The 71,119-nt window shown below is 42.7% G+C and overlaps 2 protein-coding genes and 1 pseudogene across 3 annotated transcripts; 2 read left to right on the top strand and 1 right to left on the bottom strand.

The window, feature by feature from the left end:
• The first annotated feature begins 15,644 nt into the window (after nt 1-15,644).
• Nucleotides 15,645-33,714, top strand: PABPC1 (poly(A) binding protein cytoplasmic 1). 2 transcript variants are annotated; one of them, XM_087825311.1, is made up of 15 exons: nt 15,645-16,311; nt 19,672-19,865; nt 20,393-20,508; nt 23,153-23,283; nt 24,870-24,964; nt 25,285-25,422; nt 25,621-25,716; nt 28,759-29,031; nt 29,251-29,341; nt 30,198-30,308; nt 30,398-30,552; nt 30,884-30,968; nt 31,516-31,646; nt 32,297-32,390; nt 33,257-33,714. In XM_087825311.1, exons 1-14 carry the CDS (start codon nt 16,119-16,121, stop codon nt 32,387-32,389), a joined length of 1,902 nt encoding a protein of 633 aa, XP_087681437.1. In that variant the 5' UTR covers nt 15,645-16,118; the 3' UTR covers nt 32,390; nt 33,257-33,714. The 2 variants fall into 2 exon arrangements, with proteins under 2 accessions (XP_087681437.1, XP_087681436.1); XM_087825310.1 differs by having other exon boundaries at nt 15,646-16,311; nt 23,153-23,292.
• A 6,983-nt stretch (nt 33,715-40,697) lies between these two features.
• On the bottom strand, nt 40,698-41,235 carry LOC107526158 (malignant T-cell-amplified sequence 1-like; annotated as a pseudogene).
• A 5,920-nt stretch (nt 41,236-47,155) lies between these two features.
• Nucleotides 47,156-70,824, top strand: SNX31 (sorting nexin 31). The gene is made up of 14 exons (XM_087825596.1): nt 47,156-47,221; nt 47,356-47,430; nt 51,127-51,241; nt 53,195-53,259; nt 54,827-54,937; nt 55,949-56,039; nt 56,494-56,581; nt 59,043-59,112; nt 60,264-60,356; nt 60,895-61,098; nt 62,978-63,091; nt 65,148-65,225; nt 67,950-68,006; nt 69,679-70,824. Exons 1-14 carry the CDS (start codon nt 47,156-47,158, stop codon nt 69,772-69,774), a joined length of 1,323 nt encoding a protein of 440 aa, XP_087681722.1. The 3' UTR covers nt 69,775-70,824.
• The last annotated feature ends 295 nt before the right edge of the window (nt 70,825-71,119 follow it).

Genomic DNA, 71,119 nt, shown 5'->3' with positions numbered 1-71,119 from the left:
GGCCACTATTGTTTGTAGAGCTCAAAATCTGAGAGCTCAATTATTAAAAACAGCATTTTAAGTGTATTTTTAATTTTTATTTTAGGGAGGAAGGGAGAAAGAGGGAGAGAGAAACATTGATGTGAGAGAGATATTGATCATTTGCCTCCCGCACACGCCCCAACCGGGGATGGAACCCGCAACCTTCCGGTGCATAGGTTGACACTCCAACCAAGAGCCACACCAGCCAGGGCTTAAGTGTATTTTTTGATAACCACTGGGGATGAAAGCCTGATTAGACTGGGTGTAAAAGAGAAAGGGCTAAGTGCAATGTGGTGTCCTGGATTGGATTAAACAGAAAAGGTACATGAGTAGAAAATTGGTGAAACCCTAATTAAGTCTGGTGTTCAGTGAATGGTACTAATGTACCAATGTTAGTTTCTTGGTTTTGACAAATATGCCACAGTAACATAAAATGTTAACATTAAGAATAAACAGGTAGCCTGGCTGGGCGTGGCTCAGCGGTTGAGCATCGACCTAGGAACCAGGAGATCAGGGTTCGATTCCTGGTCAGGGCACATGCCCGGGTTGCAGGCTTGGAAGCCGATCAGTGACCCTCTCATCATTGATGTTTCTATCTCTCTCTCTCCCTCTCCTTTCCTCTCTCTGAAATCAATAAAGATATATTAAAAAAGAATAAACAGGTAAAGATATATGGGAGCTCTGTTTATCTTTGCAACTTTTCTGTAAATCTAAAATTATTCCAAAACAAAGAGGAGAGAGGGAGGGAGACAGGAAGGGAAGGAGAGAGAGAATAGTTTGTCTGTGGATGACTTTTGGGCTCTGCTGAAATTCTACCAGTAAAACTTTCATCTCTTTGGAAAGATATTTTTTCCCTGCTCTAAAGCAAATACTCCTGTAGAAGATAATTCATTAATCCTTTTAGTCATTTATACCTTAGTACTATAAAAAAATTCATCAGCTACTTTTCTGAGAGCAAGTGGGGCAAGAAGGAAGTAAGTCAGGGTTGCTTTCTTCATAATGTAGCCTAGTACCAGACTTCTTGAGTGAGGTGCTTTATGCCTGTTTAGTTTTGCTTTCAGTCTTTACATTACACTGGTGTTAACTCATATCATTTGTAGGCCTCTTTCTGTCTGTCTCTCTCTCTCCCTCTCTCTCTTTTAATGATTGCTTACAAAATGAGCAAAAATTGGGGCAGAAACTTGTTTTTTCCCTTGATTACAAGTGCTTTTAGAAAGTTGCACTTTTACAACTACTCTGCTCCTGGCAGTAACCCAAGGGTAATCTGCTACAGAAAACCATATCAGAAGCCCCCAGGCAGCATTGCCTAGCCAGAGGATGGTGGTAGGAATGGCAGTAGCTCTGAGAATTACATGTTCTTGCCTTATCTTTGTCTTGCAGATTCTTGAACTTTTTGCTATTCCTGTTATTTAGAATGAGAGCATTGGATTCCTGGGAGTAGGAGAGAGACCCAAACCAGGGTGAGACCTTATATTTAAAGAAGCTGTTCTGTGCCTGTTTTTTTTCTGAGTCAAATACCTTGTGTGGAACTTTATAACCCAATTTTTATAAATGTCTTATGAATGAAAGTAATAAATATATTTTGAACTAACTGTATTTTAAGTAAAAAACTCACAGTGTTACAACACAACAAAACTTTGACTTTTCAAGGATGAAATTATACTTAAATAATTTTGTTTTAGTTCATCAAAGCAGAAACTTTAACTTCCAAAGGCAGAGGGAAATATAAGCTAGCCAATTAGTAACTGCAATTTCTACTAAACTTTAAAATGCAATTGAGTTTAATATTACATATAAAATCCTTAGCTCCATAAAATGTACATTGTTGTTTTTATTATTTTTAAAAATCCAGCCATTATATTCTTTTCAAACTGATAATACTGTAATGGTTCCTTTTTGATCTTTACATACCAAAGTTCTTGGCTTACAAGGCCTGTCATTGCCTTCAAGGCCAATTTATTGAAAAATGAGAACCTGTCCAAGACCTCATTAAAAAGAAACACAAAACCTTCTATGTTGATTGGATGTTCAGCCTTAAAAACACAGTGCTAGTGGAACCAAGAATCCTTATTTCATCTGTAATTTCAAATGCCACAATTTTTCCTGGAAAGAAAAGTGAGTCCTTAGCTCGCCTTCACACACTGGTTTGGGTAGTTAGGAAACCCCTTTCTAGGAAAGTGACACTTAAGCTGAGCCTGAGGCCAGGGCCAAGTTCATGGGGGTATGACCTGTGTGGTCAGACAGGGCCCCACACTCAGAAGGGCAGTTTAATACTCTTCTGTTGCCATCTTGAAATTCTTACTAATTTTTGAGTAAGAGGTCCTGATTTTCATTTTACCTGGAGTCCTACGAATTAGGCAGGCAGTTCTGCCTGGCCCAGAGTAGTGCTTTGTGAAATAGAGTAGTGCTTCTTGTGGATAACATGAAGCAGGTGTGCACAGAGCCCGCAGGTGGATGTACCAGGCAGAAGGATCAGCAAGTGGGGACGAGCCTGGCATGTGTGAGCTTGGCTGCCATGCTGCACAATTCTGGGGTCGTCGTTCACCCCAAAGCCTACCGAATGCCCTTCCTGGAGAGATGCAGCACACAGCCTGCACACTTGCACATGGTGCCCTGCCTGCGAGAAACAGAAAGGCAATGTGAACAGATCATTACAAGGGAAGGAGAGCCAGTGTAGACAGATTACAACAAGGCGAGCAGAGCAGAATGATGTGAAATGGGAGAGGCAGGCAGGGGCCAGGCCACATAGGGTCTCTATGACCATGAGGATGAGTTTGGATTTTATTGTGAAATGAGATAGACGCAGATGACTTAAGCAGATGAGTGACATGATCCAATTTACTTACAAGGTGACTTCAGCTTCCGTGTCAAAAATGGATGGAGGTGGTCAGAATGAGAGCAGGTATACTGGTTAGTAATCCAGGTTAGCGATAGTGTCATGATGGGTGGACTTTGGTGGGAGTGGCAGTAAGTGAAGTGGGAGCCTATTCCATATATATTTTAGAACAGTAGTAGTATTTATTAGTGGTATTTACATCTGTTTCTGCTGGCAATTACTAACTGGGTTTATTCTACGTCATAGGAAGTCTCTAAATTCTCAAGGTCATCCAGTGTGTCAGAGCTGACGGAGTCCTGTCTGACTCACCTGTTTTGAGTACACAGCTTCATAGCAGATCTGGGTTTATTCAATTTAGACTATGAAGTCATGCTCATGTGTGAAACAGAGAACCTCGAATTTGTGGATATATTTATTTTTGGTTATCAAGAGTCTCTGTCATATCAATAGGAAATGAAACCATAAAAATAAAGCTATCAAAAGTACTTAAGACAAGAACTGCTGCATCATAATGACTGTGTTCCCATAGTGATCTCACAAGATATGCAAAAACCTGGGGTCACTTTGCAGTCAGCACTTGGCTGTGGATTTACAATGAGTTCGTTGATGGATGGTGGGAGTCTGCCTGTAGCTGGCGAGTCCTTCTAACAGGCAAAAACACTCACCAGTAGCAGGAGGCTGAAATCTGTCATAGAATTCAGCTACCTTAAAAGCACCCTGATGCAAACTGTCAAAGATTTAGGAATATAGAATAAAAATCAAATTGATCACTTTGAAGGTAAGCAACTTTGTATGATGCCAAGCCCAAGATGAACCTCCTGACCAGCAGGCAGCCTAGAGAATAAGGTCACATTAGTGGGATTTGTCCTTGACCCAGGTGCCCAGCATCTTCAGCAAATCAAGCTGTCTGCACTTCAAAAAGCGTAGAAGGTTGCATCAACAGTGCCATGTATTCCAACTTGAGTCACGCTTTTTATTCATCAGGCTCTTCTTTCTAGCACTGGCATGGTGGGTAGAGAGGTGTGACACCTACTTTGCATTGCTCTGAGGCTGGTATGAAGAGCAAGGCTCACCACAAGGACAAGAGGCAGTATGACTTCGGAATGCTTGGGAGGAAAGGGAAGCCCATAAACCAACCTGGTGTGTTCCAATTATACCCAGGGTGGGTCAGCTCAAGCACACAGGAGGCAGAAAGAACCACGATCATTTTGGAAAACAGTCCTACAGATGGGCAGAGAGCCACAAACCAGAAGACAGTTTTTATCCCCCAGCCTGGTGTGGGAGAGAATGCAAAGGCTTCCTGCACAGACATAGCATTAGGAGGAGAGAGACAGTGGCCGCCTGGAAGGCCAGAGCTAGACAACATGTTTGTTCTGGCTCTGCCACTCACTAACTGTAGAATATTGGGCATGTCCAGCGAGTTGTCTGAGTCTCAGTTTTTCTCATTTGTCACCAAAGACCAGTTCTGAGTATTTGTCATATGTGCCCCTGCTGCAGCATCTGACAGTGGTACCCACCCTGACCTGAAGGCGCCTTCCGTCTTCTGTTTACTTTCTTCACCACCTGTCTGGTGTGCTTCTTCCACTCTGGTCACTTTCATTGGTCCCTCTCCTAGTGCTCACCTCTTAAGTGCCTGCTCCCTGGTACTGATCCCTCTTCCAATATCACACTCTGGACAGTCCTGCTCACATCCAAGCCCTGACTACCACAGTGTTTTCCATCTCTCTGTCTCCAGCACCGGCCAATCTCAGGGTCTTGGACAAGTATTTTCAACTGCCTAGAGGATTGGCCATTTCTGCCTCGATATTCTTCAGTCAGCTCAAACTCATTATAGTCTTCTGTCCTTTCTCTTCCCCTAGAATCTCTACCACAGTTAATACCATCAGCATCCACTTACCTTTAGAAACCTAGGAGTTCTCCAATTCTCCTTCCTCTTTCATCATAACATCAAAACAGTCAGCAGATCTATTTCTCAAATACGTATTTTGCTCTCCAGTACATACCCACTACTTAAGCTCTGCCCCTCACTGTTGCCTTTCTTATTGTGTGAGGGAAAGAGGCTGTTAAGTTTCTGCCAGTATTCATTCCTTGAGTTTTCTTTTAGTATAGAACTCCAAGTTTTAGCTGGGTACAGCCCTGCCCAAGGTATGTACAGGAGGCGACTGATTGATGCATCTCTCTCACATCGGTGTTTCTCTATCTTCCCCCTTCCTTCCTCTCTAAAATCAATTTTAAAAAAAATTATGCCTATTTTTTTTGCCATATCGGCAAAAAATATACTTTTTGGTGTGATGCAGAATTTTAGTAATTAGTTTATGTGTGCCATGAGATGAAAATGGTTGAAAACTGCTGAACTAGACAGAAGGCAAGAACTGAAGACCCAGAGGCCAAGAGACACTTTGGCCATAGGAAACCTCCTAGCTAAGAAGGTAAAAACCCAAGCATTTCCTGTTAAGGTGTTCCTAGATTTGCTTGGGATGACATAATTGTCTTCTTAGTGAGTATGCATCTCTTAATCCTGGGAAGATTTAGAATTAATAGAGATATAGTGGAGGAAATCCATCCTTATGGTATTATATTTTTATATTAAGGGATCTACATATTTGTGTGTTTTTTATATTTGGTATTTTAAATGCTTCTGTTTGATGTTTTAAATACTTCTAATGTTTAATAGAAGTATTAAACATTATTGCTTTACAGTATTTAACCTGGCAGTGCTGCTTTACGGCATGTAACTGACTAATTGATTTAGACTTGATTTTAAGTTAAAAATCTTTTAAAAGTTTATACACTGTGTTGTAATTTTTTTAAATTTTTTTTAAAAAAAATATATCTTTATTGATTTCAGAGAGAGGAAGGGAGAGGGAGAGAGACAGAAACATCAATGATGAGAGAGTCATTGATCGGCTGCCTCCTGCATGCCTCCCACTGGGGGTCAAACCTGAAACTCAGGCATGTGCCCTGGCCCGGAATCGAACCTCCATCTCCTGGGTCATAGACCGATACTCAACCACTGAGCCATACTGCCCTGGCTGTATTGTAACTTTTAAGAGAACTTACCACTTAATTTTATGATAATTACTTAAGAATTTGGGAGGGTTTGTTAATCAGAAATTTGGTGTTTTAAAAAAATTTAAATTACTAAATAAATGCAGTTTAAAATGATTAACCAAGTGAATCAGACATCAGTATGCTAGATTTGTAAATGGAATTTAAAAATATATATATATTTAATATAAAAGCTTAAACACAAATTTTGAATTTGAAAGTAATATTAATTTTTAAAAACCAAAGTAGCTTCTAAATAATCATTTCAGGGTGAAAAGTCTTAATGCATTTTTAAATCATTTCCTTTTGTTTTTCTTTTTTTATACTTCCACAGAGAAACTTCACAAGGTAAATCCAAATCTATAGCTGTGAATTCTTCTCAGTAGTGAATTGCCACAAAAGAGCATCTGAGGCTATGTGAGTAGGCAGCGAATGTGCAGTTTGGGGAAGATTCAGAGGTTTAAAAAAAATGACACAATATAAACTGAGTTTTCACCTTCTCTCCAGACTTGTTCCTCTGGTGGCCCACTGACCTGCAGCTGAACACCCTGTGCCACCTTCCCCTTGCCTTTCAGAAGCTCAGCTCTCACCTGTCCATCCCACCTCTATCCTGAGCCTCAGCCCAAAGGCTTCCCTTCAGAATTAACATGTCTATTGCGCCACGGCCAGCCCACTTGCACCCTCTTTCCTTTCTCCCCTACCCTAATCTGTCATCCAGTCCCGACGAGCCTTTTTCTGAAAAGCCCACTTTCCTTGGTCACCATAGTCTGTGACTGTCACCTTACACCAGGATTACTGCACAAGCCTTTGGTCAGGTTCTCCTGCTGTGATTCATTCTACATGTAGCTGCGTCAAACTTTGCTTTCATCTCTTTTATTTGCATAAGCTTTTAACAACTCCCTAATGTCAGTCCCATAAAATCCAACTCCCCTTAATAGCAAAGGTCTTCTACCAACTAGAAATACCTTAGCATCCTCAGCTTTCATTATTTCTTGATGAAGCCCCTTTAGTTTTGACAAGCTGATTTGCTGGCCATGTTCTCCCATGACACTGTGCCTATGTGCACATACTATATCTTTGCATACCCATTGCCTGTATGTGGAAGGCAGGACCCCTCATTTCTGACACCTTGAATCTGGTTTCTTCCTCTCCTCCCAAATCCTGTTAGCACTCACCTCTTCCCAGGCTTTATCCTAGATCTCCTTTGGCTATATACAATGCTATATACCATACACAGTCTCCTTAGCATCTGTGTGCATTTCCCTATTAATTTTCATATGTTTATATTACTCTGTAACGATGTCTTCAGTTTTGCATATGTATTGTTTCCTTAAAGAGACTATGGAAATTCTACAGGGGAGGAATTTTACCAGCCTTGTTAACCACAAGGGTAGTTTATGTGGAAGTACGTTGTAAACTACCAAGTTTTTATTCAAATACTGTGTTGGAATAGCTGTGGTGTGGTTGAAAAAGCCAAGGATTTGGACTTAGAAGTTTGACTTGGAAGAGTTAAGTTCCTTTACTAACTCCATCTTTTACCAGTTATGATTTTTGAAGCAAAACTTAATCTTTTCTGAGTTCCAGTAACCTCACCAGTAAAATGGCAGGGCCTTACAGGGTAGAGGGGGTTTTGAAGATCAAATAAATTGACATAAATAAAAAACTTTTTACAGACTTCAAAGCAGCATATAAGTGTATATTTTTCAGTCATGATGAGGTAAACACTTGGCTAATAAATGTTGACCAATACATACTGACCAATACATATTGACTTAGTGACTCAAAAAAATTATAAGGTGAAGAGCACATATCATTACGGCATAAGTAGCATCATTTCATAGATGGCATATCATAGCAATGCGAGCGGCCCTCGTGATTCAAATGAATGTCTCTTACTTACAGAAGTAAACAGGACTCTGGGTAGATGTGAATAAAGTAAAACACCTCATATAAAAACAGCATTTCTTTTAGAGTAATTTACTATGCTTATTTAATTATGAGGGACTTTTTGAAAGGGCAAGCACTGGAGATACACTGGTAAAGGCAGTTCGAGTCCTTGTTGTTAGGGATCTTACATTCCAATGGTGGGTAGCATATACATAAGCAAAATGACTATAGATTATAATAAATGCTCTGAAAATAGTAGTGATGTGGACTGGGGTGAGCGAGCACTATAGACAGCACATTCAGGAAAGACATCAAGCAGATGAGGTTTGAGCTGAGGATGGAAGATGAAGTAGAGAGCCACAGAAAGAGCCCAGGAAAGAGGCTGCAGCCTGAGAGAGGCGTGAGGGCATAGGTCCTGAGGCAGGAAAGGGCTGCCTGTGATAGGGAGGCCTGTGTGGTTGGAGCCTAGTGATTAAAGAAAAGTCTGGAGCCAGATCAAGCAAAGCCTGGCAGGCCTTGGTGAGAAGTTTGGATTTTATTCTATGTGCAATGGGGCTAAAGGGGCTTACATATTATTGAAATTACAATGATACTTTTTTAAAAATCACAGTGTTACCATAATATAATATCTTGGGTCACTTCACAAAGCTTAGCGTGATTTGGTTCAAAATATAAGTTTAAAAGAAGAGAACTGGGCATTTTTAAATCTGGGTGTCCTCCACATGGGTGGGGCGCATGAGCAGGAGCATGCATGGGTTCCACCTGCTGTTATCCTTACCTTGCTTGTGAAATTTGTGTTCACATTCCCAGTGCAAGCTCTCATCAGTTGTCAGGAGGGCAGACAGGCCACCTTCGGGTCTCCTTTAGAATAGATTCTCAACACGTAAGGAAGAAGGAGACTACTGATGTACTGATATGAAGTGATCCCTAAAATAAGCTAAGAGGAAAACCGCACAATGGAGGTTTGCTATCATTACTTACATACGCATAAAGCATCTCTGGGACACATAAGAAACTTGTAACATGGGCCACACCTATGAGTAGCTGGGGAATAGAGAGGGAAAGAATTCTTACTATCTACTTTTTAATGGTTTTTTAAAATATTTTAAACAATGTAAGTGTATTACCTATTTTAAAAAATTAAAATCCTAATTTTTTTAGTGTCCTTATCTTAAAGAAAATAGACAATATTCCAGAATTGGTGAGAAGGAATTTGTATCGCTGGGTAAACCTGAAGTTATTCCATATAATTAAAAGGAGGTTTAAGATTAAGACCTATGCTGTTCAATACAGCAGTCATGAACCATGTGTCTATTTAACTTTAAATTAATTTATATAAATCAAATTTAAAATTCAGTTCTAGCCACATTTCAAGTGCTCAATAGCCATTAGCTGCATGTGACTAATGGCTGTCCTATTGGACAGTACAGATATAGAACATTTCCCCATCACGGAAGGTTCTCTCAGACAGCCTGCTATAGTCTTCTGCTGGACACACCAGGGTCATGAACTAGCTTTAAAACTTAGCTGATCAACCCAGCTCACATGTCTCAGCAGTTCGATTCCCAGTCAGGGCACAATCCCCAGTATGGGCTGTGCAGGAGGCAGCCGATCAGTGACTCTGTCATCATTGATGTTTCTATCTCTCTCCCTCTCTCTTCCCCGAAATCAATAAGACATATTTAAAAAAAACACACACACAAAAACTTAGCTGATCAATACATGGAGACTTGGGAGTACAAAAATTCAAATATATTCCAAAACTAATTTTCCCAGGATGACTCACTAGAGTGGCACCAGGAGGCGCAATCAAAACTCCAAGCATTAGATTTCTAAGGCAGTTAAGGATGTGATTTTGTCACTACAAGAAAATCAGCTTGCACGAGTATAGACACTGGCAGTAATAGACTAAGAGTTAAGAATTCTTCTGAATGTAAACTTAGATTAAGTAAAACTAACATACTTGATATTTACTGAATTTGATATTCTGCACCAATTCAGTGAGTCAAATAGTATTTACATAAGTGTAAGTAATGAGATTCAGTTATATTCGACTTCTTTAGTACAATGTCAAGTTTTCTCATTTTTGCTGTCATTATGAACTCAGCTTTTTACAGATTAACACATTTCAACTAACCATAGTCATCATCATTCCTTTCCATACTTCAGTTGACAGAATTTAGCCAATGTGCCCCTTAACCCGGCCTCTGTGTCCTTCCGTGCAACACCATTTCTTTTGAAAACATCCTTGCTTTATGGCCTAGTTCCCGGATTCACCTGTACCTTCCTAGACCCAGACACGAGTCAGCCATTTTTCTACAGTATGTTGTTTCCTTTAAGTGAAAAATAGTATTCGGCCCCAGAATTTAGGCATTAGGAGTGCATCTCATCAGGCTCACGGTGACGGCGTAATATTGTTTCTTGGCCACTTCATTGAACAGGGCTAGAAAAGACATATCTTAATAAATGATATTAGTTTATATTATTTCCAACTTAGTTCTCACATTACAGTATGGTACTTCAATTTTTTTATTCTTTATCCAAATAATATTTCCCTTTTTTTATAATTCAGTGAAACACTCAATTATCACACTAAATAAAAACATTGGATTCTTAACAAAGCTAGCATAATCTCTCATTTCTTTTATCTGATAATAAAAGGATAAAATATTAATACAAATACTAATACTAATAGTGAAATTGCTTTTTTCTCTTAGAATGCATCTCACTAAGGATGTCCAGCCAATTAATTTGCCACTCACAATAAGTCTTCATTTTGCTGGTTTGTCTAACACTTATAAGCATATGGTTCGATCCTCTTGTCTTCATCCATGTGAGGCATCAGCAGACAGACAACTGGCACTTCTGAGTTCTTAGATGTAGATCTTTCAGCTTCTCGCTTTTACCTTTTGAGAAACCAGGATTTTGTTTTTCAAATGCAAATTACCTCATAGATAGTTAAATGGCAGATAGGCTAACTTCACATTATCTTTTAAAAATAGATTTTTATATGGAAAGAAATGGACAATGTTCCAAGATTATTAGTGAAGAGAAAATGGTATCATAAAAAATTCCTTTCTTTGTTCTTGCAGTATGAGGAAAATATGTAATATGTATGGAAGAAAACATAAAATCTGAAAGGGACCCTTATTATAAGAAATCCTTCTGATCATGGGCATGACAATTTACAAACTTGTATCGGTGTTGTGTTCCTCACCAACCCTCAAATCTAATGAAGCAAAAAGCTAATCTTAAGCATTGTACAGTTTGGGTCTTATCATGGACACTGTTTAATATTTTTCTATGTTAAGGATCTACATAAAGTATATCCCTTCAGTTGGGAGGGGACTGCTCTTTGCTCTTTCTTTTCATCTCAAATATCTCTCAGTATTACCTAAAGATCTCATAAGCCCAGTCAACTTTGTCATCATTAAGTGAAACACTATAGTCTGGATATATTCTGAATATATCCTGAAAATTATTTATAAATCTCTAGTGAAGTTCAAGTGAACAAGTTCTCTAGAGAATTCTACCTTTTATTTGCCAAAACAAGGTAATTGAATGGTGTTGATGTCATTAGACATTCTTAGGCACCCACAGTGAGATGCTGCACATATAAAGACATTATTTAGAACGCCTACAGCTTGGCATTCTAAAATTAGATATACACAGGCAAGCCAGAGAAACATAGACAGCACATTTTTTAAGACCAAAAAGAAATGATGAGGGAGAAAAATGAGAGTAGTGAATCAAAAAGCCAAAGGGAATAGACAAATATTATATCTTCTGACTTTTATTTGTAGTCTTTTTTTTTTTAACTGCCTCTATCAGAAGCTATCATACTGCTAAAGTCAAAGAGGGAGGCTGTCTGATAGCCCCTGAAGGGTGACAGAACATTAATGGGATTGCCATTGTATAGTGTCCTCAGCTTTGGAGGTCACTCCCTTCATGCAGCAGTCCTTGTTTGTCCCTCCTTGCCTGGCTCTGGGTACTAGAAGTCTACTACCTCCAAGCTTAGCACTGGAAATGAGCGCCCAGCCAGTATGTTAGGAAATACTCCCTCCAATGGCCTGTGGAGTTTAGGCTGCCATGCGGTCTGAACTTGAACCTGGCCCTATGTGCCCCTGTGAACTTCAGGTTGAGATCTCCCGATTAAGCCCTATCTATGTGTGGTCAGTCCACAAGCTTGACTGGCCTTCTCCCTGAGGTTAAATTTTAAAAACAAACAAACAAACTTCATGCTCCGTAGTAGGAATACTGATAAATAGAATATTGGTTCTATTTTAGAGGTTACAAGTTATTTTGGGAGACAGTTTATAAGTAGACTATTTTAAAATATTGTGGTAAATGTAGTGGCAGAGGAGTGGTCAGGGTAAAGCCTAAAGAAAGAGTACCCAGCCCAATCTAGTGGTCAGGCAGGGTGACAAGGAGGCTGGGAATAGTCTGAGAGCTGGGCAGGACCAGGAGACTTGCAGCCCAGAAGCCAAGACTGTGTATTAAAAAAAGAGAGAGAGAAAAACAGGGTCAGATTCTGCAGATGTTGAACAAAATTAACCTGAAGAAAGCCCATTGGATTTGTCAAACAGAAGGGGAATCATTGACAGCTATTGACACACTGAGTGGAGGTGGGAGAAATCATGTCATAGATGGCTTGAGGAATTAAGGGGAGACAAGACGTGGAAATCAAAAGTTTGGCTGTGAAAAAGATAGTAAATTAGGGAAGAATATGTGATAAGGGAGAGTATATTTTATTTTGATTTTTGATCAGAAATGTTTCTGAGAGAAATGAGCTGGTTGGAGCTAAAGACAAAGGTGATTTGATTGATGGACCAAGGAAACGGGTTCTTGGTTCCAGATCCCACTTCAGATCCCCCTCTTATTTCCTCCTGAGATGGGCTCTGACTACCTCTCCCAATTCAACAAGGTCCCTCTCCTCAGGGATAGACTTTGCTGCTAAGTCTTCCTTGTACATACTCAACTGTACTTCCCTAAAATATGACAATGACATGTCCTGAATGTCAAGAACCACAGCTGTTGCCCGGCCAGGCGTGGCTCAGCGGTTGAGCGACGGCCTAGGATCCAGGAGATCGCGGTTCGATTCCCGGCCGGGGCACATGCCCGGGTTGCAGGCTCGATCCCCTGTCGGGGGTGTGCAGGAGGCAGCCAATCAATGACTCTCATCATTGATGTTTCTCTCTCTCTCTCCCCCTCTCCCTTCCTCTCTCTGAAACCAGTAAAGATATATTTTTTAAAAAAAGAAGAACCACAGCTGTATCTTCTGATGACCGGTTTCCTTCCCAAAGTGTTTATTAATCTACAAAGAACTGATATAACTTTCCAGTGACTAGAACATCTGTCTACCATCCAGGACATCCATTTCCTGTATCAAGGTGCCCTGGAAGCTCAGCTATTAATTGGACTTATCAATTGGGAAGTTGCTTGTTCAAAATGGATTCAGAACAAAGAAGTCTTTTCAGAGTTATTTAATCCAAGCTCTAGTGAAACCTGACTAGTAAACCCTTTCTGGTGACTGGAGCTCTCGAACCAACCCTAGAAAGCGCTTGCCCAACTCTTGTTCTCTGATGGAATTTTCTAGACGCCAAGCAGACTTTTTTTCACCTTTGTTCTTTACAATCATATTTCAGTGAGGCCCACCAGAAACTGAACCTTCATCTTCCTCTATCAGAAGTATATGCAAAATCCCCTGCATAGATAATCCTAGTAATTATGCACGGTTTGGATAGTTTTAACTTGGTGTAATTTAACTTACAACTTATTGGGGGTGATCTCCCTTCACCCCTTTATTGAGCACAACTCTTCTTTTATTCCTGTTTGGTTTTATATATTGTCTCTGTTCAGTAATTTAATTAAAATACTAAAATGAAGTCATGTTTTATTTTAAAGTTACGATAACAATCTTTACCCTCTTATTTTTTTAAAGAAAACAAATTTAGAATCTAATAGAAAACTGTCATAGATAAAATGCTGGGATTGGGTGTTTATTGTGCTGATGTCAGTGCTTTTATTTATGACCAGCGGAGGAACTCATCACAAGCCTCTTGAGGACAGGAATTTGCTGTCTGTCATCCATCTTCTTTACTTATGAATACAGTACTCTCCACTTGATAGGCACTCTGTAAATATATTGATGGATTGATTTTATCCAGAGTTTCTAATAGATTGAATGATTTATCATTTAGTAATAGATGCGTCTTCTTACAGCACAGTCCTAAGTGTTTTGCTCTTTTGCCTAATAAAGCACATGAGGCAACATGTTTTTCAGAAATATCTTCTTCCTACCAAAATAGGGGTGAAAGAGCACTTACGTGGGACTCTGCTGGTTTAAATTTTAATTGAATGAGAATACAGTACCCGGTGCATACCTGCCAATATATTCGGCATGCACTGAAGTTTGCGGAAATGAAGAGTGCACCGGGCAATCACTTGAGACCATTCCCTTAACAGTAAAATAAAATTATTACTACTCCCTGCATGTCCCACACAGGATTTCTGTAGGGAGCATATGGTAGAATGTTTATGCAAGTCCTTTGCAAACTATTAAGTACATTATTACTTTAAAGTGGGAACTGGTATGTTGATATAGCCATTCCTATTAACTGGCATTTTCTATGGCTAATAACTCATAAAATTTACATTCCTAGTAAAGGCCACAACTAATGTACAAAATTGTTTTAAACACGGTAATGCTGCGTCTTAGACTAAATTCGCCTGGTTGCAGGTGTGGTGCCGTGAAACACTGATAGACTCGTACTTTAGGGAAAAACACTCCTTTTTCTCAAGTCCTGTTTTCTGCCTCAGGGGACTTCAGGCAGAAACAGCAGGGATCAGTGACTCCAGCCTCGCGTCTTAAACTGACAGTGACCCCCACGCTTTAAAAAGGGAAGCGGACAAGGACCCCAAAACAGCTTTCCCAAATTAAAGCCACTGACCAGCGACAGAGTCCAGTGAAGAGACTGAGTCTACGGCTCGGAAACCCAAGGACAAGTCGCCCAAGGGCCCCTCCCCCCTCCGCAGGACTCCCCGCGGGGTGGCGGCCCGGGTTCCCCGCCCGGACGGTTGGGGCCGCCGGGGCCCGCGGCCGGTTGGGGTCAGCGGGCGCCGCGGCCGTTGAGGACTCCAGCTCCCAGCAGGCACCGCTCCTGCGGCCGATGCGCGGGGCGGCGGTGCCCGCCGGGACTCGTAGTGCGGTCCGGTAGGAACGGGGAAGCCGGCTCCGGCTCCTTTCACGCACGTCTCATAAACTGGGTCTGGAAGGGACCACGCCGGGCCACTCGTGCCCGACGACCCTCGGGGACCGGGGCGAACGAAGCTGGGCTGGCGGCGGCGGGAAGAGGCCGGGGCAGCCGCGCACGTGGGGGTGGTTAGTGCCGAGGAACCCGGAAGCCCCGCGCACCGCTCACCGCGGCGGCGACGGGTTAACGCTCCTCCGGGTGGAGGCGGGGGCGGGGAGTGTGGGAGGAGGGGCGGTGCCACCCGACGACTCCCGGAGCCGCCCAGGAGCCGGCCCTCCCCTCCCCCACGCGCCCTACGCAGCGCGGGCCCCGCCCCCGGCCGCGGGCGCCTGCGCAGAATCCCCGCCCCTGCCCCAGCCCCACCCCTATACCCGCAGCCGCCGCCGCCGCCACCGCCTCCCTTCCTCTCTGCTCTCTCCTCCTCCTGTTTTCTCTGCCCTCCTCCCTCTCGCCCTCTCTTCTCCTCCTCCTCCTCCGGCGCCGACGCTCACGTAGGGTCCTGGCGTCAGGCGCGCTGGGGCGGGGCGAGTGCCCCGTGCGGTATAAGTAGAGGGTGCAGGAGGCGGTGCTTCCCCTTCTCCCCGGCGGTTAGTGCTGAGAGTGCGGAGTGTGTGCTCCGGGCTCGGAACACACATTTATTATTAAAAAAACCCAAAAAAATCTTAAAAAATCTCTTAAAAAACCCAAAAAAAAATTTACAAAAAGTCCGCGTCTCCCCCGCCGGAGACTTTTATTTTTTTTCTTCCTTTTTATAAAATAACCCGGTGAAGCAGCCGAGACCGACCCGCCCGCGGCCCCGCAGCTGCTCCAAGAAGGAACCAAGAGACCGAGGCCTTCTCGCTGCCCGGACCCGACACCGCCACCCTCGCTCCCCAGCCGGCAGCCAGCGGCCAGCGGCAGCGGATCGACCCCGTTCCTGCGGCTGTTGAGTAGTTTTCGATTCCGGTTGATTTTTGTCCCTCTGCGCTTGCCCCCGCTCCCCTCCCCCCGGCGCCGGCCCCCGGCCCCAGCACTCGCTCTCCTCCTCTCACGGAAAGGTCGCGGCCTGTGGCCCTGCGGGCAGCCGTGCCGAGATGAACCCCAGCGCCCCCAGCTACCCTATGGCCTCGCTCTACGTGGGGGACCTACACCCCGACGTGACCGAGGCGATGCTCTACGAGAAGTTCAGCCCGGCCGGGCCCATCCTCTCCATCCGGGTCTGCAGGGACATGATCACCCGCCGCTCCCTGGGCTACGCGTATGTGAACTTCCAGCAGCCGGCGGACGGTGAGAGCCGGGCCGGGCGGGCGGGCGGGCGGCCATGAGGCTCAGGCGGCGGCGGGCGGGCGGGTAGGCCGGCGGGCCCGGGGGCGGGGGCGGGAGGGCATGTCACACCCCTCCCTCCCCGAGGGCCGGCGGGGAGGCTCGGGCGCCGAGACCCCGGCTGCCGGTGCCGGCGGGAACACGCGCCGCCGGCCGCCGCACGCCCCTCGCACGCCTGCTCACTTCCTCCTTTGCAACCATTTTCTCGGCCTCAGCCGCTCTCAAACTTTAGGGTGATGACGCGCGGGGAGGGTTGGTGAGATGGGGTTCTTCCGCGGCGCTTCCGGGATTGCGGGGCGCCGAGCCCCCTTTTACGGCAGTAGGTAGAGGCGCTCCTACCACGCGAGCCTGGCGGGCGCCGCGGCCCGGGAGGAAGTGCGGCTCGGGGCTCGGGCACTACCACGTGTTGAACCCTGTTACCTCCCAGGCCCGAGGCCTGTGTCTGCCTCTGGCCCCATCTCCTGGGGGAGCTACAGGGTCTTAGGATAAAGTTAATGCGGCGATGTGGTGGTGGTCCTCAGGTTTCTAATTGCATTCCTAATAGCTTGTCAGTGACTGGTGGCTCTAGAAACGTGAATTAGCCACGAGCCATGCATTTGGGGTTTTTTCCCCTAGTTCAAGCACTTTTCACTCCTAACACTAACTGCAGGGTTGGAGGAGGGGATGTGAAGGATGACCCCTTTGAAGGCCATCGTTTTCTCAGGGCATTTAGATCATTTAAAACTTTAAATCAGGTTAATTTCGTAGTACTGGCAACTTGTTCAGAATGTTGTCTTTTCTGAAATAGCCCTTATGATTTTGAGGGGTTTTACTAAAAAAAGTGTATTCGCCAATTTTGGCTGTAAAGTGTTACTTGTGAACGAAGTGTGGGATGGATCATTATTACTTGTGTGGCATTGAAGTAGTTCAAGTTTCTTTATTTTTTAAAAAGTGATCCAGAATAACTGGAAGTCATGAAGAATCATGAGTACTGAGTAACAGGCTCTCATTAGCTTGAAACTTATGGGGAAGTATATTGCTAATCTTGTATTTTTATTTTGACATTCACAAAAACAAAATTTGGTAGATAAGATATGTGGCCTGATGTGTATTGCCAGGATTTTTTCTTTATATCTGAATCAATTTAATTCCAAGGCAGCTTCAGTTGATTTTATGGCTCAATTTTGCTTCTTTTCCCGCAGGCTGCTTAAATACATGTCAGGTATTCTGAAATATAAGAAATTTGTTTTTATTTTTGTAGAAAAGGCCTTAAGGGTGGAATTTAAATCTTTATTTTATTAAATTCATTTAGTAGAACTCAAGTTACTTAATTATCAGCTTTCCACTAGGTAAAGTTAATATTGGGATTTGGGGTAGGCAGACTATTGAGTGACACTGAGCCAGAAGTTGTAAAATTGCACTGCTGGTTCCTGGCCCTTTTGCTCTAAGCAGTACCTCCAAGTATCACTCCACGATAGTTCTTCCCAACTCGGGCACAGTTGATCACTGAATAGAAGATAAAGTAATATTAGGGAACATAAGTTTGGGTCAGGTAATCACAGTCTAAAGAGTTGTTAGAGAAAACTTGAGCACATCCTAGAGATCAAAAATGGTAACTTTTGAAAAGTGGCTTTTATTTTCGTTTTAAGCTTAACCACTTTAAATCCAAAGAAACAACTTTTTTAATTTTTTGGAATTTGAAAAAAGATGAACTATGGGTTACCATTGTTATAATGGTATTTTCAGTCTATATTAATAGAACAGTGCTATGCTCAAAAGAAAATAGCAGTTTTCCATCTTCCATTTATTTGTTTTCTATATGTACAAATTACTATTCTTCCAAATAGTTTTTTTCAGTGGTTTTCTTTTTTCTTTTTTTAAATTTATTGCTACATGGATGGACTTGTAGAATAGCTTCCGAAAGTGACCAGTTAGTTTCCAATTTAACAGGAAGAAGTGACTCATTCAAAAGTTGCTTAAGCAAAATCAGCTAAAAAAACTAGGGGAGCTGAGTAGGTGTGGTCAATTGATAATGAGCTGACAGCTTATCTTTCTTCACTCTCTTCTAGAAAAGGAAACTTTCATTTATAAAAAGAAGCGGCCAGAAAATTGGCTCTCTCAATAACTTTAGTTACATTGGCATGGAATTTGTGAAACTTGGTGTAGAACTTAAAATGGACTGTTTTTCTCCTCTTAAGGGACTAGTCTTTTTCACTTAAATATTTTTTATTTTTTTTTTACTTAGTCTCAACTTCTCTAGTAAGTATTTCTGAAATGGTATGGGTGCACATAATTCTTCATAGATCCTGAAATCATAGGGTAGATTTTGAAATTTTCTAGCACTATCCAGATTGATTAAATAATCAGTTATTAAGTACAAAAGTTACCTAAGATAAAATTGGTTTTATATGTCAAGAAAATGTTAATAGTGAATTGTGAATATTATAGACCTGGTATTTCAAAAATTTTGTATTATACAGCTGAGTATGCTCAACTTCACATTAGTTTTGTGTGTTGTTTTAAATATATCTTTACTGATTTCAGAGAGAGGAAGGGAGAGAGAAAGATAGAAACATAAATGATGAGAGTTATCATTGATCGGCTGCCTCCTGCATGCCCCAGACTGGGGATCAAGCCTGCAATCCAGGCATTTGCCCTGACCTGGAATCAACCAAGATCTGGATCCTAGGCCAATGCTCAACCTCTGAGCCATGCCCGGGTGGGCCCTGATTCAAATCTTGATCTGAATAGGTATAGCCTTTCCTTTTTTTGTTAAAATGTTAATAGGAAGTTGTGCCATGAATCTCTGAAATCCCCCCAATAATTCAGGGACTTTTATTTTTTAAGAAAATGAACTAATTTTTGTGTAACATTGGCAGTAATAAGCTGCCAATGAAAGGACCAATTTAGCAAGCAATGGGGAAAAAGTAAAATGCTCAAAAATTTATTAACTATGCTTAGCCTGTGGATAATCTTCAATTGCCTAGCGTTTTTTATATTGCTCATTAAGCAGGTTTTATGTGAAAATCTTAATTTTATGTTGACTAGGAGCAAAAAGGTGCTTTTAAATACAATGGCAATTAAAGGGAAAGCTTGTTTTAGAAATACATTATTAGTGATATGTCATTCATTAACAGGTGGGAAATTTGGGGTTTCTGATATGTCTTTCTATGTGTTACACGATTTAAATCTCAACTAGTGTAAGGTAAGGTCCAGCCGTCTTGAAGTTCGAAGAAATAGACTGTGGGCCCAACCACGGCTCCCACACACAGTAGTTCATAAAATTTTAAGTGGCCTGTAAAATTTTTGAAGTAACAATTCGCTATGAAAATGTCCTTCCTGCAGCGGAGCGTGCTTTGGACACCATGAATTTTGATGTTATAAAGGGCAAGCCAGTTCGCATCATGTGGTCTCAGCGTGATCCATCACTGCGCAAAAGTGGAGTCGGCAACATATTCATTAAAAATTTGGACAAATCCATTGATAATAAAGCACTGTATGATACATTTTCTGCTTTTGGTAACATCCTTTCATGTAAGGTAAGCAAAAATGTGACAGGTAAACATATTTACAGTATTTTAGTTACTTGTAGTTTATTCCTTAAAATAGCAGCCATATCTCTATTACTGGATATCTTTATTTCCCAAATACCCAAGCTAGGTGACTGACAGTTACATTGACCCTTGAACAACACACATTTGAACTGTGTGTCCACTTAAATGCAGATTTTTTTTTCTCAACATATACCTGTATTGTTTTCTGTCTCGTTGGGAATCTGTGGATGTAAAGGCCGACTGCGTTGTTCTACACCGTTTTATACAGGGGACTTGAACATCCACAGATGTTGGTATCCTTTGGGATCCTGGAACCAATCCCCCATGGAGACAGAGGGACAGCTTTTAAGTATTTAGGGAGTCAAAGTTATATGTGGGTTTGGACTGTGCTGGGGTGTCAGCTCCTCTAGGCCTCCCTCCACCTGATCAGTGTTGGTCAGATGTATTTCTGAACATTGGGAAAAGCTAAATGGATAGTAAGTAATGAAAAACTGCTCTACATTTTTCCCTAGGTGGTTTGTGATGAAAATGGTTCCAAGGGTTATGGATTTGTACATTTTGAGACACAGGAAGCAGCTGAAAGAGCTATTGAAAAAATGAATGGGATGCTTCTAAATGATCGCAAAGTGTAAGTATTGAAATTTAGTTAATCGTACTTTGGATCTCTATAATAGTTTAAATCAGTACGTTAATATTTTAAGTTAATGTATTTGTGTTTGTAAAGAGATAACAGTGAAAATAAACCTCTATCTTGGGGTAGATTTTATAATTGTCTTCACACTCAACGTAACATACAACAAATAATGGTAAATAATAAAATTCAAACCAAAATGAAAAAGGGGAAAATGGGTATACTGGGAGATAGAGCTTTTTCAAAACAAGTTCATAGTTGAACAACTAGGAATCCAGATAGAAATGTAATTTTAACTCCTGAGGTAGTTATTAGCCCATTTTATATTTGAGGAAACTGGCTAAAATAATTTGCCTGTAATTAAATGCTGGCATGACAGATGGACTAGGATACAAACCATAGTGGTCTAAATTCTGAGCCTGGTGTAACTCGGTTCTGCTGCTCTAGTTTATGGATTGAGTTTAAAGTTGTTTTTTAACCTTTTGAACTCCCCTTACCCCTGTAAAGAAAAAGCTGAATTAAACCAGAAGTCTTTATGATTAATCTTTCTAAAATAAACTTGTTCTTAAAAGTTGCATACTTTTAAAATAATAATGCTGATGGCCTGGCTGGTTTTGCTCAGTTGGTTGAACATAGTCCTGTGCACCAAAAGGTTGCTGATTGGATTCCCAGTCAGGGCACATGCCTAGGTTGTGGGCTTGATCCCTGGTAGGGGTTCACAGGAGGAAGCTGATTGATGCTTCTCTTTCACATCGATTCCCACCCCTTCTTTCTAAAATCAATAAAAATGTTTTTAAAATTAGTTATTGATGCTGATAAAACTTGCGTAAGATTATTTCCGCAACAGGTTGTAAGAATACAGATTTTATGAGCCCAAAGAAATGACAAATCTTAAATGTGTTAATCTCCAATGTCAGTGAATCTGGGTAAATTCCCCTGTGAGGTCATATTGTAAATGATCTGTGAGTTTATGTTGCTGTGTAACGATGGCATACAAATTGGGTTTGATGATAAGTCAGCTGCATCACTCTTAAGGTGTGGTTCTCATAAACTAGGGCATCAAGTGGTGTAATCAGTCTGGACATGAAGGAGTCATGTATATGGTGTTACCTGTTTGGATTCTCTGTCAATTACATGGTGAAGGAAAGATTTTGTAATATGTGAAGAATCCAAGTCTAAGAACCAGCAACTGGTTTACAAAGGGAAATTCTTAAGTACATTTAAAGGAGAAATATTCAGCATCAGTATTCGCAGATGAAAACAGTTTGCTTGTCAGCAGTGCTTCAAGGAGGGGAAAGTGCCCATCACTAGGGCGGGGGGGGGGGGGTGTCTAGATTAGGTAAAGACTTGGTTTATTGATGTTTTGAATATAAAATGAAACTTTTCCTTTTGGAAAAGTTTGTACGTATAGACTTAAGATCACTTATATACTCTTTTGAACTGTGGTTTCTGCATCTCTGTCATAAGAGCAAATAAAGTCATAAAGTTGTAGCATTACTTACCAAGGCAGAGAGTTTTTGCAAACAGTGATGGCCACAGTGGGTTGTTATGCTATCATTGAGAACATTTATAAAGATAACATGGAGAAGCACCACCATATGGGTGGGTGGGGGGTGATACAAGGAAATAAAATCATAGCTATCCTTCAGTGTTCTTAACCACAGGAAACATGAAAAGTCAGTCATGATTTGAGTGGGATTATAGAAAATGTTCTTACTTTGACATATATTAAATGTTCTTCAATGACGCATGTACTATTATATTAGGGTAAAACTAAATTCTTAAACACATTTGATAATGTAAAGAAAATTATGTGGGGCTCTTGTGTGTTAAGTACAGAATTAAGATACATTTTAAGTTAGGAGATTGCAAATGAAGTGCAAGCGCGTTTTGAAATAGCAGCTGTGAAAGTTTTTGTCCTTTTTTCTTTTTCTTTTTTTTTTTAATTCCTCACCCGAGGATGTGTTTTTGAGAGAGGAAGAGAGAAACACTGAAACATAGATTGGTTGCCTCCTGTGTGCACCTGGACCTGAGATCTAACCCGCTACCCAGGTATGTGCCCTGACGGAGAATCTCAGCCTGCAACCTTTCGGCGTACAGAGCGATGCTCCCGCCAACTGCATCACCTGGTCAGGGCACATTGGCACCCACCCATCTGCAGGTGTGATCTCTTTAAACCTGGGTTAGCTGGACAGAAGGGAGAGAAGTGTGGGTTAAGAAAAATGTTCTTTGCCCTGGCACGGTAGGTAGCTAAGTAGAGTATTGTCCCAATATGCCACGGTTGCAGGTTCGATCCCTGGTCAGGGCACATGTAAGAACCAATGAAGGCATAAATAAGTGGAACAACAAATTGATGGCTTGCTCTTTCCCCCCACCCCCCTTTCCCTCCCCTTCCCCTTTTCCCTCCCCTCCCCCCCAAAAAAAATTGAAGACGAAAAAATGTTTTTCTAGTGACTACAGTTACGAAGTTTGTTTTATGTTTTCATTTTTTCAGTTGAGGCTCTATTTCTGTTTTACAGTGTACTCTTTATTAGAGATTCTGAAATTATCAGTAACATTTACAAAATCAACCCATCAGGCTTAATTAATCTGAACTTCATAAAATGGAACCTAATTTTATAGTCCTTACATATTTTTTTAGATTTGTTGGGCGATTTAAGTCTCGTAAAGAACGAGAAGCAGAACTTGGAGCTAGAGCAAAAGAGTTCACCAATGTTTACATCAAGAATTTTGGAGAAGACATGGATGATGAGCGCCTTAAGGATCTCTTTGGCAAGTTTGGTAATGTGTCTGAATTAAATTTTTACACTCAAAAGTTTTAAGTAATTGCTCAATATTAGTTCTGGCTAATTTTACTAAAAATATATGAAAATATTTACATGGTACAGTACTTAAAATATTTATAGTTTTTTGGATTAAGCTACTGATAGTCTTATTATACTACAGAGTAGTATATAAATAGAATTCTATCCACTTTAAAGATTAATAGCATTGTATTAGCACTGTAAGGTGTGACTGTAATTGGACCAGATTTAAAAGGTTTTGCTGTGTTAAATGGTGGTGGACTTAACCACTTACAAATCCCATCTCACCAGAGGCACCATATGACACAGCCAACTTAGGTTGGAGTGCAGTGTTTAATTATGGGACAGGAAAGCTGGCCAGCTTTAGGCTCTTTGGTCATTATCAATAGCATGTTTGAACAATTTAAAAAACTGACTTTTAAAGAAGGCCAAAGATCCAGATTTTCCAGGGATATCTCCTTGGGATGGCCTCTTGATATCTCCTTGGAATCTTAAGTACTACTCCCTTGCATTTCAAATTAATTTCATTAAACTTCAAGTGTATGAAGTATAACCAGCTTTACTTTAGATAGTGTGTGTGTGAGCAGAAGATGAACTTGTATACTTTTGCATATGATTTGCTTGCTCCATACTCTTTGTTTTCCTTGTGTTGAACTTTGGTGGCTTTTTTTTAAAGCACTTGAAATGATAAAGAATTAGGAAATCTAATATGTTTCTATTGCCAAGCTAACATTCCACATTGAACGTCTCTACTTCTTTAAGCAAAAAAAAAATGGTTATTTTGCACAAAGATGAATTGTGTAAGATGAGGAAAATGTCATTATTTCTAAAATTGGGTTGGATATTGTTAACCACTTATTTCAAATGAGTAATGCTGTCAGTTGACCACCAATATGTAAGTTTGTCAATTATATTCTTTTTATGGCTTTGCATAGCAGAGATTGAAAGTACAACCTTAGTACCAAGGCACATTCAGAAATAACAATCTACCTATGCTCATACATCTTGCAAATTCTCTACAATCAAATGTGATTTTTAGCCTTTTTTGCCCCGCCTACCTGAGATAATACCCACCTCAGTTAAGTGTCTTTTTCACTTGAGGGGGTGTGGAGGGGGCATGTGAATTCAGAAACATGCCACCTCCAGGTGATTCTTGGTCTTCCCAAATGTCAGACCCTGTATTCCCTCAACTGACTGTTGAAATCAAGTGGGCTTAAGAAATTCTTATTTGTCAATTCTGATGTTAAGGAAACCAAATTGTTGGGTTAAAAAAAACAACCCCACAAATCTGTTTTGTACTATTGCTAAGAATAAAACTTCATTTTTTTACAGACTTCATTTTTTTACAGTTGTCTAAAACATACCTCCATAAATGGAAGTAGGAATGTTTCAGGGAACAGAGTATTTACTTAGCTTCTTAGTAGAAATAAAGGGTCTTTGAAGAGACTATTTAATGCCTATGCATGGCTTTGTTTTTGTGTGTTGAAATTTGAAATGTATAAACTAAATGTTGTATGGAATATCTTTGAGTCATTAAAAAAAATTTTCTTTTAGGACCTGCCTTAAGTGTGAAAGTAATGACCGATGAAAGTGGAAAATCCAAAGGTTTTGGATTCGTAAGCTTCGAAAGGCATGAAGATGCACAGAAAGTAAGACTTAAATATACTAATTAAAGGCACTGGGTTTTCTATATTTTATAGTAAAGGAATATAAAACTTGGTCGTTCTTATGTTGAATTTACATGCATACCAATGGCTGTTTTATGTGTTCATCTTTGCATGCATTGTTTTGAATTACTTGGATTTTATATATTTTGAGGGTATAAATTGGAAACCTATATTTTCCCAAAACATTAAAGTTTAGTTTTTGTGATGGGCCTATCTTTAGCTTTCATAACCTAACTTTAAAGTTAAATAAATGAACTTCCACATTTCAAGTTAATAATTAAAGTTTTTGTTATTTCTATAAGGCTGTGGATGAGATGAATGGAAAGGAGCTCAATGGAAAACAAATTTACGTTGGCCGAGCTCAGAAAAAAGTGGAACGGCAGACGGAACTTAAGCGCAAATTTGAACAGATGAAGCAGGACAGGATCACCAGATACCAGGTTCATTTTCAGTTGAACAAGCAAAATAAGACAGGGATGAGGAAACCTATTTTATGTTTATTTTATTTACTGCCAGAGTAATGGGGAGATTTGAGAGGAGGAAAGGAGAAGAAACATGGGGTAAAACAGTAGGAAGTGTGCTTAAGTACCACCAAGGTTTTCTTCCTTTTTCTACAGTTTTCTTTTTTCTTTTTTTAGGGTGTTAACCTTTATGTGAAAAATCTTGATGATGGTATTGATGATGAACGTCTCCGGAAAGAGTTTTCTCCATTTGGTACAATCACTAGTGCAAAGGTAAGCATATGATGTCTTTTTTTTTTTTTTTCAAGATTTTGGAAAAATCCATGAATGTATTTAAATTTCACATCAATTTAGTTCTTTTTTTTTTACTCTGTAAATGATTAGTCAAGTAGGTCCCCACCCCCAAAAATCAATCTTTTCCTGGAAATCAAGTTTTTGCTTCATTATTTAAAAAAAATTCATATTTGATGTGGCTGTTGTAGACCAATGGGTTATTTTTGCAGATGGAGAGTTCTGAATTCTTTCTGGAGGAAGGCTGCAGTTGATGACCGTAGTTACTGATTGATCCTCAATGATATGCACTCTTCTACACTTTGTTAAACTAGTGTTTTTACTGGTTAAAGTAGGCAGTTTATTATGGAACTATACCTGTTAACTGTTGGGCTAATCTATATTCACTTACTCATTCTGGGGAGTCAAACTTTAAGCCCCGTTATAGCAATAACGAGATCATTTTTCCTTTTACTTGAAATCAGAAATTGAGAAATACAAGAGGATTCTATTCTAAATTCTGGAATTTTGATTTAAGATCCTCTGCTCTAGGTGTTTTATGTGGTGGTTTGGGGTCCAAAAATCTCTGTATGTAGTTTGAGCGCATGTACTTTGGAGGTGGGGAGGTGGGAGTAGTGTCTAAAACTTAAGTCAGGTTCTCAAAGAGTATAGGAAAAGTTAAAACTGAGTGCTCTTGAATGACCTGTGGCTCATCTTTCTACTCAGCTTTTCCTGGCAAACCTTTGACCGAGGAAGCTTCTCTGAGAAAATGAGGAAATGTTAGGGGCACAGTAGATGAATACAAATAAAAAAGCAAGTGATGTGGTTTGCTTTGTGTTTCAGCCTGTGCTTTTGTAAAGAGTACCTGGAGTGCAGCAGAATTTACTCCTGAGTGTCTTTATCCTCAGTATGTTCCCTGAAAGTTGTTTAAACTGAACATTATGCATCAGTTTATTTTGATTGTACGATGCATGCATGTTTTACAAAGGATAGCCCTTGTTAAATCTTTTTTTTTTTTTTTTTTTAAGTCCTTTGTGGATTATAATATCACGGTTTGCAAGGAGGTGAAAAGTTTGGCAAGAATTTATTTTGGAGGAGGAGGTCACTATGTTGATTTCATAATGCTTGCTGAAAAAAAAACATAACGCAGAAGGACAAAAAGTGAAAGGTGACTCCTGTGTCCATTTTTAGTCTCCAAAAAGGATGGCATTCCCAGATAATTTTTCATACTTGTCCAAAAGATATATATATTTATATAAATAGTTTTTAGAAAACACGATTATGCCATACGTATTCTGCAATTTGCTGTTTTATTTAAATACATATTTCAGGCATTGCCCCCCCCCCCCCTTTTTTTTTTTTTGCTAAGATCTAAATATTTATGGTATGAATACAACATAAATTATCTTACTGTACCTGTATTGATAAGTATTTGGGTTGCTTTGCATGTTTGCACTGTTAAATCCACCTTTTGAAACATTTTTACCCATATGTATAGCTCTGCATACATGCCAGTGTTTCTAAAGTACTAGAATTGAAATTGCTGGTTTGTGGATATGTATATTTAAAATAGGTACAAAGTTGTCCAAAAGGGCTGAACAAATTTCTACTAGTAGAAAGCAGTATATATCTTTTCAAATGGTGACATGGTTTTCATGTGTTAACCTTTTTTGCCTTTCTTTGCATATTTTTATATTGCATTAGTTGTTTTTATTAACTTAGGGATAATTTTATGTCAGCCTTTTGTTTTATATTGCAAATATTTTCTTGGAATCTTTCACTTTGGACTTCAGTATCTTGTGTCAGCTTACATTTTCCCCTATATTTTTGCATTTTATATTTGGATTGAGAATCTATCTGGCAATTTACTTTTTAATGTAATGTGCAGAAGAGATCTAAATTCTTTTCAGTTATCCCAATGGGCCATGTACTAAATATTAGTTCATTCAAAGTCTATCCTTCCCCACTATTTTTTAGAAGTCCAATGCACTATCCATTGCGCTACAGAGCCACCCCTTCCCCACTATTTTTTAAATGCTAACTTTAACGTACTAAATTCCCATAATTGCATGGGTATGTTTCTGGACTCTTTATTAGGTATAATTGTCGTATAACATTAGTTTCAGGTCTATAACAGTGGTTCAGTATTTATATATATTGTGAAGGGATCACTATACAGTCACAGAAAATATTTTTCTTGCAATGAAAACTTTTAAGATCTCTCCCAGTAACCTTCAAGTATACAATACAGCATTGTTAACTAAAGTCCCCATACTGTACATTACATTTACATCATTTATTTTGTAGCCGGAAGTTTATACTGAACCGCCTTTACACAGTTTCCTTGTCCCCCAACCCTCTTTCACCTACCAGTCTGTTTTCTATATCCATGAGCTCGGGAAGTTTTTCTTTTTTTGATTCATGTGAGATTATTGGAGTCTATCTTACTGTTATTTCATTTACTCCTGTGTCACCAACATACTGTTTAATGTAGCTAAGTAACGTGCTTGTGTATATTTCCAGGCTAATGAGTTCTTTGCAGCCAATGGAAGCTTCCTCCTGAATATTGATAATACCCCACTATTCATGGCCTTTCTGGTCTTTAGTGTGATATTTTTTACCTTAAACTATGTGTAAGATTCAACTGCTTTCCCTCCCTCCTTTCTCTCTAAAGAGTAGTAAAGCATTTTTTCAGCTTGAATTGCTGGAAGAGTCACACTTTAATTGGGTATTTCCAGTGGTGCTGAGTCAAATTCAGTAGGCCTTGAATGTATTTAGATATTTGAATCTTAATATCTAACTGAATATCTAAAAAAGTTGCTGTTGTGCCTCTACCCCTTTACTTCCTCCTTTGCGTGGCTCGGATAATTAATGCATGTGTGTAGCTTGCCCTTAATATTTGGGGACTAAGGACGAATTGTGGGAAAAAGGGTGAAAATATTAACAGGGTTTAGTTATTTTGAGTCAGCTATATGTAATGCTCTCCTTTTTGTGCCTCCTCCTGCCACTGCATTAACCTGGTTTAATATTTTTTTCTTTCAATAGGTTATGATGGAGGGTGGTCGCAGCAAAGGGTTTGGTTTTGTATGTTTCTCCTCCCCAGAAGAAGCCACTAAAGCAGTTACAGAAATGAATGGTAGAATTGTGGCTACCAAGCCATTGTATGTAGCTTTAGCTCAGCGCAAAGAAGAGCGCCAGGCTCACCTCACTAACCAGTATATGCAGAGAATGGCAAGTGTGAGAGCTGTGCCCAACCCCGTAATCAACCCCTACCAGCCAGCACCTCCTTCAGGTTACTTCATGGCAGCTATCCCACAGGTACGGTTTTCTATTTGGTCGTTTTTTGTTTTGTGCCAAAAGTAATAATGATAAAGCATTAAGAGGAAAATATAGGAGACGTGAATGATTGAATTTTTAAAAATGCTTAGAGTGTGAGAACCTGCATTTAGTATATAGCCAGGTATATACTTAGAGTATATAGCTAGTTGCAGCATTTGCTTTTTTTCTTTCGCTCATGTATTTTCTTGCTTTCTACAGACTCAGAACCGTGCTGCATACTATCCTCCTAGCCAAATTGCTCAACTAAGACCAAGTCCTCGCTGGACTGCTCAGGGTGCCAGACCTCATCGTAAGCCTTCCATTTTTCTCTTAAGGGGATGAATTATTTGGAATAAAAATATACATGAGGCCAGTTAGCGGTTCTATTTCAGTGGTATATTAACTTGCTTTTCATAATTTATGGTTATCAGTGTTCATATTGGGGATTCTAGCATATTTTCTTACTAAAGTTGTAAAATGCCTCACCACTTTTGTCTTACTGAAACAGTGATTGCTGTGCTGGTTTGACTTTTTTTTCTCCCCTTTAGGGTAAGTTTGGAGATGGATACAACTCTTTTTTTTCTTTTCTTTTTTTCTTTTTTTACTTTATTTGTTTTAATATGTTTTTATTGATTTTTTTTTGAAGAGAAGAGAGAGAGACATCTGTGTGTGAGAAACATTGATTGGCTGCCTCTCTCATGCACCCTGACCAGGGATTGAACTGGAAACCTGGATTTGTGTCCTGACTGGGAATCAAACTGATGACCTTTTGTTGCATAGAATGATGCTCAACCACCTGAGCCACACTGGCCGGGACACAAGCCAACTCTTAATTTCATATTTGGTTGGGCAGTAGTTTTAAAAGATCTTGTTTCATGTATGAGGACCAGGGTCCTGGCATTCTCAGCCTTGCTCTGTCTGTAGAATAGTGCTGTATTGCAGGAGCATTTGGAATGAGGTTCACGTTCAGATATTCATAAGTACTTGTATGAATGAATGTTAATTTACTGATGCTCTGATAAGTCTGGGGAAACTGCAGGTGTGAGACTAAGGGTTAAATCGCGTTTACTTTTAGCCTTTTGTGGAAACCTCAGCTCTAAAAAAGCAGCATGAACACTTTCAGTGAGTTTTGCCACGTTAATGTGTGTTCATATCTTTAAACGCAGCATTCCAAAATATGCCCGGTGCTATCCGCCCAGCCGCTCCTAGACCACCATTTAGTACTATGAGACCAGCTTCTTCACAGGTTCCACGAGTCATGTCGACACAGCGTGTTGGTGAGTCTTAACCCTGCCTGTAAAAATTGATCTTCAATTTGAAGTAGCAAGGTAAATGTACAAAAATATGTTTTTGTTTTCTTTTGTAGCTAACACATCAACACAGACAATGGGTCCACGTCCTGCAGCGGCTGCTGCTGCAGCTACTCCTGCTGTCCGCACTGTTCCACAGTATAAATATGCTGCAGGAGTTCGCAATCCTCAACAACATCTTAATGCACAGCCACAAGTTACCATGCAGCAGGTAGGGACTTAGTGAATTCTTCATAAACGTGACAGAAGTCTGGTTGCAATCAAAGAAATTGAAGACAACTGTATGATGAGAGCTTATGCTGTCTTGCCCCATTAATTGATACTATGTAGAAGTGCCTTGTCTGCCTTGTACTATAGGAAACAGACAAGCATTCCACATTTCCTATTCTTAATAGCTCTTAGGTTGTATTTCTGACTCACTCAGCTTCTATTATGTTTAGATTGCAGTCTATCACTTCATTGATCTTCCAGTGATGACTGTCCCTTGTACTTGCTATTACTTCTGTACTTTAAACTTAGGAATTTTCCTATTTTACATCTAGCCTGCTGTTCATGTACAAGGTCAGGAGCCTTTGACTGCTTCCATGTTGGCATCTGCCCCTCCTCAAGAGCAAAAGCAAATGTTGGGTAAGTACTTGTGTCTTGCCTAGTCAGAGACTAGAAAATAGACACATTGACCTCCTTTGCATCTAATAACTATAGCTAGGGTAGCAAGATTGATCTGAATTGGCATGGATGATTATGATGGCACAGTTTGCCTGCCTCACTAATTTGATTAGCCCAGAAAGCTATCAATATGTTGCGTTTGATGGATAAAGTAATAGGGCATTGTACTCCTACTTGCCATACATCCCCACCACATTGTTGGAAGAGGAAATTTGAACTAAATGAGGAAAGAACTTTGACTTTGCCTGAGCACAGATTTAACACTTTAATATAGTAACATAGCTTAATCTCTTTTTTTTTTCCCAAACTGAGAATGCCAAGAATTAATTGCCTTAGGATCTTAATCTGTTTTATAACAGTTTTCCTATAAAAGATGTATTGAAATGGTGGATCATGGGTTAGAATATATTTGCTATATACAAAAGGTTCTTACGTCCCAGTTTTAATATGGTAGATGCCTTTTAAGATTTTTTTGATTGATGTGGTTTTTGAAATGTTTTGTCTCTAGGTGAACGGCTGTTTCCTCTCATTCAAGCCATGCACCCTACTCTTGCTGGTAAAATCACTGGCATGCTGTTGGAGATCGATAATTCAGAACTACTTCATATGCTTGAGTCTCCAGAGTCTCTCCGCTCTAAAGTAATTTAAATTTATCACTTATCTAACAACGTCTTAGAGTACATATATTTTAGGGCTTTTTGTAGGAACTTCATTTCATTGGACATTTTGAAGTGCTACCTACTGGGTGGGTCAGAAGTAGGTTTACAGTTAGTTGTGAGCACATGAAACAGTTCATTCTTGGGTTATTATTTAATCTTTTTTTTTATACAAACAACTGTAAACCTTTTGCCCTACCTTGTACAAACCACGCAGAGTTCTAAGAGCTTTATAAATATTCAAGTTCTGATAATATGGTACTGAAATGGGGAAACAAGCACAGAGAGGTTGAATAATTGCCCAGTGCTCACGAAACTAGACAGTGGCAGGGCTTGGCTTCAGATCAGTCTGTTTAACTCTGTGCTCTCCATGCTCTCCTAATGGCTACTACTTTGTTAGAAAAAGAGTTGGAGGATTTTTGGTGGGAGAGAGTAAGAAGTAAAAGAGGGTTCATAATTCTAAAATGGTGGTGGAGTGGAGCCCACCCAAAAAGGTACAGATACAGTTGGAATGTTTTTTGGGTTAATAGTTCTTTCTTCTTTACCTGTGATAGACATTTTTTGTATAGTCAAGTTGAGATTCTTCTAGTTAACCCTTTTCAGAGCCATTTTGTTCTTTTTTTTTTTTTTTAGGTTGATGAAGCTGTAGCTGTACTACAAGCCCACCAAGCTAAAGAGGCTGCCCAGAAAGCAGTTAACAGTGCCACTGGTGTTCCAACTGTTTAAAGTGAGCTTTCCCTCATGTTTATTGTTTTAAGCTTGTTTCCTTAATGTTTTATAACAGTTTGAGCATATTTTGAAACATAGAAAAAATTTATTTTACCATTAAATCCAAAACGTATTGCTAATTTTTCAGAGAAGTAGAACTGTAAAAGAATTATATTTTACCTGTTACCCTGGTATTGACTTGAATTTTCAAAATCAAAGCTTGATTAAATATTTGTGTAGTAAGTTTTATTAAATGGCCTGTAACAGGGATTGGCCCTTTGTGTACCTTACTCTTAGAGAGGGCTTTCCTAGCTTATACTTTTTCTTGGGTGGCAGCAATGACAGTTGTCCTTGGGCCTCTACTATTGCCCTTCAGTACTCCCAAGAAACAGGGTAATGTGCCCGTTTAGCCAGGACAGAGATTGGCAAAGCTTTTCTGTAAGGGACCAGATAGGAAATATTTTGGGCTTTGTAGGCTTGTCTTTGTTGGCAATAACTCGACTCTCACTGTGTTACAGTGTGAAAATAGCTTATAGACAGTATGTAAACAAGTGCGGTTATTTTCTAGTAGAACTTGGGAGAAAGGCTGCAGACTGAATTTAGCCCAAGACTTTAATTTGCTACTGACAAGTACTAGTATTGGTCTTCTTACCTATCTTGTTTTGTTGGTTTTGGTTTTATTGAAGTATATTTGATACAGAGCGGGCAAGTTTAAGGTGCACCATGTTAATTTGACATATTTCTGTATTGTGATATGGTTGCTATTGTAGCAATGCTTATAGCACCTCTGTGTAATGATCCTTTCTTTTTAGTGGTTGGAATAATTAAGATCTAGTCTCAGAGCAAGTTTTATGATTATAATCTTTTTTCCCCCCACATTTACAGATTGATCAGGGACCACGAAAAGAAACTCGTGCTTCACCGAAGAAAAATATCTAAACATCGAAAAACTTAAATATTACAGGAAAAAAAAAACATTGCAAAATATAAAATAAATAAAAAAAGGAAAGGAAACTTTGGACCTTATGTACCGAGCAAATGCCAGGTCTAGCAAACATAATGCTAGTCCTAGATTACTTATTGATTTAAAAACAAAAAACAAAAAACCACAAAAAAATAGTAAAATATAAAAACAAATTAATGTTTTATAGATCCTGAGAAAAAGAATTTTCAGCAAAGTACAAAAATTTAAAGCATTCCTTTCTTTAATTTTGTAATTCTTTACTGTGGAATAGCTCAGGATGTCACTTCTGTTTTAAATAACAGAATTGGTAACTGAGCAAGGAAACGTAATTTGGATTATAAAATTCTTGCTTTAATAAAAATTCCTTAAACAGTGCAAAGTGATGTTATGCTATTTTATTTCACTTGGCTTGTGTAACTAGGTAATAGGCTGGAATTAGCATAAGAACCTCTTCAGGGGCAAAGGTATGCCTGTGTTTGTTAAATGATCTTAACATTTTTTTTGAAATGATGCCAGTTTATGACTATATTTTAAGGTTTCTAGCCTGGGAGATAATTAGCTTAAGCCTTCATTTTTATAGAAGACAGTAACAACAGTTACTCTGTATAGAGGAGAGTGTCTTGGGAATAATTTTTATATTGATTAAATGTCAAAAAGTTAGGATTCATTTTAAGCCTTATTTTTGAAAGGTCTTAGATAACGATTATGACTTCATCTCAGTAATACCTTATCCCCAAAGTACTTCTGAAAAATGAAGATTAGGGGCTCTATCTCTAGAGAATTGATTTTAGAAGATCAGGGCCAAGGCCCAGGACTGCCTGAAACAAATCCCTGGCAATTTAAATGCACTTTTGAGAATGGTTTCAATACCAGCTCTATTACCTTTGAGAGCAAATAAATAAATACAAATGAAATCATTCCTATGACACTGTCAGCCCTTTCTGCATGATGAAGCCTTACAATGTTCTGTACCTAGGATGCTTTTCACTTTGGTTGGCTTCCTGTTTTGAAACAAAACCCACCTCTGTCCCATAGTTTAAAACAGTGTACCCCCTTCCCCCGCCATAGGCATTCTAATGATTTTTTATTTTGCCTAACCACAGACTCAGCCTCTAAGGGGCTTGACAGTGCTTTAAGATAAAAACAATTTCTCAGTCACCATGAAAGTTTTTCCTCAATGCTTTAGGAAGGTAGAGAAGTATATGCCCTATTTTTCAAAATCCAGTACAAAACAGTTCAAGCTTTGAGGTTTTAAAGGAACAGACTTTAGTTTGAGACACCTTAGAAGTTGTATCTATAAACTTCCCACAGTTTAAAACTCTTCTAAAATCTAGAGTTTCAGATAAGAGTTTGCAGACAGTAGCTTGCTTTATATGATTTTATGTGATGGCAGATAAATCTGTTCTGCAAATACTTCTGACTGGATGGGAAGTGGTGACCTCTCCCATGAAGGAAGTGAAAAGCAAAAGTGGTAAGTGACTGCCTGGCTACTACAGTTGTATGAAACCAAACTGGTTACCCCCAATACCCCAGGTGCCAAACCCACACTTCCCCCCCATTCATATGTCAGCTCCTTGCAAGTACTCCTGAGTGCATCCCAAGAGCCAGATCCAGTAGACATAGTTATTATGCCCAGATCATAGGTAGGCCAGGCTCAATGGGCAAAGGAAAAACCACAAACGAGCTATAGTGTCACAATCTGGACTATAAGAGGTGTTTAATAGTCTGTTGAATTGTAAGAACAAAAGAGGACATAAAACCTTGGTTCAAAAAGTGTCTGTTACTTCAAATGCAAAAGCAGAAATGCATACCTACAAACACTTATTCAAGGAAATACGGTATCACAGAATTCTCCAAAAACTAAATGCAAAGGCATATGATCTGAGAAAAATTAAAATAGTTCTATGAAGAAATTCAGTGAGCTACAAGAAAACTTAGTTCGATGAACTCAGAAATAAGGCGTGGCTCAGCAGTTGAGCATTGACCTGTGCTCCAGAAGATTGAGGTTTGATTCCCAGTCAGGGCACATGCCTGGGGTTTCAAGCTCCTTCCCCGGGGGCGGGGGGGTGGGGGTGCAGGAGGCAGCCAATCAACGACTCATCATTGATGTTTCTTCCTCTCCCTCTCTCCGAAATTAATAAAGACATTTAAAAAAATGCAGTTGCTTTTTTAAATCGTGTGTGTAAAGATCCTTGTAGTTCAAGGATCAACTCTACTACAAAGCTACAGTAATTAAAACTGTGTGGTCTTTGGCATAAAAATAGACACATAGACCAATGGAACAGAGTAGAGAGCCCAGAATAAATCCCCTGCATATACAGTCAACTAATATTTAACAAGGGAGCGAAGAACACCCATGGAAGAATCTCTTCAAGTGGTCCTGGGAAAAATGGCTAAGTGCATGCCAAAAAATGAAATTGGACCTCATCCTACACCGTACATAAAAATTAAGAGATCAGAGACTTAAACAGTAAGATGTGATACCAGAAAACTAGAAGGAAACGATCCCCTTGACATTGGCCTTGGCAGTGCTTTTTAAAAAAGGACACCAAAAGCACAATCAAAAGTGTAAAAGTCAACAAATAGAACTACATCAAACTTAAAAGCTTTTGTACAGCAAAAGAAACAAGTGAAAAGGTAACCTATAGAATGGGAGAAAAAAATTTTCAAACCATATATTGAATAGGGTTAACATTAAAAATATATATGGTACTCCTATAACAACAACAAAACAAATTAATCCAGTTTAAAAATTGGCAGAGAAACAAGAGGAATTTTTCTAAAGATATTCATATGACCAACAGTTATATTAACAGATGCTCAACATCAGTAATCATCAAGAAATGCAAATCAAACCTCAATGAGATACCCCTTCTGGTTAGAATGGCTATTATAAAAGATAACAGTGTTAGGATGTGGAGAAAAGGGAACCCTTTTACACTGTTGGTGGGAATAAAATTGTTTAAGCCACTGTGGGAAATAATGAGGTTTGTCAAAAATTAAAAAATAGATTTACCATATGACCCAGCAATTCTAGGCATATACCCAAAGGAAATGGAAACAGGATACCTGAAAGATACATGCACTCCAATGTTAATAGCCGTTTTATGGGAACTGCCTAGGTACCCACCAACAGGTGAATGTAAAGAAAATGCGATTATATACACACACAATGGAATATTTAGCCACGAGGAAAAAGGACATCCTGCCATTCAAGGCAACAAGGATGGACCTTGAGGACATTATGCTAAGTGAGATAAATCAGAGACGAACACTGCCTGATCTCGTGTGTAATCTACAAAAACCAAACTTGTGGAGTTCCGGCTTAAGGTGATATAGGAAGATCCTGAACTAACCTCCTCCCATGGACACAACTAATCTACAGCCACGTATGGAACACTTTCCCCTGACAAAAACCCAACACTAGCTGAGTGACTCCTACACCTTGGGCAAATGAAAACAAACCATCGAAGCAGGCAGGAGAGACTAACACACAATCTCACTATAATCCCCACCCCTGGTGTAGAAGCCCTGAATCTGGAGGAAACTCACAATTCAGAGCTTCTCCCTGAAGAGTTAAGGGTTTGAAACTCACATCAGGCACCCTAACTTTTAAGACCTGAAAGATGAGCCCTTAAAACATCTAACTTTGAAAACCAATGTGGCTTGCATCATTGATAACCATGAGGAATAGTGAACTGAAAAGTGACTCATAAGAGAGTTGTGTGCTTGGATTCACCCAACCCAGGGACCAGCAAAGAGGCAGTTGATTGAGGAGCACCCAGACTTCCTGTTAAAAAGGCTTATTTGCTTATCTTAAAGCATTAGCCTATGGGGCAGGCATCTAAAATAATAGACATCTGGGGGGCTGCTGGGGTACATTCCAGAGATGGAGGTTGGTGGGCACCATTTTTGCACTCTCCCTTTGCCTCACCCCAGCTTGCTGGCATCTCTGGGAAAGGAGTTTGTACCCTCCTCTAATACTTTAACTTTTGTCCCTGACACCAGGGGACACCTCTAGACTGCCTGGTTTTGGTGGCCAGTGGGACTTATGCTCACAGGTCCCACAGGGCTGTAACCAATGGAGAAAGCATTCTTCACTGTCTGCCATCCCCAGGGCACAACAAAAGGCAACAGACTGAGGCATCCAGCCTTACTGTGAAAACAGGCCTATTAGCTTATCTTCATAGCTGCAGCCTGAGGGGCAGGCTTCTAATTAAACACACATATAAGGGTTCACTGAAATTCTCAAAGACCCCAAAGGAAGGCACTGTCTTTGCACTCTCCCTCTGCTGTGCTCTAGAGTACCAGTATCTCCCAGATACTGCACATGTGTCTGGTGCCCTGGTTTTTATGGCTGTTACCCAGGGGACACCACCCGATCACCTAGCTCTGGTGGCCAGTGGGGTTTGTGTTCCTTGTCCCATGGGACAGGAACAAATAGACAGTTTATACCAGGGCACTGCAAACAGCAGAATGAAACACACCCCACACTTTCTGTGAAAAAGGCCTATTTGCTTGTTCTGGAGTTTTGCCCTATGAGACAGGCTTCTGGTTTGGCACACTTCTAGGAGCCTACTGAGGTGCACTGCAGGGACAGAAGTCAGTGATTGTGATCTTTCTACTTTCCCTCTACCTCACCAAGTTGCTGGTGTCTCCCAGAAAGGAGCCTGTACACTCAACCTGACATCTCAATTTTTATAACTTTACCCAGGGAACATTTCTACATCACCTGACTCTGGTGGCCAGGACTTATGCTTACAGTCCTACAGAATTGTATATATTTGCATACTTTAAAATCTGCTGCCTGGCTTCCAGTCAGCTCGAATCTAGCTATGGACTGGGATCCTCCCATTTGAAACACTGACAGGTCTTGGCACACCCTCAACTATGGGGAGCTTCTAAAAATAAAATAGGCTGCTTGGACAATCACAAAGATTTGAAAGACAAGAGCTAGGGTAGGATTGTAAATAAGTTTCATTTTCTACACAAAGCCACTCCTTCAAGACAGGGAGAGGTAGCTTTTTATCTATACATAAACACCCAACATAGAGAAAGAAAATTAAGAAACAGAAGAATATGTTCCAAAAGAAAGAACAAGATAAAACCTAAGAGAAAGTCCTTAATGAACTGAGAATAAGTGATTTACCTAATAAAGAGTTTAAAATAATGGTCATAAAGATGCTCACTGAATTTGGAAAAAGAATGGATAAACACAGAACATCAACAAAGAGATGAAATTTTAAAAAGTACCAAATAGAAGTCACAGGACTGAAGAATACAGTAGTTAAACTGGGAAACACACTAGAGGGGTTCAACAACAGACTTGATGAAAAAGAAGAAAGGATCAGTGAGATCAAAGACCAGGCAGTGGAACTTACACAATTAGAGAAAAAAGAAGTTAAGATAGCTTAAGGGACTTACGGGATAACATCAAGCAGGTAAACATTTGCAGTATAGGGGTATCAGAAGAAGAAAAAGAGAAAGGGGCAGAATTCTTATTTGAAGAAATTATAGCAAAAAACTTTCCACATCCAAGAGAGGAAGCAGACATCTAGATCCAGCAAGCCTACAGAGTTACAAAATGATGAACCCAAAGAGACCAACACCAAAGCACATTATAATTAAAGTGTCAAAATTAAAGACAAGGAGAGAATCTTAAAATCAGCAAGAGAAAAACAACTGCTTACATGCAAGATAAATTCCATAAGACTCAGCAGATTTTTCAGCAGAAACTTTGTGGGCCAGAAAAGAGTGGGATAATCTATTCAAGTGCTAGAAAAAAACACTGCCAACCAAGAATATTCTACCTGGCAAAGTTGTTACTCAGAACTGAAGGAAAGAGTTCTCTAGAAAAGCAAAAACTAAAGGAATTCATCCTTACTAGGCAAGCCTTACAAGAAATATTAAAGGAACTTTTTTGTTGATTATTTTCCCATTGATTTTTAGAGAGAGTGAAAGGAAGGAAAAGAGGGAAAGAGAAAGAAACATCCATGTGAGAGAGATACATCGATTGGTTGCCTCCCGCGGGTGCCCTGACCAGGACTGGGAATCGAATCCAGGTATGTGCCCTTGACTGGAATTGAACTCACAAACCTTCAGTGTGCGGGCCGATGCTCTATCCACTGAGCCACTCTGGCCAGGGCTAAAGGAACTTTTTAAAGATAAAAGGGTACTAATTAGTACAGGAAAATATATAAAGGTATAAATCTCACTGGTAACAGTAAATATATAGTAAAATTCAAAATAATCTAATGTAAAGGTGGTAGTTTAATCATTTATAAAGTTAGTATAAACGTTAAAAGAGAAAAGTAGTAAAAATATAACTACAATAATTTAACTTAGTACTTAACAATAGCTAAGGTATGAAAACAACTTGTGTCTATTGATAGGTGAATGGATTAAAAAAAAAAGTATATTACACACTGGAATATTACTGAGCCAAAGAAAAGAAAGAAATCTCACCATTTGTAACAACATAGATGGACCTTGAGGGCCTTATGCCAAGTGAAATAAGTCAAAGAAAGAAAAATACCAGATGACCTCACATGTGGAATTTTAAAACAAAACCCCTGAGCTCATAGATACAGCGAGCATATTGGTGCTTGCTAGAGTTGGGGAGATGGGGTGGGTAAAATGGATGAAGAGATCAAAGGTACAATCTTCCAATTATAAAATAAATAAGTCAAGGGAATACAATGTACAGCATGGTAACTATAGTTAATAATACTGTAATGCATATTTGAAAGTTGCTAAGAGAATAGATCTTAAAAGTTCTCATCATAAGAAAAAAATTTGTAACTATGTATGGTGGTGGGTGTTAACTAGATTTATTGAATGATTAACTGTCCATCTGAAACTAACATAATGCTATGTGCCAATTATACATCGATATAAAAATAAATAATATTTTTTAAAAGCCAATCTCATAAAAACAGAGTAAAATGATGATCACCAGATGCTGGGGGTTAGGACAGATATTGCTTAAGGGTACAAATTTGCAACCAGTCATAAATAAATTCTAATGATCTAATGCACAGTATGGTGAATATAGACTATAATATTGCATTGTAACCATCAAACTTGCTAAGAGACCAGAACTTAATTATTCCAACCTTTAGTAACTATTGATTATGTAATGTGAACAAACAAGCTTGTGTCCAGGCCCTGCATCACAGAGAAGGTGGCAAGTGGGACATCACAGGCTGCAGTGACAATTGCTCTGCCTTTTCTGTTTATTTTAGCATCTGTTGAATTTATTCAGCATAACCACAGAGGTATTGTCTTCATATTATCACTCAGACACAAACACAGATACAGCGTAATCTCCATGTTTTAGCCCAAGTGCATTCCTTCTGAGGCTCATTTATATGTCTTCATAAGCCACAGCCCATCATTTAAATAATGGGTATTTTCAATGCCAGTCCCTTTGTTGACTTTCTCGGTATCTCCTGCAGACATCTTCACGACTCCGACACACAGAGCATGCTGCTTTCCTTCTGCTGGGATGGCACAATCGTATCTACTGCAGCAGGGTAAAGTTTAGCTCCAGGAGAAGTTAAGCCCAGACACATGATATTTGCTCCACGGAGTAAATTTGATGGCTCCTTTTCAGCCTGCTCGTGTGGCAGGATAAAAGGATATTTGTGAAATAATCTTAGGGTTGGACAAAAAGGCCCCTCTGTCTGAAAAAATAGTAACTCTCCATCTACGGTGAGGATTTCTATATGTTCATGGCATCGCACTATTTTGACAGGATCTTTCTTAGGCATGACTTGATTAAGCCATGGTTCAGTGCCTGGAAATTGCTCTATCAGTTGGTTCTTAATGCCCTTTATAACTGAGGGTTTCAACTGATGCAATTAGACACATTGTCTTTTTCATCAAATTTCTTGAACATGATCCAAGGTGAAGGGGGGGATGACAGGGAAGGGCCCAGAATGGGGGAAAATTTGAATTAGGAAGGGCCTGGGAGGTCCCCTTACACAGGGAAGGCCAGGTCTGGTGGTTGGAGCTACTGTTCTTCTCAAATAGCCTTTAGGAGCCAGAATTTGGGTGTCAGGTGTACTCATATATATTAAGAGGGTTACTGCACCTAAGTTCTCTCAGTGAAAAGAGCTAGGGAATATACCCAAGAGCTACGACTCAGAGTTTGCATTTTTAACAAAACCCCAGGTGATTCGTATGCACATTAAAGTTGAGAAGCATTCCCACCTAAAGTAAATTACCTTAGTGTCCAAGCCAGCTGTTGGGCACCAGCCCTTACAGCTGCATCTAGGCTTTAGGAAGGATGAAGGAGACACAAGGACTCACCTCCCTGTTGAGTCAGCTTCCTTTAATCCCAGAAGACTCTGCAACAGTTCTGCAAAAATCTCATCGCTTAGGACTTAGTCACGTGGCTGAGTGCAAGGGAAGCAGGGAAATCTAGTCTTTTCGTTGGGCCCATTGTCAGCTGGAAGAAAATTTGCATTCTGTTTCTAAGGACAGAAGAGAATGATGGATATTGGGTAGGTTACCTGAGTCTCTGCTCCTCTGGGCTTCCTTGGTGATCCCTGTATCCTCTCTGGATGCTGGAAAGTTGTTGGCAACAGAGCCAGCCCTGGGCACAGCTCCCAGTCACCCACATGTGGACAGCAGGGAGGTCACCGTGGTCAACCCAGAACTGAAGCACACCCGTAAAATCCGCCTTTTATGTAGCCTCTGTTAACATCGTGCCCACCCACCCTACCTTCTGCCTGGCCCCAGACTGGAGCAAGGACCAGAATTCAAGGAGCCACAAGGTGGAAGAGAAAGTGTGGAAGGCAGTTAAAAACCAGAGCTCAGCTGGCAGACTCAAGACACAAACTTCCCGAGTTTCAATCCCAGTGCCATCGCTTACTAGCTCTGGACTTTCATTTAGTTATGGCCACTTTAACAGACTTTCAGTAAGTTAACCCACTGATGAAAGGCCTCATGTTAGAATGGAGATGAGTACAGGGCTACCTCACAGGCTGCTGTGAAGATGTAATGGAAACAACACAGGAACAGCTCTCAGAGCACCCAGCCCATCAAGAGCTCTCCATCGACAGTAGTTCCTATTACTGAGCAGAACTGCCAAGAGCAAAGATAAAACCTCCCTGGAGATGGCCGCCAATCCCGACAGTGGACTTGGGCCTAGAGGCCTGTTTCACAAGAAGCACAGAAACTACCAACTTGGAAGGGTCGTCAATTTACTTAATACTTTCAGCCCAATATTCCCACCAGTTTAGAGATGGCAACTGGCTCTGTTTACTGTTTAACACCCTTGTGACAGATCCCAGGACACTTGTCTGTTTGTTGTTTTATGACACAATGTCTTTTCTGCCCCCGAGTGTGATTTCCCTTCTTGACCACTTGAACCACTTCCAACAATATTTTTTAAAAACAATACTTAAAAAAAGGAAAACAAACCAAGAAACCCCAATGTGCTAGATATAGCATCTGACTTTGCACGCTTCCTCTCCGTGATGAAACCTGCAGCCACCACTGTCCCTTTACGAGGCCTTAGCAAACCCTGGCAAGTCCACATCCGTCACTGGATACGCAGAAAGCCACACTATCATTTTCTTAGACAAACATCCTGGGCAATTTGGCTTCTTTTACTTGGTCATTAATACAACCGGTTCTGCCGAGTACCTTAGGGGACCTTGAAAGACTAGTTCTTGTTACGTTAGCCTCCTCACTGGCTTAGCATTTTGGTTTTTAATTCTAACATATTTGCCAAAGGCTCCCAGGTACCACTGAAAGAAATACCTAAAGTAAACAAAGGACATTTTTCCCCCTTAAGATCCATGTCTCCCTGACATGATGGGCAAGGTTTGAGGAATGCCAGGAGCACGTGAGTATGTGCGTCACTGTGCGTGTTTATGCGAAACTAGGACTAAATGTTTCCGGCTGCAACACTCCTTGAGCTCCTTCTGCCACTTCCCAGTTTGGCTGAAGCTGTTGGAACGAATCCCTCTGCCCTTTAAACCTCTGATTTAAGCTAAAATGACACCTGTTTGGCTACTTCAGGGACCAGGGGAGTGAGAAGAGTAACAGTGCCCCCTACAGGTGTGTGCCTATGACAGTGAATTTGACAATCTCAGGGGCCTCCTGAGCAGCAGGATCGCGTCCCCTGGTGTCTGGCCTGATGGCATATGCAAGCTGGCGATTAATGGCGAATAAACGCCTGATGCTTATTGCTGGTATCTCACGAAGGCCAGAGACTGGACCCTCTGTGTTATCTCTGCAGCGAGCTGTGGGAGTTACAGCTGGGTCTCTTCAGCTGGTTTTCCCATTTCTCTTTTCCTGGTGCCAGTACCCCTTTCCTTTCAGGAAATTTCTCCCCAGCTCCAGGTGAATCTAGTGGGTTTGACAAGCCACGGTGGATCCTGTCCTTGGGGGTGAGATTATGATCCAACCAGGCCAATCTTAGGCCTGCATCCTTGCCGAGTAAGCTGGAAAGCCGGAGGTCATCCCTGACACCAACCTCTCCCTCACCTGCCTCATCCAGGCTGTCCAGGGCTCCCAGTGCACTCCTAGATTTCCTTCCTGTCCATCTCTCCCATCACCCTAATCCCTGCTGTTATCACCTCTCTCCTGAACAGCTGTGTAGCCTCCAAAATGATGTTCCCCTGAAGAACTAATATGATTGTGTCGCCTCACCCATCCCTCATTTGTACAGAGATCTGAATGAAGAGAGGGATGGATCCATCAGATATCTGGGGATGAGAGAACAGCGAAACCAAGGCTGTGAGGGTGGTGGACTTACAGGAATAAAGTGGGACGACTTGGTCAAATGCTGCACAAAGGTAACAGGGATTGTGAGTTCCAGCTATGAAAGCTTGGGTGCGTCCTGGCTGGTATGTTCAGTGGTTAGAGCATCTGCCTGCAGACTGAAGGGTCTCGGGTTCGATTCCAGTCAAGGGCACGTACCTCTGTTGCAGGCTCGATCCCCCGCCCCAGTTGGGGCAAGTGCGGGATGTGTTTCACATCGATGTTTCTCTCTCTCCCCCCTTCTACTCTCTCTGAAAAGCAATGGAAAAAATATCCTCAAGTGAGGATTAAACGAACGAACAAACAAACAAAAAACTTGGGCATGTTGGTTGACTTCTCAGAGCCTCCTTTCCCTCATTAGCAGAACGGGTCTCCTCTGGCCCCACCTTGCCCCCTTCTCCTCCACTCCAGTTCAGTGGCCCTGTTTCTGTTTCTCCAAGAGAGCTGGAAGCTTTCTCACACTTGCTGTTTATCTGCCTTAAGCACTCCTCTTTCCAGCCCTCCACACAGGCCCCGCATGTGGCTCAGCCCTACGCACACTGCAGGTCTCAGTTAATGTCCCTGGTCCACATGAGCCTTCCTTGTGCCCCCGACTCAGGGTGGCTTCCCAACCCGTACCCCCAACCCAGCACGTGCTTTGTGCTCTGCGCTCCAGGCTTGTCCTCCACAGAGTGGCTCACACTTGGGGTCTGTTCCAGTTGTGCTCTTTCTCGCAGAATATCTGGCTTCCCCATAAGACTGTATGAGCACAGGGACACCTGGCACGTCCACCGCAGTGCCCAGAGCCCAGGCGCAGGGCCAGACACGCAGTAGATGGCCACTAAACACTCTCTCCCCTCTTGGCTGAATACCAGTCCACCCTGCTGGACGAGCTCACTGCTCAACCTTGTTCCTGCAGCTCCCTGACTAGAGATGCAGAGAAGCTGGTTGTCCTCAAGTTCATGTTGATTTACTGAAATCAAAGTCTGATAGCTGAATAGTAAGACAGGCTCAGCAGGTGGGATGAACCCAAGCAGGCATGTTATTTACGGTGTGTGCTGGCAGGCCCTTCCTTCGTCCCAGCCATGGAGCCGTGGAGCTCATTTCTGTTGAAGAAACAAAGTCTTTATACACCCTCACACAATAGGGTTACAAGTGGCAGAGAGAGCCCTGCTCTGTTTCAAAGCTGTGGGGTGCGGCTATAATTCACACAGTATCCTCACAATTGAGGAAGAGGAGCCCGAAAGAATAAAAATCGAACAGAACCACCTTTCTGAAACGGCATTCCTCCAAAGCCCTGTGCGCTCAGAAAAGGCTGGTGGAGTCATTTCTAGTTGTACTGTTGAGAATAGAGCTGTTTCTCTTTTAAAACTCTCAAATACAAAGATACTACTTAGTGACAATCATAGGTTCCTAACTTACAGTGATTTATTTTCAAAAGTAAAAAATATTTTTTAAAGAGCTGGATACTAGATGCCTCTTAAAGCACTTTCTTCTCTTGTGTTATCTGTATTTTCTAAATTTTCTACAATGAGTGGCTATTGTTTTTGTAATAAGAAAACAAAAATAAAACAACAACAACTAAGCACCAAAACCAAAGTATTTCTGGTTTGGAATTTCTACCTTTGTTCAAAAAAGCAAGAAACATTCTTGTTACCTCTAACCAACAAAGATAATCATCAACTGCAAACAGAGAAATAAAATGCCTCAGCCTCTATATGTTCTGCCAGCTCAGACTTCTGTCTCTGAGAACTGTGCCACGGGGTGGTTTCAGGAAGGCCCTGCTGTGCCCCTTGTCACACAAATGAAAGGACAGTGATGTATCCCAACCCTCTTTATGTCCTTTATTGCTAGATCTTGCTCTGTGATCTGTACATGAATAGAAATTGTTAAATCGACATGTTTTCTGCTTGTCCCCACTCAGCTCGAAAGCAACTGTGCCTCTGTTTCTTCTAATGTCAGATGCCCTTAAACCATCAGGGTCTGAAGATGTCATGAGTTAGTACAGTGTATTCAAGTAGAGAGTGCTTGGCACTGAGAAACCCCTACAGGGTTAGCTGTGTTTATTATTATCATCATCAGTGTAATTATTGGGCAGCAATGGTTATTCATATTTTTCTACAACCTGGGTGATATTTTCCTCAATAATATTCCCATCACCTTTGAAGGGCAACAAGCTCCTTTCCATTGTATCTTTTGGGGTAGCATTGGGTGGTCCTTTGAACCCTGATGTTTATGTTGCGTGTTTATGTTACAGCCACGATTGCCATCTATATGACCTGTAACAGAAGCATGTCCTGGAGCTACTGCAGGTTCAGTCCAGACCCCTTCAACACCGTGAGTATCACAATAAAGCCAGACACATGAATTTCTGGTTCCCCAGTGCATATAAAAGTTATAGTTACACTATAGACTACTAAGTGTGCAATAACATTATGTCTATAAGATCAATGTATATACCTTAATTAAAAAATACTTTCTTGCCCTGCCGGGCGTGGCTCAGCTGTTGAGCATGGGCCTAGGATCCAGGCGATCGGGGTTCGAATTCCAGTCGGGGCACATGCCCGGGGTTGCGGGCTCCATCAGTGACTCTCTCATCATTGATGTTTCTCTCTCTCTCTCCCTCTCCTTTCCTCTCTCTGAAATCAATAAAGCTATATTTTAAAAACAACAAAAACTCAAAAACTTTCTTATTAAAAATAAATGCTAACCTCACCTGAGCCTTCAGCGAATCATTTCTAGGATCCCTCTCCACCCTGAAGGCCCCCCAGGCCCTGCCCGGCACGTGGGAGGCCTGCCTCCTGCGCAGGCCGCCTGTAGGGGGGCGTGGGGTGCTGTGCGAGGCTCTCGGTCACAGACACGCTCCACCCTCCACCCGCCACCCTCCACCCTCCACCCGCCACCTGCGCAGGGACCCGAGCCGCGCGGCCAGAGCGCGCAGGGACCCGGGGAGGCGCCGCCGGCCCCACGCGCGGCCGCCGCGGGCGAGGGGGCAGCGGGAGCAGGGCCCGCCCGCCGCGCCCAGCGCTCGGGGCCGGAGCCCGCGTCCCGGACCCGCGGGAGCCATGAAGAGGCACTTCTGCATCCCCGCGTCCCAGCAGCGGCCCGACGCGCTCGGCGGCCGCTTCACGGTGCGCGGGCGGGGCGGCGGGCACCCGGCGGGGAGGCGGGCACCCGGCGGGGCGGCGGGCACCCGGCGGGGAGGCGGGCGCCGGGCGGGGCGCAGCTGCTCGCGGGCTGACCGGCCCCGCGTGTCCGCTTGCAGCTGTACTCCGTGTACCTGGACGGGCTCCTCTTCTGCAGGGTGCGCTACAGCCAGCTGCGCCGTTGGCACGAGCAGGTGAGCGGGCCCGGCGGGCAGCGGCCGTGCCCCCGGCGCGGGTGAGGAGCGCGCGGGCGCCCCGGGCCGCTGGGCGCGGGCCTGGCCGGACACTGGCGCTCAGGGGCTGCGGGCTCCTGCGCTGCGGGACCGCGTCGTGGGAGGATCCGCGGTGAGTCCTCAGGGCTCAGTGAGTCCACGCGCCGCTTCTCCTCTACGCGAGGGGATGGGGACCCCGGTGCAGGTGACTCCCAGCCCGGTGCACCCAGCGGCCTCCTGGCAGAGTGCCCCGCGGTGGGGGCTCCCCCAGGACAGTGTCCCCATTCAGAAGGAGCGCATCGAGGCTGGACCAAGGCACAGCCTTAGGGATCCTGTGCGCGGGTTGAGCACGGGCCTATGCGCCACCCCTGGTCGGGGCGCGTGCCGGGTGCCGGCTCCATCCCTGGGCACGTAGGCGGCGCCGGTGGGCGTCCCAGCCTCACCGCGATGTCTCTCTATCCCTCTCTCTCAAAAGCAATTTAAGAAACCTTTAAAGAACCAGCAACCAAGAAACAGATGACAAAATATCAAGGCAGGATTTCCCACTACAGTTGCTCACGTCAGTGTCCGGATGTGTTTACCTGCGCGTAGAGCTTTTGTTTTGTTTGTTTGCTTGTTTTATTGTTTTGTCCTAGTAAGGAAGTGTTGCAAATCTTCAAAAGGGGAGAGGGGAGTAAGGTTTAGAAATCAGCTTCACCCCCCCCCCCCCCCCCCATGCACAGGGGTTTCTTTTGTTTGTTAGATTTTGTATTTGGAGGGAGGGAGGGAGGGAGGATCTTGCCCAGGTAACCAGCTATTAACATTTGGGGGAGAGTCCTTTCAGACAGCCTCTGGGTTCCTAGCGGGTGGATACAGCGCGCTTCCTTTAACCAGCCTCTGTTGGGGGGCAGCTCAGCTCCCTTCTTCCTCGGAAAGCCTCGCTGCAGCCAGCCGTCTTGACTGCGTCACAGTGCATTAGAAAGCCGGAGTGTTCAGCGTGCAGCATTTTGCTAAATGTACGCCGTTACCACCACCGTCATTAAGATAGAGAACAGGCCCCACATTCTAAAAGTTCTCTCGTCTCCTTTGCCCTTGATCCCTCCCTCCACCTCTGGCCCCAGGCAACCAAGGTCTGCTTTCTGTCACCAGAGTTCCAGGCAAAGGATTTAATTCCAGCTGCTCAGCAAGCCCCGGTAAGGTTGGCTTTGCCTTCATCGTCATTACTCCCAACTTGCAGATAGTAAGGTTGGCAGATTAGCAAATAAAAACATAGGCCTCCCAGTCAATTTCAGATAAACAACAAACCCGTTTTCAGTATAAGGGTCTAAGACGTCTTAGAATGTCTAAGGCATCTCAGCCCTGTCCCCAAGGGAGGCAGCTTGCCCGCTCTGCTGATGAGTGATGCCCATCTCTCTGCCATGTGAACTGCCTGGCCTGGCTTCTTCTGTGTCTTGGATGAATAAAGCCAGTGTGATTTATGCCTCTGCCTTGCCTGTACTACCCCCATAAATGAAACCTGTGAAGGAAACACGTAACTGGCTCGCTTTGGCCAAGTGTTAGGCCATCTGCTAAGTGATACTGAACTCTATGAAATGATGCTTGCTTCTTTGCAAACGTTCTGCCAGCGTCAGGTATGGCAACGGGGACAAACCGTGGACGCTTGCGAAGGACCCTTCAGTGGAGAGGAGGGCTGTGCGAGACGACATGCACTGGTTCAGTCTTCCTGCCTGCCTGGTGCTGAGCCAGCCTGGCTCCTTCCCCTCTCACCCGATCTCCCCTCTTCCCCATTCTTACCCTCTATTCACATCGGGGTGACCCATTCATCTCCCGCCTGGCTCACTTCCCCCTCCGGAGAAGACCTCTGCTTCTGTCCCACTAGTCAGGGACCAGCCCTTTCTCAAGGCCCACCTCAAGCCTCACCTCCTCTGGGAAGCCCCCCTTGATGGCATGATACGGCTTTCTCTGATTCCTGTGCCACTTCATGTTTAGACCTTACCATGTTCCTCTTTTTGTGTGTTCTCTCTCCCCTCATTATTTAGTTGCAAACCCCAAATATTTAAATAAAGGGATGAGTGAAGGCTGCGGGCATGTATACCCCCCCGAATCCTACTTTAGTAGCTTCTCAGGGATTTGAGGGAGAAGGAAAATGGGGGGAGAAGGAAACAGTAGTGAAACACCAGTCCCAGCCCTGTGGCTAATCAGCTTGCAGGGCCTTGGCTAAGCCACTTCATCTCCCTAAGTCTCAGGTTGCTCCTCTTGTCAAGTAACCTTGTCAAGGCGGAGGAATTGTCAGGTGCCCTGGTCACAGTGGAAGGATGGCCATGTTAATGGTGGTGAGGATCATGTACCTCATGGGCCAGTTTTGAAGACTAAACAGGCTGATATGCAAGCTTCAGGCTGATGTTCTTTGGTATCAGATGCCACAGCCCAGATTGCTTTGAGCTTTGGCTCTTTATCCTAAGAATCTGGGAGTTTGATTATAATGGGCCTCGGAGAAGCGGGATGGATAAGTCAGCATTAGAAACAGAGCCTGTAGAAAGGCCACTCTGTGTAATTTCCCTTGTCCTGGTCACTGCGCTGGGGTAGGTATGGGGCTGCGAGTACAGAGAGGGGGAGCCAGGTGATATTTTACAACTGGCCAGTTACGTCTGCTCCCTGTAAAAGGCAGAGCTGCACAGGTACAGGAGATGGTGCTGGGATAGAAAATATATATTATCTGAACACTGTCTTAAAAAAATGACCAACCAAACAAAACACTTCATAATAGAAGAACAGAAGGAGTATGTTTTCCTTATGATCTCTTGAAATAATTTTTTGAAAGAGTGGACTACACGGTAATACCAGGTAATTCTTTCTCTGTATGCTACTGGTTTTAATACCTAAACTATGAGCTGTCTGAGACCAGTGGAAAAGGCAATTATTTCGATGGAGTTGAAGAACTTGTGGAGTCGATGAGTGACTTTTGGCAGACTTACCTTCAGCTTACTGTGTGTTTATCTTCCCCCTTCCCGCAGTGTTAGAGAAGGGAGGGGGAAGATTCTTTGAGAAGTCAGCTCGGACTGTAAAACCTGCTGGGAGAGTTTTTGGTCTGTGACAGGTATTGGAACCTGAATTCTTGTTGACTTTCTCCCCAGATCTTGGCCTTAGGGTAGAGGCTTCCGCAAGACGCTCTCCTGCAGATGCTTAACCCAGGCAACCCTGCTGTGATTCCAACCAATTTGGGAGCAGCTGTGACATTTATGAGCACATGCCGAGGAAGGCAATTGCCTTTTAAAGATCACTTAATCAGTTAATAAAAAAAATAATTGCATGCAAGGAAGATAGGATTCTGCTTCTACTTAATGGAATTAGCAGAGATGGGGGGGGTATAAATCCCAGGTGTACAATTCTATAATACATCATCTGTATATTGTATTGTGTGTTCACCACCCCAAGTCAAGTTTCCTTCCATCACCATTTATCCCTCCTTTACAGTCTCCTACCTCCCCCCATCTCCCTTTCCCTCTTGTAATCACCTTACTGTTATCTGTCTCTGAGGGGTTTTTTGTTTGTTTGGTTTTGGTTTTTTTGCTTAATCAGGAAGGGTCAATTTAAAATAAGATGCTAGAGTGATATGTGCCCTAAGAGGAGTCTTTGGTACCTCACCAACCTTGAATTGGAGGCTCTTTGCCATAAATGTGTGCTTTCTGGATCTTTCAGCTGAGACGGGTCTTTGGAAATTGCCTGCCCCCCTTTCCGCCAAAGTACTATCTTGCGATGACCACATCTATGGCTAATGAGAGGAGGGACCAGTTGGAACATTATTTGCAAAATGGTAGGTATTTGGATTTTTTTATGGACTTAATGAGATATAGGTTGCACACTATAAAGTCCACTCATTTAAAGTGCATATTAGTATATTAGTATATTAGTATATTTATAGGATTGTGCAACTATCACCGTGATCTAATTTGAGAACACTTTTTATCACTCCTAAAAGAAACCTCATGCCTATCATGTCACTTCCTATTCCTCTCCCCGACTAGCCCCTGTCACCCATTTCTGTCCTCATAGCTTTGCTTGTTCTGGACATTTCAGGTAAATGGAATCTTGCACTATGTGGCCTTTGTAATTGGTTTTTAAAGTACTTTTCTCTAGCTTAGTTTATAGTAAGAATACAGTATATAATACATATTACATACAAAATACATGTTAATCAACTGTTTATTTATCAGTAAGGCTTCTGGCCATCACTTGGCTATTAGTAGTTAAGTTCTGAGGGAGTCAGAAGCTATACTGTGATATTGGACAGCATGGGGGTCGGCATGCCTAACCCCTGCATCGTTCAAGGGTCAGCTGTATACAAGGAAAGGTGTGTTCCCTTCCACCCCAGGCCCCCAAGCTTCTAGAAGTATACACTATTACAAGCAGCTGTGTATCCCTCAGAAACCATCTGTGTGTATACTAGGGTGTATATACATCCCTGTTTGTCCAACACTAATTGAAACTTATTCTACACAGTTTTCTGTATCTGATTTTTAAAAACTTTTTATTCTGATGTATTCTCTGACTTACAGAAAAGTTGCAAAAAGTAATGCAAAAATGTCTGTGTACTTCTTTTTTTTTAAAAAAAAAAAATGTTTTTATTGATTTTAGAGAGGGAGGGAGAGAGAAACACTGATGTGGGAGAGAGAAACATCCATTGGCTGCCTCCCACTCACCCCCCACCAGGGATCAAGCCTAAAACCTGGGCATGTGCCGTGGCTGGGACTCGAACTGGCCACGGATGATGCTCAACCAACTGAGCCACACTGGCCAGGGCTGTCTGCCTACCCTTTACCCAGGCTCCCCAAACGTTAACGTTGCACAATTGGTTTGTCTTTGTCTCTCCCTCTCCCCAGCGTGTGTCTGCGTAGTCATACATATATTATACAGAAGTTACTGAGATACTTGTGCTGCGCACACAAGCCACTTCACCCTTAAATAGCTCTGGGTGTGTTTCCTAAGATAAGGACATTCCCTTTTATCACCACAGGATAGTTAGTTATCGAAATCAGGCAGTTAACAGTGATACGGTCATGTTATCCAGAGACCTTATTCAAACTTCACCGACTACCCCGCTGATGTCCTTCACAGCGAAAGAAAAAAAGTGTTTTCTTCCGTATGCTGGGCTTTTCTCTTAAAATATGTATCTCACAGATTGTTCTAGGTCAGCAGTTACAGATTTACTTCATTATTTCTCATGGTTGCTCATTTTTTTAAGCACAGTAAGTGAAAATTCCAGGAGTTTCCCATTCGTCTTTTGTAGTGCAGAATATACCTCTTTCAGACCTGTTAAATAAGCCCTTTCAAGGTCAACATGTAATAATTTTTGAATTTTCACTCTCTCTTGGTTTGTTTTCTCACGTCTTAGAGACATACTCCTTTAACCACAGGCCTTTTCGCAAAAGATCGCAGTGCTTCAAGGGGCAGTTCCAGGCCTGGCCTTTATCCGTATCATCAGCGTGGCTCGCGCATCCTCTCCCGCAGGTGGAGATTGAGCCACTGGGGGATGCACCAGTAAAGTGAGATTTCTGGAAACACCACCTGGGATTGTTGTGATGGGTTCGTGTTGTCAGGGCTGCCTGGAGGAAGCAAGCTTTGCAGATTTTCATGTATTCGAGAGGCCACGAGCTCTACTGCCTCCAAGGAGGCAGCAAGGCCTGGAGGGTACCCTGATGGTCAGAGCAGTTTAATGGGGAAGTGAGCCCACCCCATGCTAACCTGGCTTGCTGTCCATGTTTTGCAGTAACCGTGGACCCAAACATGTTGAGAAGTGATGTCTTCGTTGATTTTCTAAAGCAGGTACAGCTGGTAAGCTCTCTCTTCTTCGCTAAGGTCGTTATTTCGCTGCAGAACAGGTCTCTACGTTAGCCACGTGTGTTTCTGGCCATCACAGGGCCTGGACTCAGGTAAAATACATTCATTTGGAGGACATTGGAAGATGGTTCCTATTTTGTTCTTTTGTACACCTCAAAACTGGCCATGAAGAAGAGAACTTTTATCATGAAGGGCCCCCTGACAATGCAGGGACGCCACTCTGTAGCTGAGATTTCCAAGTGTGCCATGGTGAAGCCAGCCGGGCCGCAGTGACAGTCTTGCCTCCATCACCTGCACATTCTCTGCGCCTAACTGTACTATCGTAAGTGGGTCACAGAGAAAACCCAGCCTGCACAGCAACTCGCTTTCCTGTGTTGGTCTGAACCGCTGCCCTCTTGTCCACTCGAGGCTGGAACTTTCCCAAGTACATCTGTTTAGCACATCACTCCTTCTAGTTGTATATATGGGAACATTTTTACACCTGAAGGTATGTTCTTGACTGAATGGAAAAGCTTCGAAAGGGTTGGCTGTATTGAACTGGGTCCCTAGCTTCGGGAAGAATGATATCTGGATCAGGTTTGTAAAAAGTGGAAGCGGATTTTATTTATTCAGTCATTCAACTGTGTTGATATACTTACTATTCCACTCACCCTGAGAAATGACCCTAGAGCCTTCTACAGTATTGTGAAGTCATTTGTATTTTCACATATATTTGATGGTTTAAAGGACACACACAGCCCTGGCTGGGTGACTCAGTTGTTCGGAGCATTGTCCCATACACCAAAAGGTTGCAGGTTCGATTCTCAGTCAGGACACACCTAGGTTGTGGGCTGGATCCTCAGTCCAGCAGTGTGCAGGAAGCAGCCAATCGATGTTTCTCACATCAATGTTTCTCTCTCTCTCTCTCTCTCTGGAAACTGAGCAGCAATCAGTCTCAGCTTCGAACTTTCCTAAATTCTGATGACCTTCCAGCGTCTCTCGTGTGTCCGTGACATTTTAGAGCACTCCCCCAGGAACTGCACGGTCCCTAGGACTGCACACATCCCGAGCATCGCGTGTCTTCACCAACGATGAGCACACACAGAGCCGCGCTGAGCTGGGGGCGTTGCCCTCAGCTGGTGCCCAAGCACACGGAGCAACTGGCTTCCATAGACAGGCTTCAGTTTACACACTTCAGATTTTTGCTGTAGCAGAATCATAAATGACTGCATTTTATGGACTTTTAGGGATGCCTGGAAATATTAAAAATGAGAATTAAAACCTGAAACCACCTAGGGTCATGTGGATGATTTTTTTTTTTTTTTCTAAAATGGATGCTTTGTTGTTTATTTGGAAAATTACTCAAGCTACGTGTCATTGCATTGCCTTGGCCCCTCTCCCTCCCCCTCCCAACCCCTACCTTGCCCCCCAAAGCTCCATTCCCCAATTCTCTGCCCTGGGCTCTCCAGGCTTCTGGGTACTGTAACCCTCAGGGCTGGGGAGAGGATGCTGCTGACTGTCCCCCTGGGAGGGGCCCCGCTGAAGGCACTGCGGGCTTACTGTGCCTTCCCTTTGCTCACAGGACACCTTTAATATCACTACCAAGAAAGCCACTCTGGATATATTTCTGCCTGATGGAAGGAGCATTCAAGTCGAAATCCTGACATCAGACACTGCCGAAAGAGTCCTAGAGGTAAACTTCATCTAAACTCCAGCCCCAGGACTGACTGCAGGAAGCACTGTTCAAAGGCAGGGACTAGGATACGGCTACCTTCTGGAAGCTTCCTGCCTACCATTTCACCCTGGATGACTTCCCTGTAGACATGCTGGGATTTTCTGGGAGGCTGGCTGAGGAACCTGAGCTATAGTCAGTGCCTTGGGCCTCCTTGGTTAGGAAGGAGAGTGGAGCCCAGACGAGCCTGAAACTGGCCGACCCAGATGGGCTGGCGACAGGCTCTGGGGGAGAGTGACATAGATTTCTCAAAGGCTGAGAGTCGACCCTTCTCCCTCACAGCGAAAGCCCCTGGAGCCAGCACCTCAGCAGGTCTGATCCTGTGCCAGGCCTGAGTCTTAGTCGGTCCTCTGAGGGCTCCAAGGGCGAGACCCTGAAAGCATCCTCTCCTTCAGATGGGGTCGCACCCAGCTCTGCCCCTGGGCCTGTCCTCCCTCTGAGCTGGGCTGTGGAGGGGACATCGTCTTCTCACACCCACGCGCTGTTCCCAGGCCCTCTTTCTTTGGAGGGTTTTAGTTCTAATCCTCCAGAGAAACACAGAATATAAAGTTATAAACAGGAGGAAGTGGGAAAGTTTCTGGGACTTGCCGAGGACAGTAAACTCTTGCGCCGGGGTCATGGTATCTGACGCCTTCTGGGTCTGAAATGGACAGAAGTGCTCCCTGTGCGGGTCCAGCTCTCGTCACCTTTACCTAAGACTGTGTGTGTGTGTATGTGCACGATTCTCTGCATCGTGACTCTTTCTAGCCAATTAATGTCCATTGTGGTGGGACAGACTTTTTTTCTTCACTCAAAAAATTTTCTAAAGCAAGTATGTACCATTTTAGATTCAGAAAGCATTTGTTGTAATGTCTGCTAGCCCATTAGAGAGCTTTTTACTGTGTTTACAGGCAGTGTCAAATTCTGTACATCCCAGGAAACATGGCAGACATTTCTAACCCCCCCCACCCCTTTTCTTGTCTTTGGTTAAAGGTGGTGTCACACAAAATTGGACTGTGTCGGGAGCTCTTGGGCTACTTCGGCCTGTTTCTCATGCGGTTTTGCAAGGAGGACCATGTCTCTGGTAGGAAGGACAGAGGGGATGCCGTGTGTGCAGGCGCTCAGCCTAGAGATGCAGGAGCACAGCTGAGGGGCTGCTCGGCCCCCAGGGGAGGCCCCCAGTGTGCAGTCCTACGGCTGTCCTCCCCTCCTGGGTGGAAAGTTTGGGGGTGGCTTGGCCACTGGATCTGTGGTGTCCCGGCAGAGGCGCTGGCCCTCTCTGGGCCTTAGTTTCTTCGTCTGTATCACAGTGTAAAATACTGCTCACTCAAGGTTCTGGTCTTTCATGAACATAAAATGTTAGTTATTTTTTGAATAAACTTCAGAAAGCTAAAACTTACATACAAATGCGAGAGAATATTACTGTTATATTTTATTCTTTCCAATAGTAAGACTTCATGTTTTTGTTTTAAAGCACTGGATGTAAAATAAACTACCTGTGCTCTTTCACCCAGCGAGACCCCCCCTCCTCTCTCTAGTCCTGAAAAAACTGGCCGACTTTGAACTCCCTCATGTGAGTCTCCGGAGCGCCGCAGTGGAGGGCTGCAGGGTCGGCCTCAGGAGGTGGTGAGTGAGGTTGCCGCGGGCACTGTGGCCCTCTCGCCCTTGCCGCGGGCACTGTGGCCCTCTCGCCCTTGCCGCGGGCACTGTGGCCCTCTCACCCTTGCCGCGGGCACTGTCCACTCTCGCCCTTGCCGCGGGCACTGGCCGCTCTCGCCCCTGCGGCTCTCAGCCCCACGGCCAGCGAGAGACCAGGGAGGAGCCTGGGGACAACAAGGAGGGAAGCAGAGGAGACAGGGAGGGCGGTGACGAGGCTATTTGTCCTAAAGGGCAGGCTACGGGGATCAAGTGTATACTCAAGGGGGACCATGGAGGATGGTGGCCATGAAGGTGAGGCTTGAAAAACAAGGGCTGCTGGGGTTGGGCTGAAGCAGGTGACGTGAGGACCTGTGGGCCGTGGGCCGGCTCCGGAGTGCTCGCCGCCTGTGCTCATCGGAGGAATTCGCTGAGGGTCACAAGCAGGTCGGATCAGCAGTTGAACTGTGGTGGTCCCCAAAGGCAGGGTGCGGACTCAGCCCACATGCAGTGCATTTGAACTCTAAGCAGTCAGCTTACCTTCCGAGGGGATTTCAACAGTAACTGTGTATATGCCAGGACCAGCCATATTCCTAGATCAAGAGGGCACCTTGCAGAAAATACTACCATCTCCCCCAGAAACAGAGGGCCCTACGGAGAGCAAATAGACAGAAAACAGCAAGAAGCAGGACACTGCCCTAACCCACCCCGCACATAACCTGTAACGTGCAGTTATTACCGCGGCGGTATTGGAGGCATGTTTGGTTCACTCTCTCCCAGCTCAGTTATTCTAGAATCTGAGCATAGGAGTTGGAAAGAAAGGCATTTTGAAATCTAGGAATAGTAGTTATTTTGACCCCTGCTAGAGCTCTGGTCTGTGGTTTTTAATTTTGGAAGGATATTCCCAGCAAGGCTAGAAGCTCAGTTACTGTTATTCAGAAGTATTCTGAGAAACGGTCAATATCTGTGGCATGGAACCCTGAGAAGGGAAAGAGAAACCCTTAGCAGTTCCCTCTAATGGTTTGCAGAGTAGCTGTTCTTCTGGAAGCCGCTTAGTGTAATGAGTGGCCGAGCACAGTTATTCCTGGGGTCAGAGTATGTGACTCTAAGTCTCAGCTCTCTCAGGATTTAGCGGAATAACCTTAGCCAAGTTATTTAAGCTCTCTAGGACTCAGTTTCTCTATCTGTAAAATGGAAATAATAATATAGAGTCTACCTCAGGATTATTGTGAGGGTTAAATAAGGCCGCCCCATATGCTCAGTAAGTTTTGGTCTTGTTTGTTATGTTATCTTAAGGAGGACAATGATGATAATAGTAACAACAGCAACAAAAATCCCAGGGGCTTAGACTTGTTGCCCATGAGCTCTCCAGAGAGCACGAGATCAAAGGAGAGGTGAGGATTCTGTTCCTCACCATGAAGCTTGAATCGAAAGTTGGGCTTTGCCTGTGTCTTCATTAAACAGGTGAATGCTAGATCCTGAGCTCAAGGTAAAAGGACCTACCTGCAAGCCAGCGTCTCACATCCAGGCAGATTGCCTCTGCTCCTGGGAACTGGGAGGAAAGGAGGTCTCGCTTCCTGCTAGAGGCAGGATCAGGTCACGGGGAGGGGAGATCCTGGAGCAGGGTCCTGCAGGTGCCTGGGCCACTGCCAGGGTGGCAACTCTGAACAGGACCCAGGCTCTGGGCTAGGGGTCCTCACACTTGGTATCAAGATCAACTTGATCAGAGCAGTGATCAGGATAAACTCAGGGTGCTGAGAAAGCATGGAGTGGGTGACGTGAGGAGGAGCTTGCCAGGAGAAGCAGACAGGTCAGGGACGGAGGCTCCCGAGGCCAGTGGTCTCCCGGCAGAGGGAGGGGAGAGAAAATGTGGTCCGAATGTGAAGTGTTGGGGAGGGGAGTGGGGTAAGAGATGGAGCTGGAAATGAAAGGAGGGTGACCTGTGAAGGGCCTTGGACGTGAGCAGGATAGAGGACCCAGCTGCTGGGCTCTGAGTCTGAAGGCTACTCGGGGAAGACCTCTCCTGTTAGAATGTGGAGCGTGAGACTGAGGGAACATGGCAGGGGCAGGAAGCCTGGTGAGGAGGGGACCAGAGCAGCTCAGGACGCGAGGAGGGTGGTCTGGGACAGGGTGGTGGGCGGGCGTGGGTACAGGCCAGCGAGAGTGCCAGGCACTGTGTTGGGGAGAGCTCACGCAGGACCCGGCGACTCAGAGCGGGGCCGCGTGTGAGCAGGGATTCCCCGAAGCTTTATTTTTTGCATTTTTGCTCTCAGTGCCCTTCTGTGTAAAGAAAATAGGGAACAGAAGAGGTGGAGGGACAAACCGAAGGCTAGGCGAGCCGAGGGGTGGGGCTTTGTTCAAAAGGAAGCGGCCACCGCTTCAGAGCGCAGCGCTGCCAGGTGTCCCCATTCGCCGTGTCCTGTGAATCACCCCGTGCTCCTGGATCACGCAGGTACATGGACCCGACCCTCGACTCCCTGCTGATGGACTGCAGAGCAGCTGTCAATCTGATCTATCTGCAGGTGGGGTGACCAAGAGCCATCAGCACCCCGCATGTTACAGGCCATCGGGGTGTAAACCATTAGAAAACGATCGTAGTTAAGAATTCTCCCTCCAGGCCTAGAAGAGGCCGAGCCACAGAGGCAGGAAGCAGCCCGGAGGCAGCCCGGGCTGGGGGGGCGTCATTGCCTGATGGGCGCAGGGTTTTGGCAGGAGTGACGACAGGGCTTTCGGTATGAGCGGTGGCGGCGACAGCGCTGTGAATGTAGTGCCACTGGGCTGCACACTTACAAGTCGTTAAAGTGAAAAAATAAAACTATAGAGGGAAAACAAAGAATTCTACCTCCATTTTCACAATCACTGTCTGACTCTGCAGCTGACACGCCACCATCTAGACTGATTTTCGGGAGCCTGGAAAGACAGCCCTGATCGTTTACGGGCGCACGTGGTTCCTCCGTCTCCCTTTACTGTCATTTCTTTTCCCTGAGCCAACAAGCAGCACTTGTGGCCAGTGCAGCTACGCTGGGCATGCGCTCAGGGGGCCTCGTGCTCGCTTAATGCTCTGCTGTCGCATCGTGAAATTCGTAATAATTTTTTTTCCTCTTAATAATTTTTGAACAAGGGACCCCGCATTTTCATTTTGCACTAGGCCCTACAAATTATGAAGTTGGTCTCTCCTGCCTACTTCTCAGCCCCCCGGAGAGTAAAGCAGAGTTTGACCTCTGGTTTGCCATTTACTTGTTGGCTTTGTTTTGGGGGGTTTTATGTGTAGAAGTTTTGTATTTTCATGTATTGCATATATTCCTTCAGATTTTGTTCTTTGTATCTTAAAAAGATATTCCCTACCTCAAGATCAGATAAAAATATTTACCTTTATTTTCTTCTGGTTCTTTTACGGCTTTTACACTTAGATCTTTCACGTATCTGGATTTATTTGATTGGGTGGTGTGGGGAAAGAGCTAATTTTCTTTTCCAAGTGTTGCCAGTTGTCCCCGAACCATTGAACAATCTCTTTCTACTAATTTAAAAAGTAACTTTTATAACATGCTGGGTTCTTATATATATATATGGCCACTTAGGTCTGTTTTTATAGCCTTTCATACATGAGTGCGTTTTTGTCAAATTAATTCATTTCTGCTCAGTTTGCTAAGTTTGCAATTTATGTTGTTTTAAGGCAATCCAGGACATTCAAAAAGAATGGGCCCAACCCACCCAGGCACAGAGGCAGAAATTAGAGGCTCTCCAGAAAGAAGACAACCAAATAAAGGTGAGTCAAATATTGCGCCAAAATAAATAAATATTGCGTCCTGGAAGGAAGTTAAACATATCAGAATTGGGCTGTTTCCCTAATTTATAAACCCACCAAGCACTAAAAATAGGACTCTTACAAAATGAGAACACTCTTATTGATTTTTCTGATTATAAAATTAATAAAGGCTTTTTGTTCAAAGATTCTAAAATATACAGGCAATATATCGTGAGTCTTTTATCAAGTTAATTAATATAGACCCACAACTTTTTAATGGCCACACAGTATTCCATTTAATGGTTATGTTATTGTTTAGCAAACCAATATCCTATTGTTGGAAGTCAGAATCGGCCCCTGCCCTGGCAGGACACCTGTGCCCCCGGGCCTGGCTGTCGGCACAGGGCATTGCCTGCCTCCCTTCGCGTGCAGGAGAGGGGCTCCCTGCTCTCGGCGCAGGTGTCCTGCCAGAATGGCAGGGGCTTCTCACGTGGGGTTTCCATCTGTTTCAAATGGTCCTTTGCTTCCCCCTCCATCCCCATACCTCCCTCTGGAGCAGTTTCTGGAGCTGTCCCGGGAGCTAAGGCACTACGGATACGTACAGCTGGACCCTTGTACCTGCGACTACCCCGAACCGGGCTGTGGGGCCCTTCTTGCCGTTGGCAATAACGAGATCAGCTGCCGGGTCACCCTGCCTGACAGCCAGACCCGGGACATCACCTTCCAGATGAGCCGAGTGAAGTGCTGGCAGGTCACTTTCCTTGTGAGTATCTTGGCACAGCCTCGCCCGTGAGTTCAAGTTTCCACTCATTGTTTAAAATCTTACTGTTTTTGGATGACACAGTTGACCCGGGAGACAGGTCTGCCGTTTGAATCGCTACCTCGGGTGAAGGAGCACCTAAGCCACGGTAGGCATCACCCAGACAATAAATATGGTTAGCCATTCACCCAATGAAAGGGATTGGTCGTTTCCAGCTCTTAGATGTTTTGAATAAAGTTTCTATAAATATTCATGTACAGGATTTTGTCTGAGCACGGGTCTTTATTTCTCTGGAACAAATGCCCAGGAGTGCAATCGCTGGGTCATAGGGAAGGTGCCTATTTAGTTTCTTTAAGAAAGTGCCAACTTGTTTTCAGGAGAGGCTGCACCAGCAATGTAGGAGTAGTTTCTCTGCATTCTCATCAACATTTGGCATTGTCGCTGGTTTTTAGTTTAGTCATTCTGATAAGGGTGTAATGGTGTTTCATTGTGGTCTTAATTTGCATTTCCCTCTAGGTTAATGATGTTGAACATCTCTTCATGTGGTTATTTGTATCTTCTTCTCATATCTTTTGCCCATTTTATAATTGGATTGTTTGTTTACTGTTGAGTTTTGGGAGTACTTAATACATTCTAGATACTAGTCCTTTGTTGGATTTGGGGTATACAAATACTTTCTCTCTAGTGTTTCCTGTCCCCTTAACAGGTCTTTTGTGGAGCAAAAGTTTTTAATTTTGATGAAGTCTAGTTCATCAGTTTTTTCTTTTTAGATTGTATTTTCAGTGTCAAGTCTAAGAACTCTTTGCCAAACTCTAGATCCTGAAGTTTTTTCCCCTAGAGTTTATTCCTAAAAGTTCTGCAGTTATGGATTGTACATTTACACCTGTGATCCATTGTGAATAATTTTTGCATAGGGTGTGAAACTTAGAACAAGGTTCTGTTTTTTTGCCAATAGAAGTCCAATTGCTCCAGGACCATTTGTTGAGAAGGCTGTCTTTTCTAAATTGAATTGCTTTTGTACCTTTGTCAAAAAGTAATTGGGCAACCCTGGCTGGTGTTGCTCAGTGGTGAGAGCGTCAGCCCAACCTCCTCTAGGCAGTAAGCTGAGTAACTGTAGGGCTACCTGATTAGTTATTATTCCCCCTGGGATAACAGTTCTGTGTTACCTGTCATTCACTGTCAGAAAACAGCTGTTTCCCAGTTCAGTTTTTACATTGATGCTGTCAGGCCAATATTTCCAAAATATAAATATAATTGTATTATTATATAGCTTTTAAAATCTTTTAATAAATGCCTATTGCCCTCAAGATAAAGTCTAGACTCCTTAATTTAGCTTATAAAACCTGTAACAGTTAGGGCTCTTTGGTGGCAAGCAACAAAAACTAACACCGTGGCTCTAGTGAAAAAGGAATTTATTGGAGAGAGATGGGGCAACCCATTGATTTAAAGGAAAGGTTGAAACAGAGGCTTAGGAAACAAAGGAGCTCAAGGTTTTTGGGTATTCTTTACCAGCACCTCCTCCTTGAGTCTCTCTGCTCTGGAATCAAATAAGGGGCACAGAGAGTATTTGTTCAATTGGTCTGAGTTTGGGTCATGTGACACCCTTCAGGAAGGCCGCATTCCCTGACAGTCCTACCTACATAGTCGTAGTGGATGAGAGATGGTTTTCCCATGGGAATATGAGACTCCATCCCTAGGAGAAAGAGAGATGGATGCTGTAGAGCAGAAATCACAGGTGCTTTGTACCAGGCTTTCAGTATCTGGCTCTAGCCTTCCTCTCTAAGCCTCTTCTCTCACCACCACCCCCCACCCCCCCGCATGCCTTGCAGCTTGTACCACTTAAACTTCTATTGAATATCAAATAATACCTTTTCCTCCATAGGGGACCCTGCTGGATATGGATGGGCCCCAGAAAACTCTCAACCAGAACCTGGAGCTCCGATTTCAGTACAGCGAGGATAGTCGCTGGCAGTGGTTTGTCATTTACACCAAACAGGTGAGTTCTCAGGTGAAAGCATGAAAACCTGTGCGGATATGCTCTCTTGCTTGCTGGGGTGGACACAGCACATTACCTCAACCCTTGCTAGTTACTAGAGTATGCTACACACTCTCTTCCTGGGCTGTAATACTCTTTTTTGGTTTTGTTTTATTTTCCTAGTCACCACAGCCTTCATATCAATTAGAAATGAATTTAGTTACCATATAACAGAAGACCACTCACAGTGGCTTAAACCAAGGGTCAGTAAGCTTTTCCTCAAAGGGCCAGATGATAAATATTTTAGGTTTTGAGATCCATTTGGTCTCTGTTGCATCTACTCAGTAACATGAAACATTCTTACAAAGAGGATAGGATGTTTGCTGAGGCAAGATTTGCAGTCACTTGGAGAGACATAGAGAGCTTTTGGTAGGGAAACCACCCTCCCTCCCCTAGAATGCTAAGTGCAATCGTTAAATAGTTTTACAGTCTTTTAATCTAGTCTGTAGCAAATGAGTTTAAACTGCTATAGAGATGTATAATAAACATTCTTCTAAAGGGTTCCTAGTGAGGTCTCATTTCCTTTGTAGTGTGGGTTTGTTGATGTGCATTCATGGACTACTTTTGCAAAAGGCAGAAAAGTGGCTTATGTGCCTTGCAAATACGTACAAATGACAGCTTGGGCCCAAATCTTTTCTAGGCCCTTTAAACAAAAGCTCAATCCCTTTATATTTAATAAACCTTACCTGGTTTAGAGCAGAGTCCTAAGCTACATATCTGTGTACACTGTATAGTAATATGGAATCTGTCTGAACCCCATGGAACACCATTAAACACCCTTCCTAGCTGCATAAGCCCGGGGCGTGTTGGTGAACTATTCCACCCCCTGGTTTCGTGCAGGTTACACATATGCACAGATACACAGGGCGAGTCCTTATCAAAACCCCGGGGGTTAACATTTGTGGTATAAAAACCTCACATCTGTCACTCTTTTCCTTATCAGTGGCAGTGCCTTTCTTCCCTCTTCCCACGTTTCTCTCCCCTTAAAATTAAATGAATTCCTACCATGCTCTACAGTCCTGCAACACTTCGGGTTGTTCCCTCTACGTAGCCCACTCTCCCTCTGATTATTTCTATGAACTATCCTCCAAGAGTTTTCTACATGGGCTACTACCCACACCTGTGTTTTCTCTCTCTTTTCTTCTCTCCATCACCCCTCTCCCAAGTAAAGCGGCCACTCTTGAGCACAAACTTATACTAAGGTCCTATAACCTCGGACTTTGGGCTTCGTTTGTCTCAAACCTTGGTGGGGCCCAAAGAAAAGAGAGCAAGCCGAGAATTGAGAGCAGGACAAAAGAGAGAAAGGATTAGTGGGAAAGGAGCAAATGGGAAAATCACAGGGAACCTTAGATTTGGCAACTAGGGCTGAAGACCCTGCAACGGGGGAGCCCCAGCTTTTGTGTAGCACAATGTATAACGTGTGTCTTGGATGAGCCAACAGTAAAGCTACAGGTGATACTGGGGACAGCTGTCAGTCCTGAAAGTGAATGATGAAGGATACCCAAAAAACAAGGAAGTGAAGAAAAACAATTACATTTTTTTTTAGTTCAGTAAAAGTCATAAGGTGCTAATATATTCTTTCAAACAGACACGTTGCTGTTTATGCCTCATACTAGGTCTCTCAGTTATTATGCATACAGTTCACTATAAGATTGACCAACATCAGCTCATTTGATTACAGCGATAATCAGTTTTAATTATTTGTTGTTTATAAAACATGAGATGCTTACAAAGTGACGGAAAAAATGGGATGTGAGGGGGAAGTTTTTAAGAGTGAAAAAGATTAGTAATGAGATCCTGGCCATTTTTACCTGTCTTTTTAAAATTTACTGTAACTATATCCACATTATGAGGAAACGTTCCTTACTTGTTAATTACATCATATGCAAATTTATGGAAGTTAGAAAAGAATTACTATTGGAGGGCAGAGCTCAAGTCCACCGAGTGGTGAGGGCAGGGAAGGAAGCGAATGCAGCTCTCTTGAACTCAGAGACTTCTTCATTTCTGGATTTCTTAGGCGTTTTTGCTGAGTAGCTGCTTGAAAAAAATGATCTCAGAAAAGATGGTAAAACTAGCTGCAGAGAACCCAGAAATGGTAAGTGCTCTTCTCTGTGTGTATTTCTCACTTTAAGTTCCCACCATCAGCTGATGCTAAACTACACTCATCCACTCCCTGGGCCTCGAGGGAGGAATAGAGCAGTGAGCTCCTCTGCCCTCGGGGAGCTCAGTCTGTATAATTCAAGCCATTTTTCCAATGGCAATCATCCCTGGATGGCTGAGAACTCTCTAACCCTCTGCACCGTATCCTTGTATTTCTGCCTTCCCCCAAAAGGGAGAATCTGGATTTACCATAAACGCTGCATTATAAAGGCAGTGTCTTGAGAGGTCTTTAATGCAGCAGCGAAGATCTGAAAGGAGCTCTACAGTTTTGTCTCTAGAAAGAACCCCAGCCTGGCGATACTTCCACTGTGCCAAATTAAAAGGCCTGTAGCGGCTGGGAGAAGCCATTAAGTAAAAGAAGCTCTCGAGCCTATAATATTTCTCAATATAAAATTAAACTTTGTTTTTCTAGCTTAATGAAGGCGTAATAACTCATTCAAAGGGTTGTTGGCAGGCTGTAAAAAGACTTACTGAGGTACAGTTACTTTCCTACTTGCTTTGTCATCATTATGATATAAGGATGTCCCTAATAAGACAGTATAGTTTGATTTTTTTTTTAGTGATTACAAATACTATTGCCTGGTTGACATTTATAAACATAATTCTTTTGCAGAATATTACCCTGATCTTTAAAAATACAACAGAAAACACTTGGAATTTGGAAATGAAAATTAAATTTTCATTTAAATTTAGTTCTTTATAAGAGAATGGATGACGTCTTTAGTTTAACATTGCTCTTTCTTGACTTTGCAGCTTTTTTTCTAAGAAAATAGTTTTATTTTATCTTTATTTCTCTTTCAGAACTGGAAATATTTCCTAGGGAAAAGACAAATGTACTGCCTCTTGGTGTTTAAACGATTCAAAATGTACTAGAGTAGCAAAGCAAAGCAATAAAAGAATCAAGGTGCTCTTTTAAAAAGAGTAATAAAATCTAACCTCTTAGGCAGGATGTACCCCCTTAGGCTCCAATGATTATATATGTAAAAAGGAGAAGACAGAGAAAAGTAACTAACTGAAGTAGTCCCATTAAAAGGGAGAAGTGCCCTCAAATGTGTTTGAATAAAATGTCAGCTACTCGATGCAAGGAAATACTTGTACAATGACTAGCTAAAGAGTTCGCTCAATAATAGGAGAAGGTAGTTGACCTGTTTCAAGTTTTCAAGAAAAGCAGCCACACTAACTACATTCCTTAGAGCTGCACACAAGCTGAAATGCAAGTTTATCCCTATGGCTGATGGCAAATTCAGCCTATTAGTATTTATGTTGCTTTATCCAAATACTCAACAAGTTTTATTTCCTCAGACATTTTCAAATTTCTCATCTTTGTTCTTAAAAAGACAAGTTAGGACCCTTTGTCTTGAACGCTAGGCTTTCAGGAGGATGTTATAGGGACAGTCCACGTTTCAATCTGGAATTTCATCTACAAATCCTTGGGCAGAATGGGACCCTGGCAGGGGAAAAAAAGATCAGCTGTTTGAACTTCAGCTGATTCTGGGCTTCCTGTCAAAGTGCAACTGGTGAGAACAAGATGTACTTTGTGTAGCTTAAAGGAGCCATATACATGTGTGACTGTTGGGGTGGGGCGTGGGTGGGGTGGAGGGGGAAAACAGGAGTGGGGGGATATCTGTAATACTGTCAACAATATAAAATAAATTAAAAAAGGAAATGTATGACTGTGACATTCACTTCCACATAAAATTTGAACTGATAATACCACCCATAGAAGGCTCATACAGACTAGGGTACAGAGGTCTCTATTTTTGCAAGGCAGAATAGATTCCAAAAATTATTTTAAAATTCTCACCTGAGGATATGTTTTTATTGATTTCAGAGAGAGAGAGACACACTGACATCAATGTGAGAGAGAAACATCGATCGGTTGCCTCCTGTACGCACCCTGCCCGGGGACCAAACCTGAAACAGGTATATGCCTTGACCGGGAATCGAACCTGCAGCCTTTTTGGTGTACTCTGGGATGTACACCACCTGAGCCTCCCGGCCAAGGTGATTCCAAGATTTTGATAATCATGAAGAGTCTGGGGAGGGAGAGAGAAACTGAGGAGGCTGTAACCAAATGAGGCCCTAGTCCCTGGGACCCCAACCTCCCTTCACTGATTCACTGGAATGCCCCCCACACCTCCATTAAATAGTTCCTTTTAAAAACTCTCCTCAGTCACCCCAAGAGGGCGCCACCTGTTTTCGGCTGGGACCCTGACTGTTCCTTTGAGTTCACCTCCCATAGGTGAGGTAGATTCAAGTGTCTTGAACTTGGGTTTGAGTCTCCCTTGACTGATGGTGCTCTTTGATTAAGCAAGGCCCCGTTTGGCTTTGATTCAGCGTGTGGACTGGAGCTCCGAGGGTTATTTCGGGGTTTAGAAGTTCACTTTACTTTGCCTGAAGCCCCTTTGGACTCTGTTAAGTCACCGTATCCATAGGCAACTACCAAGGTTACACATGAAGCTTCACTTTACTTTTGGCAGCTCAGTGCCGGTATCATTTAGACACTTGCAAGTGAAGGGGGCACATGCAGATGACAAGTAGGGGGGCTGCTGACCGGCAGCCTTCCGGGCCCCTGAGAGGATTACGGTGCTGGTTAAACAGGTTATTCGCGTGCTTGCTGCCGGCTGCGCTCACTGACACTTTCCCCTAATCTCTTCAGCAGATTGAAGTTCCCGAAGGAGGCCGGAGTAAAAAATACCACATTCAACAAAGCCAGGTCTGTGAGTAAAATTATGTAATTGGTGCATTATAATTTTGATAAATCTGCCCATTTTCCCCCTTTAAGTAACTGAAGTCATTCTACTTTTAATAATAAGCCAGAGTCCTCCTTTTCAGAAGCTCTTCCACGTAGGCTAGGCCAACTGCAGGGCCATCGGAGTATAGCATGTTGATTGTAGCGCCAAGTAGGGCTAGGAGAAATACTTCTCTGAGTTTTTTACATTAAAAAATTTTAAGAACACAGAAGTCTTTAATGATTACCTCCTACACCCCATGCATTTTTTAGAGAATACTTTCTAGTTTGCGTATTTTAGTTTCATGGATTTTCTACAGTGTACTCTGTACAAAACAACTTTTCAGTTTATAAAATACTTTTTTGAGCATGTAGGTCTGCTGTGCAGATAACAATAACAGTAAAAATCATAATAAAAAGCATTAATCGGGTCTCATGATTGCCAGGCACTGTTTTAAGGGCTTTTATATGAATTAACTCATCCTCACCACCATCTTGTAAATCAGAGAGGTTAAATGACTTGCCCCAGGTTGCACAGCAATCGATGGTGGAAGGAAGCAGGCAATCTGACTCCAGAACTGTGCCCTTCACTACCTTTGCTAACTATTTCTTTCTAGGTTCAAATCCTAGAGTGGGCGAATGAAATAAAGGTGACCTCTTAGTAGCATTTGAATGGAAGTGATTATTGGTTCAGTTCCCGTCACAGGGTCTGCTGTGTATATAAAAATACTTAGTATATAGGGATATTATTTATAAGTATATAAGGTCCTTTCTTGAGTGAATTAGCTCAGAACAAAATTTAAAACAGATGAAATGCAAAGCTCCCTCTCTTTTATAAAACATTTCTGGCTGCGTAGATCAGAGAGACTGAGATGAGAACTCCACCACTTACTGTGTGTCTCCAGGCAAAAAAAGGAAATGTGTATGGGGCTCCAGAGGTACTTATTAAAGTGCAGACTGCTGGGCCTCACCCCAAAAGATTGATGCAGTAGACCCGGGGTAAGGGCCCTGCAGCAGAGTGTAGAGCAAGTGCCTCAGTGGGAAACGCTGCAGCAGGCTTCAGTCTCTTTAGCTATAAAATGTATGGGGTAATCCATTTCATCAGCACAGTAAGGATGCAGAGCTGTGGTTCTCAACCTTGGCTACACATGGGAATCACCTGGGGATATGTAAAAACGAATGATGGCTGGCTGGGGCCTGGCAGCAGAATTTTTAAAAGTTTGCAGGCGGTCTAATGGGCAGCCAGAACAGTGGTTCTCAAAGTGTGGTTCTTAGACCAGCGGCATCAGCATCCCTTGGGAATTTACTTCAAATTCTCAGGCCCCAAAACTACTGGACCAGAAACCCTGGGCCTGGGGACCAGGAACCTGTGTTTAGCAAACCCTGCAATTCAGTCAGATGCATGTTCAGATTTGAGGGCCACTGTCCTGGAACAACAGGCAACACAACACGCAGCACAACTGCGACCAACATTGATGCCAATTCAGTTGGCCTCTCGGATGAGCAGCAAAGAGCATAAAACCTTTGAGAATAACCATTGCTTATACAAATGTAACTTTCTGCTGCCTTTTTAATATTAAAATCCTTGACTTTGTTTTGTTATGGAAATTATTTCCTCCCATATATATTTCTGACCTCTCTGTTTACTTTGCCACAGAAAGACCGTTCTAGTTTCCTACCGGGAGCAAGCAAGATTAAGATAGCTGCAGCTGACTGCGTTTCGGGGACCATAAAGGAAGAAGAAGGTCTTTGAGGAGAAAGTCTCACTTTTTAACATGTCTCTAAGCCTGTCCATACAGTGCTTAAGGATTAAAAGTGAGCTCCCTACCATCAAGAAAAGAAATTTGACCCCTTCCTATTTTTGTGACGTCAAGATGGACACGCGTCATCAAGACTACTTCAGAACTTTGTTACACTCAAGATGAAAAAGAAATGTGAGCCGAAGTTTTACTGCTTGTTTTTTAATGACTCATGAATGACAAGTGGCAAATCCAAATCCACTGGAATGAAAATGGAAGCTTATCTACTATTTAGCCAACTTAAGAATAGTTGAAGCTCACTCTTTCCTCCGTTCCCCTAAAATAGATGTTTACCTGGCTCCATGAAGTCTTTTATATGTTCTGATACTAAACAAATGAAGGGCTCAGAATAAACCACTATCAATGCATTTGGGGTCAAGTTCTGAAGACGTGACTCATCAGCTGAGGAAACTGCGGCTCCGTGTAAGAAATGGAATCACTGAAAAAGAAATCTGGACTTCACGGATGAGTCCACAGCACCAGAGCAAGGAGGGGAGGAAATTGTGATGTTTCCTTCGAAGTTCTGAGCCTACCAGTATGGATGTACTCAAAGTAACAGGCTGCCCTGTTCTGCTTCTCCACTCTTGTAATGGTTTCTGTCCTTAGAATACTAAATTCAGTTCGGTAGTCATCACACTATTTTGAATATTTTTATTTTGGAAAGCAATGGGTATCAGTATCAGATACCTTGTAAGTCTCTTAGCTTTATAAATATGTGTACTTTTTCCACTAGATTTTTTTTCTTATCTAGTTTCAGTTTATCATGACAATTAATGTACTTACATACAGAAGTAAGACCACAGTAAGAGAGGACAGAAGAATCTATATAATGTAGATAGATGAAGTGTAACATTCGAATGTTCTTTTCTAACTGGGTTGCGTAACTAATTATGTAATAACTATGAAATATATTCCAGCGAACATAGAATTTACTGATGGAAATTCTGTGAATGATCTTTTTGAAGTGTAGAATCTATTAAAGCTCCATAGTCTTTATAAAGCAATGCCTCTAGCCATGACTTCTAGTACCATAAAGTTTTATATTTATGTTTTAGACTGTAGCAGGAAATGTTGGCAGGGAGAATCATAAACATCCCAAATCACCCATGGTAAGTATATTAATGGGTTAAGGTGCATTTTTAGATGAAAATGGAAGCTTATCCACTATTTAGCTAACTTAAGAATAGTTGAAGTCTTTTTCTTTTTAATAGAAAACACCTACTGTGTGTAAGGGACCTAGGAATGCAAAGAAAATTTGCATTGGGGGTGAGAAGACACATATATTAGGTTGAACTATAT

The sequence above is a fragment of the Miniopterus natalensis genome, chromosome 16 (assembly GCF_054644295.1).
Source record: "Miniopterus natalensis isolate mMinNat1 chromosome 16, mMinNat1.hap1, whole genome shotgun sequence".
Lineage (NCBI taxonomy): Eukaryota > Metazoa > Chordata > Mammalia > Chiroptera > Miniopteridae > Miniopterus > Miniopterus natalensis.
Note: the sequence above shows the minus strand (reverse complement) of the source record. Positions and strands in the feature narration are given on the sequence as shown.

Bases quoted from the DNA above. Each gene is read 5' to 3' on its own strand.
- PABPC1 (XM_087825310.1), top strand. From the start codon at position 16,119: ATGAACCCCAGCGCCCCCAGCTACCCTATGGCCTCGCTCTACGTGGGG. The intron at 29,342-30,197 runs GTAAGCCTTCCA...CTTTAAACGCAG, and splicing joins TCAGGGTGCCAGACCTCATC to CATTCCAAAATATGCCCGGT. The intron at 30,969-31,515 runs GTAAGTACTTGT...TTTTGTCTCTAG, and splicing joins AGAGCAAAAGCAAATGTTGG to GTGAACGGCTGTTTCCTCTC.
- SNX31 (XM_087825596.1), top strand. From the start codon at position 47,156: ATGAAGAGGCACTTCTGCATCCCCGCGTCCCAGCAGCGGCCCGACGCG. The intron at 54,938-55,948 runs GTAAACTTCATC...CTTTGGTTAAAG, and splicing joins CTGCCGAAAGAGTCCTAGAG to GTGGTGTCACACAAAATTGG. The intron at 63,092-65,147 runs GTGAGTTCTCAG...TGGATTTCTTAG, and splicing joins TTGTCATTTACACCAAACAG to GCGTTTTTGCTGAGTAGCTG.